At 46.9% G+C, this 72,089-nt stretch overlaps 2 protein-coding genes across 2 annotated transcripts; both read left to right on the top strand.

Moving 5' to 3' along the window:
• Positions 1–27,885: 27,885 nt before the first annotated feature.
• Positions 27,886–34,855, top strand: LOC115330823. The gene is made up of 5 exons (XM_040223029.3): positions 27,886–28,217; positions 30,299–30,501; positions 30,583–30,677; positions 31,956–32,039; positions 34,462–34,855. The coding sequence occupies exons 1-5, from the start codon at positions 28,065–28,067 to the stop codon at positions 34,605–34,607; spliced, it is 681 nt and encodes a 226-aa protein (XP_040078963.2). The 5' UTR covers positions 27,886–28,064; the 3' UTR covers positions 34,608–34,855.
• A 23,325-nt stretch (positions 34,856–58,180) lies between these two features.
• Positions 58,181–58,663, top strand: LOC121837405 (the record flags this gene model as incomplete). Its single annotated transcript, XM_042293026.1, has 1 exon — positions 58,181–58,663. A coding segment is annotated over one exon (483 nt), but the record flags the coding sequence as incomplete, so codon positions are not given.
• Between the last annotated feature and the right edge of the window lie 13,426 nt (positions 58,664–72,089).

The raw sequence follows: 72,089 nt of genomic DNA, 5'->3' as shown, positions 1-72,089 counted from the left end.
CTCCATTAATTATTCATTTTAAATTATAATGTGGGCTACACGGCGTAAAATGTGACATCTTCAAGCCTGCCTCGTTTTAGGTCACTTCTGGGAAGTGCAGCTTTAGAAAGAAGTCCAAAAGCTGGGGGGCCTTCATGGAGCCAGTGTTGCCATCTTTTTTTTGCACGCGCCGCTAAATTGAGATCAGGAAGTCACTAAACAGTCGCTAGATTCGCGAGGAAGTCGCTAAAATTTTCGCTGAATTCCAAAAGCTTATTAAAGTAAGCTTTGGAACCTAAGTGAACGTTCAATAATCATATCTCGGGTATTTTGAGAGGTTAAACTTGCACTGAAAAACAACTAGGACGGTTTTTTATTTGTAATAATATTTGTAATGTCTCTTAACCTTTTTAATTGTCGTTCAAGGCTGATTTTCATCTAATGATTGCAACTTCTTTCCAGAGCCGCACTTGACATGTCAAGGCTATAACCCTCTTTACCAGTTTAGAGTGAGCACTTTCAAACAAAGCCAGGCTTTTCTTAGTGCGTGGACAATACTGCCAACAGCCATGTTCTCCAGAAAAAAGGATCAAACTTTCTAAAAACTGAATGCAGTTATTCACAGCGATTCCCAGGTAAAATTAAGTCCACCTGACACCTCCCTAAACAGTTCGACAATCTTCTCAACGTTTGTCGGAGAGCACGTGGGCACATGGGAGCGGGAGAGACGGTCTTCAGGTCTGCAGTGTTGTCACAGTGTTACCATTTTTTTTTCTCGGCTAGAGAAGCAAAAGGGTTTAGCCCACGAGCATCTCTAAAATTGTTAAAAATAACAAGATTACGGTTGAGCACCAAAGTCGCTAAAAAAGTCGCTAGCCGCTAAATTAAAAAAATCCGTCGCTAAATGTATAGAAAATCGCTAAATCTAGCGACAAAATCGCTAAAATGGCAACACTGCATGGAGCTGTCCTGTTCACTCGGTAGTGACAGCAGAGTAGACGCTATGCGTGTTTGAGGCCAATCATGTCTCCGGTTAGGGTCCCGTGACAACTGTCTCGAAGCTGGTGATAACGCTGGACACGGCACCTGCCTTCAGCCCAAGGCCACACATGCATCCACTGCACTATCAACCTTGGCTCGAACTGTCAACAGGATATAAGTGACACATTCTCTCGCTGTGTTCATTGTTGGTATGCCCCTGAAGATTAGTCTTTTTGATCGCACCCCCGTTCTGGCCTTGAAGGAGCTCTGCTTTTCAATCCCTCTCTTTTCTCTCTCTCCCTAAGCTGAAAGCATTGTAGAAGGTGCGGACTCGGCGGACCTAGGGTGCCTACATGGTTCCGCGGAGCGGAATCATGTAGGCACCCTAGGCGGACCAATCAACCGTAGACTTTTTATCGCTTTACTCCGCTCTCTGTGCGCATGTAACGGAAGGAGCGTGATCACGTGGTTTGACGAATGACTCATTAGCCGCTGCCAATCCCGGAATGAGGCTGAAGGGAGGAAGTGGCCGAGTGGGCTAACGCGTCTCAGCTCGGAGCGTGGAGCGAAAGCTTGCGCTGGGAACCTCCTGGGTTCGATCCCCGCCGCCCCCGCCCGTTTCGATCTGGATGAGTTTCGTACCGGCACGCGTTCGTGTGATCACTACTGTGTGATGCACGTTAAAAATCCCAGGGTAGCGGTTGTACCGCACTGGCTAAATTCCTCATCTACAGCTAAGAGACCGATTACCCGTTGAGGCGCATCTCCATCAAGGCTGTATAAACATAAAGAGCAAGCCAATTTTTTTTTTTTTTTTTTGGAATGAGGCTGTTTGCGGACCTAGTTTCGCGTGTCGTGCGGCCCGCGGGGCTGCTCTGGATTTCGCTTCTATGGTAAAAGGTATCCCGATCGAAAAGCCACACCCGTATGTCGGCAACAAGCGATTTCTTCAAAGAAGTCCAAGACATTCTTGTGGTGCGTTCAGTGTTCGGTTCGGCAAATGACAGCTTGTGCTACATCGTGGTGAATCTTCACGGATCCCTTCCTTCTCGGTTTTGTGTTTGAGAGGTTGGTCTGCAGTGCCCGTGTCGACGTATATTTCGGATTATATCTTTCAAGTCCGGTATTTTGGACGTAAGTGCACTGCAACCTACTCGGCGACAATTGACACTCTGTAGTGTCTATCTCCTGGCAGTGCCTATCTTCTGACAGCTGGGAGAATAATTTCCCCGTAATTCTACCGCAGTCGCCTGCCATTAGCTCTCTGAAATCATGTGAAAATTGTAGTTAGAATACTTACATTCTTATTCTCCCTGCGTTTTGTGAAAAGACGTTTCATGGACACCTTTTCGTGGATACACGTTTCCTGGACACACGTTTAGTCGGCACTCGTTACGCGAATTGCACGCTGCAGATAGATTTCGTCGCGCCTGTATTCCTGAGGCGCGTGCTCACCGACTTAGCCCACCCGTTCACGCCACTTCTTGGCAAATCATTACAAAAACAACAACAACAACAACATATCTTGAGTTGTTTATAAACGTCACGCGTTGATGAAACGATCTCGATGACACGTCTTTCGATAAACTGATTGCAGCGCCAATGAGTGGCGACTGGCATTAGAGTTTCGGGGGGAAGGGGGGGGGGGGGGGGGGGGGGGGAATCCGGCCGGCTGCCGGGGGACTAGACACTACCCAGGAATTGCCTTTGGTTCTTCTTTGCTTTGCAATATTCTCAGTTGTATAACAGCTCAGTAGTACCTCTTCACATAGTAGAGATTGCTTAGTGTGTGCTTGTCTACAGAATGGGCTGTGTGTAATAAAGTTCTAGGAGATTTGAAAACAATACCTTGTGTCTGTTTACCTGTGCTTTTGCAAACACCTGAGTGAGTGCATTTGTTTTTGTTGTTGTTTTGTTGAAATTTTAGCTTTGTTTTAAATAAGGGCTATGAAGTTCGGCACGTCTCACAAGGTTTTTTTAAGATGTCCAGTGACAACAAATAATTTGTTTCACATTTCATACGATTGCGGTAAAAAGAAAAGCTACAGGCAGCTATGGCACGATGGTAAAGAGACTCATAAGACGAGCTATACAATGAGCTACAGCGGACCAAGCAAAGAGCCATAGGCGGCTAAAGGAACCATAGGAAAAGCCATAAGCAGCTATAGCACGGTGTCTAAAAGGATCCATAGAGTAAGCCAAAGAGATCTCCATAGCTGACCATACAAGAAGCTATAAGCGGCTAAAGAAACCATAGGAAATGCCATAGGCGGCCCGTAGCACGATGGGTAGAGAGAACCATAGGACGAACTATAGAATGAGCTACAGCGGACCATACAAAGAGCAATAGGCGGCTAAAGGAACCATAGGAAAAGCCATAGGCAGCTATAGCACGGTGTCTAAAAAGATCCATAAAGTAAGCCTTAGAAATCTCTTTAGAAGGCCTTACAAGAAGCTATAGACGGCCAAAGGAACCAAAAGAAAAGCCATAGGCGGCTATAGCATCCTTTCTAAAAAGACCCATAGATTAAACCATGCAGAATTCGATAGCCAAATTTACATTGAAAAAGCTATACACCAACTCAACTCTCCTACGTCACGCCGCAGTGGTGGCGCTTCGGACGCACTTCCGGTCTGGGGCGGTGGGCAGAAGTCGCCGTGCGAGACATGCATTCTTGTGTTCTTCTCGGAGGAACCAGACAGAAAACCTGCGTTCTCGTCAAAATGCTGCGACGGGGGCTGTGCCAAAAGAGTCTGGAAAGGTTTGAGATCAGCTTTCATGTGTTTCTGCCCGCTCCGTTCGTCCGAGTACGTGGATAGTAGCCGTGAAAAGGGTAAACCAGACGCTGTCAAACTACGATTGCTTGTGCGGGCAACACTTTGTGGTCGCCAGATGTATTTCTTTTGTTCCAACATGAACGAGAGAAAACCGCCAAGTTGTCTGGGCCACCCGCGGGTTCGGTGCGTCTTCAAATTCACACGGCCGCCTGATCGTTCGAACTTTCGTCTGCTCTTTCCAACTTGTTTGCTTTTTGTCGTCTGCTCGTTCAAACAAAAGCCGCCCGTTCACCAAACTTTGACCCGGTGATTGCAATAAGAAATAATTGCAGGCCTCAAACGACTTAAAGGTGTAAACAGTACATACAAGATGTTGATCATTGGTACCAGTGGCCATAATCGGCTTGTTGCGCTTGGTCTGTTTCCGCTTCCGAATTTCAGTCTCGACGTCGATCATCGCCGCTACCTTCTACACTTTTGCAGCACGAGCGACGTCGCGACCGAAAATATCTAAAAGATTCTCATTGTGGTTTTGGCGTCCATTCTGTGGCGTTCACGCGAATGAATCGCCGCACGTCAGATTATTTACGCAAAGTTTAGCGGTGTAACGAGCCTTGATAGTTTCGCTCAGGCGATTAAAGTGGAAAGACATTGCTATGGGGACGTAGATTCGACAATTCCAACGCGAAAAAGAATATGCAGACTCACACAGACGCCGACAACGTGACATTCCAAAGGTTTGTGGACGCGGGACGGGTGCTTCTTGCCCGTACTCCATTTCGCATGCGTTCGAACTGTCGTCTGCTCTTTCAAACTTGTCTGCTTTTTGTCGTCAGCGCGTTCAAACAACAGCGGCCCGTAAACCAAACGTTGACCCGGTAATTGCGATAAGAACTAAGTGCAGGCCTCAAAACACTGTTGAAGGTTGGTTGGGGTAAGTAGGCTAAGTGTAAACAGTAGATACAAGATGTTGATCATTGTTACCAGTGGCCATCACCGATTTGTAATGCCCGATTCTACTTGCGGTTTTCAATATCGACGTCCACCATCTCAGCTAGGGTACACGCTTTTGCAGCCCGAGGGACGTCGCGACTGAAAATAGCGAGCAGAATCTCATCGTGGGAGTCAGGCTTTAACGCCCATTCCGCGGCGTCCACGTGAAATGTACCGCCGCAAGTCACATTATTCACGCAAAGTTTTGCCTCGTTAATTTTGCTGAAGCCGCTCAAGTAGTCAGACATTTTTAGGAGGACGTAGCATCAACAATTCCAACGCGAAAAAGAGCACGGGGACTCCCACCGACCCCGAAAACAACGCAATGCAATGGTTTGTTTATGGGCGACGGCGGGCTTCTTGCCCACCGTCCACCGCGCATGCGCGGCGCCGGTGGCGTCCGCTAGGGGCGCTCCGGTTTGTTTGTAAACATGAGTTGGTGTACAGACAACCATAGGGGAGACCAAAGGAAAAGCTTAGACAGCCATAGAAGCGGCTATAGCTAATTGGGCCAATTTTCTATAGCCGGCCATACAAAGGATTTTCTATAGCCGACCATAGACCATCATTTTTGTATGGGACAGGCAAACACGGTCTAAAAGAATCAAGCTGAGGTACTTCTGAACCTCAAAGTAAAAAATTATACATTCGCAGTACATCATTTACCAAGAAAAGAAAAAAAAAAAAAGAAGTACAAAACAAATAAGCACGCACAATCAGAACCAGCTATTAAAGCATCTCTGTGTAAAAATAAGCAAATTCCTATTTGGCTAGCCTACATACATGGTGTCATTCTCCGCCCAAAGGTAGCGCTAGAGGTCACAACCAGATGCCAAAGCTTCAGCCCAATCTGATACCTTATTCAAAAGTTATAAGTGATTTTCTAAAAATTTCAATGGGAAACTGGAGCCCATTTTTCCCCGTTTTCGGTTTCTGGTGTTATAGAGCCCCGTGTTTTTGAAAACCCCGTCGGCCGCCATTTTTCCATTGAAATTTTAAGAAAATAACATAACTTTTGAATGAGGTATCGGATGGGCTGAAACTTTGGCATCTGGTTGTGACCTCTAGCGCTACCTTTGGGCGGAGGATGAGCCTTCGGCAATGCCTAGCTTATTTTCGTGGTAAAAAACAAAAACAAAAAAAAAAAACCTGTAATTTCTTTTTTTGTGACCGTCTAGTACATTCTTGTTAACATATATTACTAATTACCATCGGTAATTAGGAATTTTTTTCAATTAAGTTCTATTTGAGTAATTTTTACTCTACTCACTTTACATTTGAGGTCAATACTCAGTAAGTTATCTTTATTAGTTTTTTGAGTAACTTGTACATGTCTGATAATTTTGTATGAGTGTAATTATCAGTACTAACCTTTATTAGTGCAATAGGTTTATTTATGTAATAAGTTTGTCGTGCTCTACTTTGTCTTCTGAATAAAGAAGCAGACAGCTGAAGTTGTGTTGTGCAAATATACACTTTAGAGTACTTGCTTTTAGTACAGTAGTTATAGGGGATGTGTTAAAGGCGCTTAGGCGCTGCCTCTCGTGCGTGGCAGTCGGGGTCCTACGCCCTTTGCTGTTTGCCTGCACCGCTGGGGCCCTCCGTCAACACTGATCATCGCGGCGCGCTTGCCCTTCCGCTCCTCGGTCGGAGTGCGATCTAGACGCGCCGGAGGACCGACCAGACCCCTGAAGCTACTGAAGCGGTGTCGAAGGGGCGGGGCGGGACGGGGGGGGGGGGGGGGGGGGGGTAATTATAATGCTGATTGACGGTTGTAAGGCTCAAAACGAAACTTAGGCCTAAGTGCGCCAGACTGGGTTATATATTATAATTTTTTGGCATGCCTTGATCTGACAGATGTGTGTGTTATTAGATCTGGTGTAAAAGGCCAGCGCTAAAAATAAATTAAGTACGCGATCAAATGAAAAATGAGAGGGTGATTTCGAGTGAAAGAACAAATTAAAAGAATATACAAAATGTAAAAAAAAAAGAAAGAAACTTGGGGAAAATGATGTCGTTGTTTTCCCTCAAGACCAGAGCAAGCCCTAGAATATGTAGGATCGATACATCTCCGTAGTGTGCGCAGCGCAGTGAATATTCGTTACAGGATGACGATTTAAGTGTTTTCTTCTCAAATACAGAACCGATTCAGTTTCCTTTTAACTAGAGAAACAGTTTCCCCCTTTGAATGCTACGCCCGAGTGTACTCGGGCGCGCTGCCATGTGGTTTCAGTTTCCGTTTGTTCCCTGCCTCTCTCAACTGGGCTGCGATTTCTTATTTTACGTATATCGATGTGTATGAACAAGTGATGATAACAATGTTTTATTGTGTGGTGTCCCTTTTTGGCTGTATGGAAACAGTTGACAGCTACTGCTGTTAGTGCGAACTTCCCGGGAAATGGCTTGGTGGTCTTTCACAAGAACTCTAGATGACGTCGTTAATCACATGATCAACGCCGAACAACAAGAAGGTTCGTTCGCTGAGCCAGATACGAATCAGTAACATATGAAAACCAACTATTGTTTCCTTTACAGCCAACCGCTCTAACTACTGAGCTATCAAACGAATACATTTCAGTTTACTAAAGTCGGTATACATTTATCCTAACGTTGATTGACCCATGTAACTGCTGACTTCACACCGTAGCGTTGTGCTCCAAGACGAACCTTTGCTAGTGCTTTTGTTATGGACAAATGCATGGGAGCAGGTCGCAAGGTTATTATTTTTCTGATAAAAAAAGTGAATAATTTTGTTTTGTATTCATTGCGTTTTTTAAATATCTAATAATGAAAACATTTTGTCGTCTCAGTGCTTTATAGCGGTGGTAAAAACCCGTAATATAGTTTTAAAACCAGTCTCGCCTTGCGAGCCGACGGCACGATGGCTTTGCAGGTCCATGTGGTCCTTCTTGAAGAAGCACGCGACTTTATTTAATTAAGTTGGTGACTAGCGAAGAAACTAATAATCTCGGGGTCAACTTAATGTGGAACTTTGAAACTAAGAGTGCCCGTGCTAGCTTTGGTCGACGCTCGAGGTACGCGAACGCGCAAACGCCCGCCCATGGAGGCTTCCGGGAATATTTGAGAAAGGTGAAAACACCGTGAAGCGGAATCACGTAATGATGATAGGTTATGACGACAACGTGAAGTGTATTAACGTCAAACTGCAGGCTAGTACGCTTTAAAGAAGTTATGACTGCTCAAAAATTGCTTCAGTGTACATATTTGTGTGATCAAACCAACTGTCTGTAATAAATATAGATTCACTTGATGTTTTACACAAGCAGCACGGATTTTGGCCGAGCATTGGTCATTGGCTAGCAATGGTCTTTTGGCCTATGGTCAAAAAGTGGCCATTCATCGGCCAATGCTTGGCCGACGGCTGATGGCCAGTGGCCATTAGCTAGTGGCCAGAGAAATGCCAGTCATTTGCCAATAGCTTGCCACTGGCCAGAGGATCATTGCCATCAATAGGCCAATGCTCGGCCAAATATGTGCTGCTTGGGCAGTTACATTACTGTTTTGTTTTCTTGTTGAAAACAAAAAATAATCATGATTGTTTCTCACTCTTATGGTTTCAAGCGTTGTACGATTCACACTTCCATATTGGGTGTCTGCAAACAAAAGAGTGTATAAAATCATTACCCTTAGAGTCAAAATACCTGCCCCCATTGCAATACTCGTCAACTGCAAATAGAAAACAAAAGAGCCTGATGCTCCTCTATATCATGTGATAAACATACTCTTATCTCGCCGTATCTTTAGAGATCTGATACGTGTGAGTATATTTCCTAGACAGTATCCCGTATAGCACACAGATGTAATTCGTTTTTATAGGCCTGATCAGCTTTTTTAGACCCGCTATGCTCCCCAATATATACAAAATAAAAATTTTATTGTTTTAGGAAAAATTCGAGGCACCATAGAAGACATATTTCTCTCATTCTGCATACGTTTGTCGTCTACATCAAGCTGTACGCAGCAGTGGGCTGCAAGCATCTCGAGACGTCTTGAAGACCGGAAGTTGCCGTCGCAAATATTTCAGAAACTGCCGATTCTCCGCAAACGTTCTTGTGGCAAGCGTGAAATCGCTTTTCCGTCAATAGACCCTTTTCAAAAGTCAGAGTCCTCTTGTGGCAGTCCGAAAAGCTCCAATATTGCCGCTCTAATGGCGGTGATAGGAGATCATGCGCGGCTAAATCAAGCACCCTCGGTTTCGTGCATCGAAGGTGACGTGAAACGACCAACATCTTTTCCTTTTTCTGCTCTATGCTTTCGAAGACGTTCGATTTTTCTGGTGTGGAGAAACAATGTAGTTCCGCCATTAGTGCGTCGGGTCTGGCTCTGCACAAGGTGGGTAGACTGACTTTCGGAAAGGGTCTATTATTGTTTTCTACGTTTAAATTCCAAGTTCTCAACCATCGGTTCCCGGAGCAAAATACAATCCCATGTAATCGTCCATGGAAATGCCTCTAGTAATGGTTTTAGAGCAGTGACCTTACAGTTACGCTGTCAATTTTATTTCTTTCTACCTTCCAGAACGCTTTGTATTCTCGGGATCCTTGAGCGTGGACGCGACGAATGAGGACGGCAAAAGACGATGTGCGTTTGCACGAGGCCGGGTATTCGAAAGAAACGCATTGCCGTTGTAACCTTGTTAAAAAAGGCTCACCACTCCGCGTTGTGATAAAGCCCTTCAATAAAAGTCACGCTTTGCGTTTTCTTAGTACAGAGAATGACTATTATGCGAACGAACGAGACACGTGCCACAAGCAAAAGTTTCAGAACAGCACACCCGGTTCTAGGGTACCTTAAAGGGATACTACAACGAAATTTCGGCGTTTATTATTTGGTCTTTATGTGTTCAAAGGACCAGTATCACATCGGACACACAAGCATCTTGTTAAAAAAAGATACCAAAAGGGATTTTAAAACGAATTCACCGATTAGCAAAGAGCACCTTGTGGATATTGCTAACGCTTCGTTTGTAATGCCCCTCTAGAAACCTTGACAGATAGTGACGATAGCTGTCTCGCCTACTAGAGAAGAGGGAAGAAGGAACTCCTCTCTCCCTGAGAATCTTTTTTGTGTGTACCAGAAGTCGCCATTTTCCCTCTACAAGAATATAAAAGATTAACCCGTCACTCAAAATTCGTACCAAAGCAGCTGCATCGGTGGCTGGAACGACTACGCCATCCTCTTGACGTCAGCCTCGCCGCAGCTTTGTTCGTCCCGAGAAGAACTGCGTCACGATTGCGTCGGATGTCACGTGCTCTGTGCTGGCTGCTCTCGGAGCGCTTGCCTGAGTGGGCCGTTTATTACGAAAAATACAGCCACCAGGCTCAAAATACGAAAGTGCGATTGTTATTTAGGGATGTTGGGGAACACATTCAACCTATTTTCGAACACGACGGGTATATTTCCACTTTCGTTGAAGGATCCCTTTAAAGGGATAGTTCAGCGAAATTTGAAATATACTCGTCGTATTCACAAACAGGCTGAATATGATCCACAATATCCGTAAATGACAATCGGACGTTAGTATTTTGAGCCTGATGGCTGTAATTTTCGTTATAAACGGGCCACTCTGGCAAACGCTCGGAGAGCAGCCAGCGAAGAGCACGTCACATCCGCCGCAATCGTGACGTAGTTTGTCTCTGGACCTTACGTCCGGACGCAGCCTACACTGCGAGCTATCCCAGTCAATCCCGCTCTGTGGACGTAGCCCGTGATACGCTTTCCGCGCGTCGCTGTGCCCCCTCTCCGAGGTCACGTGACATTCACACGGCCTTGGATAGGCCTCGATGGCTCGCCGCACCGCTCAAAGCAGCCGAAGCACACCAGCGATCGGGCCACCGCAAGTAACCCCAAAGCTGTCTTTGAACGAATTTTGAGTGACTGGTTCATCTTCTATAATCTTGTAGAGGGAGAATAGCGACGCCTGGAACGCACAAAAGAGGGTCCTGATGAGAGGGGAGTTCCTTCCTCCCCCCTTTTTTTTTGCTGGCCGGAAAGCTGTCAGGATCCGTGCGTCCACTTTCCCGCACAACACTCGGAGAGCCAATCACCGCAACTTACGAAGGCAGCTCAGCGAATGACGATGCCGAAACATATGTTTAGACCAAAAAACGCAGTCTGAGTTGTGACATTAAGCAATGCAAGCGTGACGTTTTGCATTGCTTAATGTCACAACTCAGACTGCGTTTTTTGGTCTAAACATATGTTTCGGCACTGTCATTCCCTGAGCTGCCTCCGTAAGTTGCGGTGATTGGCTCTCCGAGTGTTGTGTGGGAAAGTAAACTCACGAGCTTTTTTTAGAGTGTAGGCGAAACAGTGAGGCCCGCTTCAGACGGGGCAACTTTTCCAGCAATTTTGAGGTTGCTGGCGGGTTGTTCCCTAGCTTTCCCTAGATCGACACGAATTGCTGAGATTGGGTCGGGCTCGAAACGGACGAGCAACTCGAACAACTCGGAGCCGTTTGAAGCGGCAAATCAGGGACGCGATATTTTCACGTGATACTCCCGTGGCGGTGATGATGACAGCTAGAGACTTGGTTCTGGTTTGAAATCAATCGTTTTTGGAAATAAACCTTTTCAGAAAGATGAGTTAGTATTATCAACGCCATTCAAAGATATAAAAACACGTTTTTAGCGCGTAGCTGGGTGTCTAAATACTGAGAGGAAATTCAAAGTGAATGATGATGATAGCAAGTCGTAGAATTCGGTTTCTGCGTGTCTACACGGACGACCCGTGTTGCTGGTGTTGCGACGTCAAGTTGCTGGGTGAAATTGCTCCGTCTGAAGCGGGCCTTAGCGTCACTACCTGTCAAGGTTCCTAGGCGGGCATTACAAACGAGGCGGTAGTGACATCTACCAGGTGCTCTTTGCTGATCGTTTAATTCGTTTTAAAATTCCTTTTCGTGTCTTTTTCAACAAGAGATTAGTGTGTCATGTGATAATGCTCCATTGAACACAAACAGACCAAGAAATAAGCGCCGAAATTTTGTTGCAGTATCGCTTTAAGGGGACGATTCAACAATTGTTGTACTTTGCGTTAATCACCTGTGAAAGACGCGTTTGTTTTTCACCACAGGCAATCGAAGTCGCAGAAAATATTAGAGTTTTAGTAGATCGTTTTGGTTCTCCCGCTACGTTAAGCGCTAGAGCGACGACGCTACTGCGCATGCGCACTGCTAGTGGAAACGTTGCGGAGCTGCGGAGGCTAGCGGAGGCGCGCTATCGGACAAAAATAGCGAGGCGCGTAGCGCGGCGTGCCAGCGTGGGTATCGCGAAAGCGAGACTTGGCGAGATAAGGGAGAGCCAGCGAGGGACGCAATTCACGATGGCCGTCACGCCGCGCCTTTCGATCTGTACACTGATCTCTATTGTAGTAGGCTGGATCGTGGACCGCGGCCTCGGCAGCTGGGTCCGAGTGTCGCCACCGGCGGCCATTAGGGAGTTTTCGTAGACCGCGCTGCCCCCTCCGCTAAGCGTTCCGCAACGAAGAAGTTGCTACTGCGCCTGCGCGCTGATAACCTTGACTGTGGAGTTCCCGCTATCGTAGCGGGTTGCGGAGGGCCTTGCGGGACGGCGAAAACGATCTACGAAAACTCCCTATTGACTGACACCACGAAATGCAGGGGACTCTACGGAAAGAAACTAGAAAAAGTGCCGTTTCCCTTGTTTCTAAGCTGTTGTCGGCACTGAAACTTTTTGGCTGCTTTTCGGTAAGCCTGTCAAATAGCATGTGTACAAACATTAAAACAGACAGTCCTCACAGTTCCTATAAATAAATGTTTTGTGGTCGAGAGTGACTCCGCTAAGCGAAAAACGTAGTGCAGCTCAATGAGGCCAGAGTTACCTAGAGTTACCGCGGAGTCGGTGGCGGTTTCGTTGAGTTGGGTTTAGCAGACGTCAAGCTCGAAGGCTTTGCTACACGGAATTCGCTCGCTCCGGGAAAGCCGATCTTTGTCATTCATCAACTTCTGGACTTCCCTGAGGACGGTCTCATTGACGGCAAGTTCCTTTGTTTACTCCACTATGAGAGCAAGCTTGCCAGCTCAGCCGTAGGTGCTCCGGTACGTTTGATATATTTAATCGGCGTTCGAATGTTTGACAAATACCGATTCGATCTCCAAACACCCGACTTAAGGATCGCAGCACACCATAAGATACTCGCTTCTGAGCACAGCGTACATGCTTCAATATGCTTACTTTTGTGCATTTCTCCCATAGACGTGCGTGTATTGCCTGGTGTCAAGCAATGGCCGCCGGTGGCGACACCGTCGAGCTCCCGATCCGCGATCCAGCCTACTACAATAGGTTGTTTGCACATGACGTCAATCCGCCATTTTGTTGTTAGTTTGTTTTTTCAAATAAATTTACTACATTGAAGGATTACATCGTCACCGGTTGAAATAATCTCAGCGGTGCTCTACGCATTTGAGAGGGCATGTAAATCCTTGAAATGCTCGTGTTTGGCACAGGCCAGACAGCTCGCCACAACAAAATGGTGGACGAAATTACGTCAGTGAAAAAACCCTATATAGAGATCAGTGAGACTGTGCGCTTCTTGATCGTGGTTCTGACTCAGGGGTGGATTATATCTTGCTGCTGCGAGAAGTAGCCACGACAAAGCCGTTCCACGACTTCAACTGCTATAAAGTGGACACGACCGACTCGTGTAGCAGCATGATGACAACTGAAGGTTTATTGCAAGAAAGGAAGGCTTGAATAAAAGAAGAAAAAAACTAAATCGAAAGAAACACCGACAAGAGCGAACGGTGCTGACAATGCTCGTGTCATCACGTCGCTGTAAGGAATTACTCTGTTGCCGCATCGTCACTTCCCAACAGCAACAGGTAGCGATTTATGGCAAACATGCTGAATACGGCCACAGGAAAAAAAAAAAAATTAATCGCAGTCCGTGGTGCTGTGAGCGAAGGGTGCGGCCTCCTGCTCGGCCGATTTGTCGTGAGGACCAAACCAAATACTTTACGAGTAAAGTATTTGACAAAACCGACCAAGGAAACGAGCGAGCAGGCGGATATGAGGGATTTCCGCGGCGTTTCATTCTCGGTGAATGACGACACAACAGAAAATCTAGGTTTTTTTCTTGACAAAATGCGTTGCAAGTCGGAGACAGAGTAAGTAAGACAAACTTGCTCTGTCCCCGTCTTGCGGCGTATTTTGTCAAAATAAGTCGTGTACCAACTGGCCCATCTGTCACTATTGAGCTACGGTTGTTGTCGTTTATTTTTGAATATTTATTCTCGGTGGCTTTGGCGCTTGACTCATATCGGATATTCTTGGACAACTTGGTCCTCCAGTTGTATTCAATTACAAACATAATAGTCATTTACTTACAAAATAACCAACGATCAGCACGTTATTCAATAAAAAACAAAATAACCTGTTAAGATAACGACGTTAAAAAAATGCGGAAAATTGCTTTACAAATCTATTTGTTATTTTAAATGAGGATCACGTCGACAACTTCCATGCATCCCTAAACAACATTGAAGCTTCCATACAGTTCACGCGAGAAGTAGAACAAAATAACACGTTACCTTTTCTGGACGTAACTGTGTGCCGAAGTGACACCGGTTAGATTGAAACCACCGTGTATCGTAAACCTTGTGATACCGGTAATTTTTTGAGTTTCAATTCTCACCACCCTGTGGAAGATAAGCGAGCTGTTGTAAAAACTTTAATTAGCCGATCACAACATTTCCCTTCAAATTCAGATTTATTAGCATCGGAAGTTCAGACTGTTAAGGGGATCCCTTTTGAGGCGCGGGTATTCACAAGGTTTTATTAAAAACACACGTAAACGGATGCAGCAGGGAAGAACAAAAGCGACTAATAATTGCAAAGCAGGCGTGGTGACTATCCCTTATGTAAAAGGCGTCCCAGAATCTATTCGCCGGTCCTTCCTTTCACTAGGTATACGAACAAATTTCAAACCCCCTATAAAATTACGTGACCTCATTTTAAAGCCAAAAGGTCCAACCCCTCCTGAATCTCACAGTGGTATTGTATACAAAGTGAACTGTCAGGACTGTGACAAGTCTTACATCGGAGAAACTGGCCGCAAACGGAGTACCCGCCTCAAAGAGCACAAAAGCGACGTGGAGAAGGCAACTCATCCCACAAGATCAAAAACTGAACTGGTAAACCATTATTGGACGACTCTTCACACTTTTGACCTTGCGAACGCTGTGACCCTGGCACGCGAACGGTAACCGGACAAAAGCTCACCGGACAAAAGCTCACCGGACAAAAGCTCACCCGTTTTTTGACAGACCCGGACAAAAGCTCCCCCGTATTTTGACAGACCCGGGCAAAAGCTCACCTCGATTTCTTTTTTTTTTTCCTACCCGGGCGAAACACGGGCTGAAATAAAGTGCGGACGCAATGGACATTTGACCATTTTTAGGAGAACTTGTACCTCATCCACCATTGAGTTGCGAATTTTTTAAAAATACTTTGAAAGAACGGGAGTTCAGCCTTTTGGAAAAGTACAAGACAGATGACCAATTTAAAAAAAATTGTGCGGGATTTTAGATAGGCTCGGGTTCCTTCCACCACAGCTTGTTCTACAAGAACTAACCACCAGGGAAAAGTCTACCGGTGACATCGGTTACCTGCTGGACTATTTTGATTGCACGTATTTCAACGGCCGCTTTCGTTATGCTTCTGTTCCATCTTCGGCGGCACCCAGAGCGAATTCTTCCCTTCGCCTGACTCTGCGCCGACGGCGACCGGAGTTTCCCCCGGTACGGTGGAATATGTACGACACCACTCTGCAGGACAAAGACCGGATGAGCAACACCTGCGAAAGATAAAGTACCGGGTTCCAGAAGCTCGTCGGCCATGCCCATCCAAGCGTCTTGAGGCTGATTGAATGCCTACAGCAAAATCAGGCGCTCGTTGCCACGGCATTGACAAAAGCCCGGAGAGGTGAGCCCACCGTAAAGTGGGTGCGAAAAATTACTCTGCACCTGCAGAATCGTCTTAGAAATATTTGCGAGGGCTTGCATGTACATCGAGATCTACCAAGACTACTGGAGCTAGTGGGGGACTGCATTCGCTTCTAACCAATCGATAAATAAAATTGTTTCTACTAAAATCAACAAACCGTGCGCCTGTCAGATTTAATTTATCGTTGCCTTTTTGTGTCGCCGGCATGCACCTAAGTTGTCCGCACTCGTGTTAAGACCAACATAAAATTTTCTCGTGGTGAGCTTTTGTCCGGGTCTGTGAAAATATGGGTGAGCTTTTGTCCGGGTCTGTGAAAAAATGGGTGAGCTTTTGTCCGGTGAGCTTTTGTCCGGTGAGCTTTTGTCCGGGATTCCACGCGAACAACGGTGGGGCCCCAGAAGATTTCTGGAATGATGGTGTATTCGCAGTGACCCATCCGCCTGCAATTCTAACCGCAGCCCCCTCCCCGACGTGTACACCGACATCCTGAAATACCTTTCATTTAACTTCACATCTACGACGGACGTAAAAGAAGTTGTAGCGACTGCAGACGACGATAATGTTTCCCGTATGCCATGGACGAAGAAGTCGGCAGAACCAACGCTACGGATGAAGAGAAGGAAGAAGAAGCGTTGGATTGCTGGTAGCTAGTCGGGTGTTTCCAGGCCGCACTGATGATGTCTCCCGCATGACGAAATGTCTGATACATTGTTGGTATTGTTATGCCAGTCGGAGGTAGTTGTTTTTAATTACGCAAGCCTTAGTGTCCGAAAGAGCTGCTAGTGGCATTGCGTTAGCTCTCGTAACGCTGTAATCAGTAGCGAGTGGCGAACGTTACTCTAAAACTTAAAATGGTGGTTCCGCTACGCTACATATGGCGGAGGGGGCAGCGGCTAGCGGAGAGTGCAGCAGGAGTGACTGAACAATCTACTAAAGCACTATATTAAAGAAAAACGAGCAGCGTTCACCCTCTCAACTCGCGACCAGAACAAGCGGCCACGTGAGCTGGAGCCGGTTATATGCCGCCAATGTCAATCATAGCCACGCACTCAGTTTCAGACTTTGTTGTGGTTTGACTATAGTCGTCATTGCAGCGATTGGACACGGGCCACTGCCGGAATGCTTTCGAGATATCGATTATCTCGAGCCCAAATCGAGTTCCTACGAAATGCTCTGCTTGAATCTATGCGCCGCATTATTCCAACTGAATGACGTAAAAGGGACATTGCAAAAGGACGGAGAACACCAAATGCTGCTTCGACGGGCGTTCCTATCGATGCCAAAGACGAGCGTTCAGTGTCGACATTGGTGTAAAGTGTCAGATAATGACGACATAAACGTTTAGAGGTATACGACTGACTGAATACCTTCACGAGACACTTCTAATTCTTTCAAACCCGTGATTCTGACTCAGAGTCTTGCTTTGATCATTTCTTAAATCGATGGGGCGTTCACATTTTCATAACGGGATGTTACTTCCGACAATTCGGAAGATCGCGCATGGTTGTTGCACGGTCTTGTCGTTTCGGTTCTCTACTGTTTCAGACCAGTGATGTCATCAACAATAGAAAATGTGCTGAAAATTTTGAATTTCTTTCACCTATTATATTCAAAATAGATCACATTTTTTATTTATTATAATTTTAATGTGTTCCTAGAGTCCCACGCACTAGTTCAAGCGAAGGCGATGCGAATAAAAAAATAGGCAGAAAGGCTTTGCCCGGCTTCTTTAATGTGTACTGGTTCGTTATGGTTGTGAAATCAGAGCAAATACACCTTTTCCACAAGGGCGCAACCATCTTGAATGTCGTCACTTCTGCCTCTGGTGTGCGGTAAAAAGAAAACGTTTTGATCTCTCTACGCAGCTGGAAGGTGTTTACGAAAAAATGCCTAATTGTCAGATATTCTTGTTTTTGCCCTGGCCTACATTTTCTAGTATATTCCAGGTTGAAATGTTTTATTATTTTTTAGTCCTGCATACGAGATAGAAACCCACGTGACTGAAAATGACGTGCAGGAGAAAACGTCTATATGCGCCGCGCACTGCTGCTTTTTCTTTTTTGCTTTAGCAAGCATAAAATGACGTCTCCAACGAGGCCTTTACAATGACAGCAGTGCAATGCTGCTCCGACGGTATTCTGCTCTACGGTTATTTCTTTGTACTTTCATTGTGAGGGCATGCCGTCACTTCGTCAGCATGGGGTGCGCCAAACAATGGAATAATCACACAAAAAATTACAATAGGAAAGTTAGGACTGCTTACGTGTGGGAATGCGAAAGCATTATAGTGACGTGGGTGAATTGTTTTTGGGAAACGTTTTCAAGTAAAGCCGCCGTAGATGTAGATGTTGCTGCCGATGTCGAAACTGTCGATGTAGACGCGGTCGTATCACAGTCCATCGAACAAAGCACACAACGAGCACGGATGCATTTCGAAGCGCACCTTTTGCACACGGCGCACCGGCGGTGACATCACGCTCCTGCACTTGAGCGTGAACGTGAGCGTGAGCGGCGCGTGCATGATGACATGTTAGCATGGCCATTTTTCGGGCACAATGGCGGCCCTTTTTCGTACAATCCGACAAGTGAGGCTTTCGATTTAAAACCCGCACACGCTCACATAAAGTGTGCTGTGATTAACAGCGAAAGTTGCGTTGTGCAAAGGTGTGCTTTATAATATTTGCTTTAGGAGCTTTGCTTTTAGTACAGGGTGTCATAAAAAAACAAAAAAAAACAATTTACAGTGTTTTTTTTTTGTTTTTTTTTTTAGCGCAAAAATAAACTATGCATCGCCGAACGCTCATTCTCTGCCCAAAGGTTGCGCTGAGGGTCCGAACCCGATGTTAAATTTTAAGCCCGAACGGACACCTTATTCAAAAGTTATATGTGATTTTCTGAAAATTTCAATGGGAAAATATAGCCCATTTTTGCCCGTTTTTTGTTTCTGGTGCCATAGAGCCCCATGTATTCGAAAAGTCCGTCGGTCGCCATTTTCCCATTGAAATGTTCTGAAAATCACCTGTTACTTTTGAATAAGGTATCGAATCGAGCTGAAACTTTGACATCTAGTTCGGGCATCTAGCGCGACCTTTGGGAGGAGAATGAGCGTTCGGCGATGCCTAGTTTAATTTTGCAGTGGAAAAACAAACAAACAAAAAAACCTGTTTTTTTTTTTAATGCGAAAGTATTAACTGTTTCATGGAGCGAGCTGACGTTATCAGTTTGAAGCTCGAAAACGGCAACTAGTTTCCGCGATTTCGCTTTCGGGTCCATTGGCTGGCGCGCGTCGTCGGGGCTGCCATTCGCCGCTGCGCTTGTCAGTTTCCACGACCGCTCACCCAATGGCGCTGCGTGCCCATCAGCGCGCCGTTAACATGGAGCGTCCAAGGTCAGCGTGACCGCGAGACGACGGGCCTTGACCGGCAAACAGTACACAGCAGACGAAAGAGGGAGCGGACGAGCGGCTTGCATGCTGTCGCATTCACAACTCATAAGAAGTACTTAGGTGTACCACGAGCTTTTTTTCTTATATGACACCCTGTAGAATAACTGTAGGAGATGCCTTCCAGGAGATGCGTGAAAGGCGATCACGCGTTGCCTCTCGTGCGTGATAATCGGTGTCCTACGCCTTTAGCTGTTCCCGTGCCGCGCTGCGGCCCTTCATCTACTCTGCTCATCACGGCGCGCCAGTCATTCAGCTCCTCGGACAGAGCGTGATCTAGGCGCGCCCGAGTACCAACCCTGACCCTAAAACCATTAAAGAAGCGGAAAAAAAAGAGGGGGGGGGGAAGAAGAGGACGGGAGAGAGCGAGGCTAGATGGAGCTTTAGCGCGTCGCGCCATAGGTGACGTTTTTCTACGAGGGACGACGGTGTTGGGAAGAGAGATATCTCCTCGCCATCACGTGGGTTTTCGCGTGTACCGGGGTGCAGAATAACGTCTACGCACTGCTAACTCTAGCCCGTCCTTGGTGTACTTACATAACGTGTTCTTTTTAAACTAATTTTAATTTCTGAGTTGTCCGGAACTACAGGTATTCACTTTTTAGGACTATAAAAACCAATCCAAGGTGCACTTTATTACAGCAGTACTCGATGTTTTAAACAAAACGCGCTTAAAACAAAACAAGATTGCGTTTGAAAACGAAACTGAGTGATGATGACGATGACGATGATGATGATGCTTTCGCGGTAATTTCTCTTTGAATCGGGCGGTCTCGTGGTGTCTGCACTACAATAAATCCCTACGCGTATACTTACCCGGAAAACACTCAGAGAGCCAATCATTGCGATCTAGGAAATCAGCTCAGCGAATGATGAGGCGGAACATCCGTTTAGACCTAAAAATGAAGTCTGCGCTGTGGCATTACGCAATGGAAAGAGTCATGATTGCATTGCGTAATGCCACAGCGCAGACTTCATTTTAAAGTTTAAACAGATGAGCATCCTCATCATTCGCTGAGCTAATTTCCTTGATCGTAATGATTGGCTCTTTGAGCGGTTTGCGGGTAAGTAGACACGCAGGCACTTCTTAGAGTGGGGGACCTAACCAGTGGGGTTTGTTTATCCCCGCTGCTGAGCAAGCAGCCACCAACTTCCTAATCTTCTTTTGGTAGTCTCCACCATATTACCCCAGCCTCCGTTGGCCATCGGCTTAGCGATGGGACATTTGCTGCCGTTGGTCTCGCTGGCAAATTCGACCACTAAACTGAAAGCAGACTCAGAGCCGAGCGCCCCGGCCAGAGTTCTACCCTGTGTTGCCCGTTCACGACCCGCTGGCTGGACAGGTTGCAGGCCTGTGCGCGTGAGTACCAGGTGTTCAATTGTCTTTTTGGCGGTGAGTAGCGCCGTCTATTGGAGCTGTGACGTACTGCAGCCGCTTGCGCCGCTCCGTGCATCCGCTCACTGGTCTGTCAGCGCACCTAGCGGCTGTTGTGAAGTTTGTCTCAGCTTCTTGTTTAGACGCATCCGTTCACTACATGACTAGAGATATATATGGCTACTATCTGAATGGTTAGTAACTAATATCAGTGATTCCCTTCGTATTAGGCGGTAGCTTGTGTCGCCTTGTTTGCCATGACTAAATAGAACCAGTTAATAATAATAATAATAATCAATCAATCAATCAATGTTTATTATACAGTGCCCAGGAACAACAATGAGGTCTTGGTACTGGTACACTGGTGGATAAAAAAAATACATTATACACATCTCCTCAGAAAATAAGATACATTTTTAAGCATAATACTAGCCAGTACACGAGTAATTAGTAGAATGAAATAAAAACGAGGCAGTAACAGTAGACACGGAACACAAGACCGTAGGATATCAAGTGCGCAACCAGAAAACACGCCATGGAGATGACGAAATTCAGACATAACAGAGCCATTCAGCAATGCTCATTCTGCACGGGCAAGTTTTTAATAGAAAGGACAAACGCTTTGTAGCAAGGGTGGAAAATATCAAGTTTTTCCGAGTAATGATTCAAACGCTGCGCCATTCTCACAATTGGGATTAGCGGACTAAACATTCTAGAAACATAAAAAGATGACAAAAGACGAGTGGGCACACGTGGGCACAGTTCAGTTCAGGCACAGTTCAGATAACAGGCTCGGAGAATTGATGAGTCCATGCAGCGTTTTAAACAAAAATAGTAAGTCCGCGTTCTCCCGACGCCGGTGCAAGCTAAGCAAACCAACACGCCCTAACGCAGACTCATATGTTAAACAGTGAACATCCTCCTTTATGTAGCGATGTTTAAAGATAGAAACAAACTTTTTTTGCACACGTTCGATCTCCAAGGAGTGACTTTTAAAAATTCCATTCCAAACAACTGAGGCATATTTTAACTGCGACCTGAATAGCGAACAGTATAACGTGATAAAAGCCATCGGGTTTTCGAATTCCCTGGTCATCCGAGAGGCAACACCCAACATTCGCAATGACGAGTTAACCAGCCTACCAACGTGATCAGAGAAACGCCACCCAGAATCAACCATGACTCCGAGATCTTTCATCACACTTACTCGAGACAAGGTCTCTCCTTGAATATTATATGCGAAAGAGATATTGTGAGTTTTCCGAGAGAGCGTCATGACCTTGGTTTTGAACGGGTTCAAGAAAAGGTCGTTTTCAGAGCACCATCGGTAGAAAGAACATGCATCTTCCTGGAGCTTAGCACAGTCATGTTCAGTAACTATTTCTGTTACTGAACATGATTCGTCGTTCGAAGCTAGGTTATTTACATTTTTTCGCACTTTCGTCGGGTTAATATAAATATCTCCGAACTTATTTTCGTGATACACACTTCGTGCTTGTTTAATATTAATGCTAGTTTATTTCTTGCCTTTTTAAATTCAGTTAGATAATCCGGATGTTTTGTTTTTATAAAATGGGCGAAGAGCCTATTTCGTTATTATATTATCTTAAGAAGTGTGGCATTAATTCAAGGCTTTCTTGGTTTCCAGGTATTTTTAAATGGCACCATTGGAAACGCTTCATCTTAAAGCGCCATAAGTTTTGTTGAAAAGAAATCGTATGCTGCAATCGGGTCGTCCAACCGAACAATGAACCTCCAGTTTTTCTCCTCCACTAAACATTAAAACAACATAATCTCAACATCATTATTGACCCTATACATAATGAGTGCATGGCCTGTGGATTCTTTACGTTGTGTTAAAAAGGGTGTGAAAAAAACAAACAAAAAAACTGGCTAAATGGTTACTAAGATCCGATAGCAATAAACCCGCCTCTAGCTCATTCACTTCATAGTTTGTAAAGCATAAGTCAAGCAATGTCTGAGACATTTCCGTCACCCTTGTCGGGACATGAATTACATTTTCATGACCAAAACAATAAAAACAACACCAAGAAGTTTTTGCTTGGCGGGATCTATGGGTAATACATATTAAAGGCAGATATTTTCCCCAGCATAGCACATTTTAAAAGAATTCTAAAAAATGCGGCTACAGTATCCGAAGGAGTTCTATACGCCACGACAAGCAAGATACCTGCACACTTTACCATGAGAGACTCATTACGCGGAATAAATATAAAGAATATTTATACGACATCTACATCTAGGCGTTCCTTTACATACACCGCCACACCTCTTCCTTTCATATTGCCTCGGGATATTGATGTGCATTCATATCCCGCGAAGTGAACGACATCATGGTTGTTTGAAGATTCTAATAGATCTGGACAAGATTCCAATAGATTTGGATCTGTTAGAGCGGATATGATTTATGGAATATGCCCAGCTTAAGCTTTCTTCCAAACAGAGACATGTTTGGAGGACACTCGTTTCAATATTGAAATGAGCTGTCGGGCTAGTTGATTTTGCATAATTACCATGTAGCGCAAGGACAACACAGGAAGGAGACAGAGATAGGAAAGAAAAAAACAAATTAGTCCTTAGTTGTTTATATAGCAGGAGTTTAGTCTGCCAAAATATGGCGACATTGTTACCCACTGTAGATAAGCAATTTAACCAGTGCAGTACGACTGCTAGCCTGGGGTCTTTAACGTGCACCACGCAGTAGTGATACACGACCGCACACCGGTACGATGCTTACCCAGATCGAAACGGGCAGGGGTGGGGATTGAAGTTTGAACCCAGGATCTCTGGGTTCTGCAGCGCGAGCTTTCGCTCCACGTGCTCCAAGCTGGTGTGTGCTAGACCACTCGGCCACCGATCCCCCTATACTCTGTTTCATACTTAGCGTGCAACGCTGTCAAAGCTACTGGCGCGGGTGCGTGGCTTTATCTACGGTTTTGCTTGCGCGAGAAGGCGTGCAAATGATCAACGAGATCAAGCCCCACGCTCGCGCCAGTAGCTTTGACAGCGTTGCACCCTAAGTATGAAAGGGAGTATAGATAGGAAAGAACGCTTACTCACAACTAGGTGTCTACTTTATGTATCATGAAAGAGGTAAACGAAGTGACAAATTCGATGAAAATCAACACTAATGATCGTGAAAGAGGCGAACAAAAGTGACAAATGCGATGAAACTAAAAAAAGCGGGTTTCTTTTAAAATATTTTTTACTCATTTTTTTTCTTCTTTTTTGGAGGGGTAATTTAAGTCGATCATCAGTGTGGATCAAAGGGTCGTCTTCTTCCTTTTTTTGAGTTTCATCGCATTTGTCATTTTGTTCGCCTCTTTCATGACCATTAGCGTAGATTTTCATCGCAATTGTCACTTCGTTTACCCCTTTCACGATACATACAGTAAATACCTAGTTGTGAGCTAGCGTTCTTTGCTATTTCTGTCTCCTTCCTGTGTTGTCTTTGCGCTACATTGTACTTATGCAAATAATTACACTCGTTTTAAATCTGAGTCTCTAAATTGTACCGTGAAGTTACTAGGGAGTGGCTTATGCATAGGCTTGAAAATAACTATGTTTGCTAACATTGACTTCTATTTGACTAGACTCTAGCTACAGCGCAAGTTCGCGCAGCCATATTTTTGATAAACCTTTTATTACACTGAGAACCTTATCTATGAAAAAAAAACAAAAAAACACATCGGTGTCGTCTGCACAAAGTATCATATCTGGAGTTCGCGGAATGTTTACGATATCATTTATGTACGACGAAAAAGTAAGGATCCTAGAATTGACCCCTGAGGCACACCATAATTTATTTTCATCAGTTGCGATTCATACTCATTGACTTTTACATATTTTAATCGTCTGGATAAATAGCTATGAATTAGGACTCAAGTTGTGCCCTTTATGCCATAGTGCGTCAGCTTCTTCAGAAGGTTGTTATGTTAAATCAAATCAAACTGCTTACGAAAAGATATTAACAGGATACAAATGATTTTTAAAACTAATAATTAGTTTATCTTTGATATATAACGAGGCTTTTTTCGCGGATCTGTTTTTCTGTAAGACATATTGTTGCTTTAAATTTAGGTTATTTGTTTAAAGGTAACCAAAAAGCCTAACGTTGATTACCTGTTCCAGAACTTTCGAGAATGAACGTAGCACGGAAATTGGCCTATAGTCATTGATATTGTTGCGTAAGCCACGTTTAGTAGCAAAGTGTTGGAGGGGCCCGGCACGAAATAGAAGTCCCTTAGCTCGTCGTTTTCGCCGCATTCCACAAAGTAAACGTAGGCGTTCCTCCGAAGAGTATTGACTCCCCGAGGTTGTTCCCCAGCTTTTTTTAATCTTCGCATCTGTTTTGATAAATTAATTTGTTTCGAATACCGCAAAATATTTTTACAAAACTGTCAAACGGAATAAATAAAGATCCCAAAAGGTTTCTTTAACGGATATTCAGATCCAGCTATATCTTTTTTTTATCAGATTCGAATACGCAAGCATGGAACTTTACCTTTTTTATATTTCAGGATGGCATTAGTTAGCATTATCACGCAGCGATCAATCGATGACTTTACTGCACTAAAAACACAAATCCATAATATAATAAAGGCTTTTCAGTTACTCAATTTTTTCAAAGAACTGCTACATTACGTTAGTACGAAGAAGAAGAAGTGTCTACCATTGAGCAACGCAAGGCAGATGGAGGTAAAGTGCACTTAGATTTTTTCTCGACCCTTTAAGAAAAAGAAAACAACTTGTTTCACATATTCAAATAACGAGAAAGAATATCACAACAACCCGGTACATTCGCAAGAGTTGGCTGCAGAGAACCTCGGCGTTTTCAGTTATTCTTCTTACACTCATTCTCGAACTGAGACTTCAGTTCTAATTTAAGGCCTTAAAGTTCTTTCCTGCTCCTCGCAATATGAATGATGACTTTTAATTACAGAAATGTCGAAATTATTTTAGATGACAGTTACAAAATATGTTTTTTTTTTCCAAAGGAGCGATTAACAAAAGACATTTATTCAAATAGAAATCTTTTTGGGCTGCTTCCTTAGATAAAGAAAAGAATAATGCCGTGAAATATATAGGCGGACACACAGATATGTTTTATCCCCGCATAAAAAGCAGAGACACCTAAAAGCAATCTAACATGCAAAAACGGACAATGCCTAAAACAATTTACAGATAACAGAGACATTATGATTGCTCAAGCAGATAAAGGAGGTGAAATACGTAATGTTAATATAGTTGATTACATTAGGCAAGCAGATAGACGACTAAATTATACTAAATAATATAGAAAGCTAGATAGTGATCCCACACGTAATTTTAGAGACAATTAAGACAGAATGAAATTGTTGACTAGAAAATAAAAAGACAGAAAATAATATTTTTAAGTATCTCCTACAAAAAAAAAAAAATCTAGACCGAAACATTCTATAAAAATGTTTTTTTTTTGGCTTACGTCTTGTGGGTCGTTCAACAGCAGGTTTTAATTGCAACTATGTTCTGCCATTGATGACATTCCAAGACATGCCAAGATATCTTGGAATTTTGAAACTTTTTACAAAATATTTATAAAAGGCAGCGTAAGGAATAAAACGACGAAAACATTAAAGTGTAGGGAAGAGGGGGCTACAGCATTATTAGTCACCCAGGCCTATGTTACTGCAAACTTCGCTGACAGCAATTAACGCGCTTAGTGGTCAGAATACAAGGAGCATTGATGTGTTTCTCTGCTGCCGCCACATGCAGAGTACCCTCTTGGCACCATTGCATTAAACCAACTCCCCGAAGGAAAAATCCATCAATGTAACCCTGTTTGGCAGTCAATGTTTTCTAGTGGACCGCTGACTGTGCCTAACTGTACGTCAAGCATGTCTGATTGGCCAACAAGTTACTCTGACCGACAGTCAAACTCCAGTCAGACTCCACTTGTCGGCTTTCTGATGGTTTCCTGGTGGCAGTCGGCCGCCGCGAAATGCCATCAAGATGTCTTGGTGGCGATTCTGATTGTACATCGATTGTCTCTGACTGTACGTCAAAAAGCTTTGACGTGCAGACAGACGTACGGTCAAAGGACGTAAAGTTCGTTCGGATACCACTATTTCGTCAAATCTATGAATACGAAAAATAATCTATGCACAGGAAAACGATTTCGGGACGTGAGCCCCTTAAACCGCTGATGTTAGAGATATGACACGCAGCCGACCGACAACCTTGATCAGAAGCCCGCCGAAACGCCGAACACGCCACTTCGCTTCGCCCATAGAGGCTTCGCCGAGAACGATCGCTCTCGACTTGTTTTGTTTGCCCGCTTGCTTCAACCTGTCGATCCTGCCCGGGCTCTACAATGTCTTATGTTTTAGTAGAATTTCTACTCGACAACACCCAGCCTGTTGTGAGTTCCGACGATGTAAGGGACTTTAGCGGTGTAGTTGAAGACGACAAGGTGTACCAGGTCTACTGGGCCGGTGACGCGCGAACAAAATGATCGTTCTACGACGCGAAAGTAATCTACATGGCAGGTGAGTAGAACTGAAGTACGGCGAGTGATGTACGAGTGCTTTGCATAACATGCTGACGGCTGAACTGCCTTTGCAGCCGAAGCATCTCGTATAAAACGAATGGTCAAATCGAGTTTCCAAAGCGATGGCATAGCATAGGGGCAATAAAGAAAAGAAAAGATGGCATAGCATAGGGGTTAAGGTGCCCGATTTGTACGCAAGTGGACGCGGGTTCGATCCGCGGTGTTTCTGCTTTTTTTTTTTTCTCGAACATTTTGTTTTATCGAGGCATTTGGCGACATTTATGAGTGCGTATAGCTTTACTCTTATATAAATGCTGCCTTTGTTGATGAAATTCCCTTGGCAGTGGCAGTCAGACGTCATCTGATGCACCATCAGATGACGTCTGATGGTCCATCACGTTCCACCAAGGCTGCTGATTGGCAGTCAGTGTCCCAAATTACGTATCTTGATGGAATTTTCAATAGGGTCGTCGCGTGCTTGTTAAATATCCGGGAATGTGACTCAATCACTTTTCAAAGTTTTCACACTGCACCTCGGGATATTCTTTTTGAAAGGTAACCTAAATTCTGCCTAAATATTGCACCCGGTAGGTATTTACTAAATTAGCTTAATATGATTTTAAATAGTGATTTACGATATCACGATTTTGACTACAGTAGCCAGCAGGGTGAATCGTCGTTCCCGAATGACCTTACCTAGGTTAAGAAACTATCGGACTTCTTAAAACTACGTAGGCACGTCAAACAAAAAAGAAAGAAAAGATAACAAACAAGGAGCTGTTCAAACAATGCATCTTTGGAGGCTTGGCAGAAAGAGCAAGGGCGTCTAGTACCAACACGAAAACAACATCTGGCGCGAATTGGAAAAGTGAAATTTCCATTCTTTATTCCCATTCGCCGGCTTCTGAGCACGTAGGATACGCTCGAAGCTATAAAAGCCTACACTCGACGGTCCCGTTTTACCAATTGCATCGCTCAGGAAACATGGAGCTGCAGCGGCAAGTACTGCTCGTGACCTGGGCCATTCTCCTCACCCTCCACGATTTTGTTCATCCTGCTAGCACGTATGAAGCTAAAACTGCTTCTCATCAAGGAGATTCAATCAAGGCTGTGAACTTTACAGAAGTACGTAATTCTTAAGCTCTTCGCGACTGCTCTTTTAGGCGTGTTATTATCGAAATAGGCGCAGCAAGAAAATAAACTCGTCAAAATAAGTGGCAGATATACGTTATTGCCTACATGTTTTTTTTTAATTCACGATATTCAAGAGCATGTAATGGTAACTAAGAGGTTAAAAAGGTTAACGTCATATCGTTAAATGAAGGTGATTCGAAAGCAGTTCTGATATATGTGATTACAAATGGTCTGCATGAGCATTTTCAACTCCTCACTCACAAATATGCATGCCTCTCTACGCCTCTTTTTTTTTCTTCTTCCAGCTACAGACACATAACCATAAGTGCCTCTCCATAAGGTTTGGGCATACTCTAGACTAGTTGAAGCCGCAATTATGCCTCGAAATTGTCGATGATCGAGATATGGTAACAGATAAGTGAATTTGTTATAGGAGTCGTTGCACTGTACACCTAATTGTATATTGATTTTATTTCTACTCCATGGAACAATATTTTCATTCATGTCCCTGAATATTTCTGTAACTAATGAAATACGTTTCCACAATTTGATGCCATATGAGCGATGTTCAAGTACAGAAATAAGTAAATGAATGAAATGGAAATGACCGTAATGTACAGCATTGGCATGTTTAAACTGTTTTGAATAAAGTTAGGGAATGCGTTGTAGGAAATAATGTACCTGCATCTTTGGGAGGTCTGTTGCTCACAACGTCGTACTGACGGTTGTCGTTAAATGAAAAAAAAAAAAATGAAAAGGCGAAAGATATGTTTTTTTTTCCTGAAACCTCTCGAGAGCTTGAACACGGGAATGACCAAAACCAGAGTAGCAAACAAATGGGACCACAGCGGAATCGTAAAACCGAACGGGTCAATTGATATTTATTGAACCGGTTATGTATAAACCAAGCTTTTGTTTTCTAATAGTGACTATTAAGGACTAAACACTTTTCGTCATAGTCCAGCTTTTCTACATTTATTCAATGCTTACCACCTAGACAAAATATGCCAAGTAACGCAGCCTTGCAGACTGGCGTGGTTAACAATATATCAAAAAATAAGTCTACTATGTTCTAGGTAAGCAATCCAAATTCCAGTAAACAAAGATAAAACGCGCAAAGTTAGGCCACAATGTTTTATTTGAACGCGCGCAGCAGTGCCAAGTTGAACTAGTTGAGTTTGAAGTCATAGCACTCCAAATGGCCCTTATGAAAATGGATAGACTACATTTACGTAAAAAGTAAAAAAAAAAAAAAAATATTGGGGCTCCAATCTACGCTGTCAAGGTGGTTGGTCAGCGAAGCTGTGGTATCACCTGCAACGATTGCCTACTGCACTATAGGAAATGCCGCCGCCGGTTGCAGCACGCAGCCGCTGGTCGTATATTGCCGTTTCTTTTCCCTTTGTCACTCCTATAGTATTCACGCTGCTCCTCGGGAATCCTAACTATGCGTGACCTATTCATCGCGGTGCTGCAACAACACTGAAATTAGTTGCTATGCTCCGTTTCATCTTAGGTTTAAGCGCAGCGGATGTAACGAGCCATCCGGGAGCCAATCGGAGGTCGTGTGAGTGTCACGTTACTTTAGAGAGGAGGCACAGCAACGGGCGGAAAACGTATCACGGGCCACGTCCACAGAACGGGATTTGCTAGGATTGCTCGCAGCCTCCGCTGCGTCCGGACGTAAGGTGAAACGGGGTATAGGTGGGTTCTTTTTTTATATATGAAAGGGTATAGTGACGTCACTCCTCACGTCGCAAGAATGACGTCAACGCTTTTCGAAGCAGCTGCAAACCTAATCTTTACCGGAATGCGTGAAAGGGTGTTCCTATTGTACACACGCGCCTTATCATCTATCGCGTGGTTTTGATGCTTGCTTTGCGGTTTTCTTTATTGAAATGGATACTGAGGTGTATGTTGTATGTCTGATTTCAAAGGAGATATGCTGTTTTGCCTTCAATTGTTCACCGGGAGTTGTTTGCTTACAACGCCAACGACACAAAACATTTCCTTGGCTGGTAGAAATAAACAGCTTCGCTGTAAAGAAAAAAAACAGAAAAAAAAACCACTGAAATTATTTTTTGTCGCTTCAATTTCAGTGGTTCCATCATTTCTCCAAGAAAACCCTTTGGCGAAATAACATATCCGCCAAAAACTCTTCTGTGCCTTCCCTGCTTGGGGTGGATGCAACCTGTGTAGAGATGGCATTTCTGGCTCCACGTGATCCAAGCGGAACAGTGCCGCTCCCCAACTTACTTGTGACCTACAAAACCTCATCGTTGAAAGAGTAAGGAATTTTCCTTGCTTTGTTGGGCCTTTAACACCAACACTGAAATCTGCAGACCATAACGTGTCTTTCTCCTTTCAGGGGAGCATATTTTCTAGACATTGATTTGAAATCTTCGGAGGAGGGTAAACCGAATGACACCCTTCGTTTCACATTCAGCGAAGGCGACGATCCAAGTAAGAATACAAAAAAAAAATCTACAGCTTCCGTGCACAGTCTAGATTATTTTTAGTTAGCCAATAGGTGTATTAAATACTTCTGTTGGGCGCTCTGTGTTCTTTTTCTTAGTTGATAGCCGATAAGTAATGTACTTAAAAGAGTTTCGCTCGTCGTATTAGGTGATGTTACTTATTTCGCATCCGAGGAAAATAGAACCTAAAAAATCAACCCATTTCCAGACGCTTTGTACCGGAATCGTTGAAGAAACATTTTCTTCTCCTACCATTTTAACCGCCTCTCACAGTAAAAATAAACTGCGTATTGGCGAATTCCCATGCCCCGCCCAAATATAGTGTTAAGGGCTTGGGTCCAGATACAAAATTTACGAAGCTTACGGGTCTCATTCAAAAGTTGCAGTCAATTTTTAAAGTGTGCGATTATATTATAGTGTCTTTTACTGGCTGCGGGTGGCATTATCGTATGGAAGTTGAAGAAAAAAAAAAAGATTGCTTGCAACTTTTGAACAAAGTAACAATAAGTTCTGAAACCTTCGCATCTCGTCCAGACAGATAGCGCTACATTTGGGCGAAAACTCGGCGTTCGCCGATGCGTAGGGAATTTATCCGGTGTGAAAAACATGGTTATTTATTATGCCATACATCCGGTATGATGTAATTGGCTTGGGTGTAGCGTATCAGGTTACATCGATGGATTCGAGTGCGCCCGTCGACGCCATGATAAAAAATAAAAAAAGTTATCACGCCTAATACTAACGCAACCCTTGTGTCCAATATATGCGGAGAATGCACGACTGATATACTATGGACTTGAATATAAATATAACAGCGAATAGCCGAGCTAGCGGATAACATTTGAAAAATTAGATTTCCAGATAATTCTAAGCTGGCTTTAAGATGCACAGATGGTGGCAACAATATAGCTTTAAAGCTTTTCGGCAGAGAGTTCCTTTGTTTACATTCTCATGTTTATGTCAATGCATGCTCATTGAATGGTATAATGCTAGCTATTCTGTTGTTATGCAAGCACTCCGTGAAGCAAACTGACATACAATCGCAGATAAACCGTATTTTGGTTTTTATAACTTTGGGGATGATATATATATATATATATATATATATATATATATATATATAATTTAAGAATTCGTAGTTTCCCCCTGAATAAATCCGGTAACATAGTTATCCTGCCTAAGGGAACAAATTAAAATTAAGCAGCGTAGAAGAGTGGTAATGGTAGATTATCTTGGACCAATTGTCTTGGTGCTTTATTTTCAGAGCTCGAGAATAGGACAGTAGAATATAAACTTCTGAATTACAACAACACTTGCAGCATTCTAGAGACATCAGCGGGACAAACAAGTAAGGCGAAAATTTATATTTTACATGTTTGTAACGTTTTTTTTGCAGTCGTGATAACGCATTGCTCAAAATAAAAGGAGCCTAAGTTAATAAATACCTATAACCTCTTTGAAATGACATTAATAACTTTAGCAATATCCCCATCTTGAGTACGGTATTGTTAAAAAACCTGTAACGTTTCATTTGGCAGGTCAAATACTCCTACAGCAAGCAATTGGAAAATAGCCTTCAGTAACTACTAATATGCAAAACAATTTATTTAGGTGACAACTGTCCGTATTTCTAGTGTACCTTTGCGCCATGTATGATCGTGTTTGCTAGAAATTACGGCCTTAGCTCTCAGTTCGGTTGTGCCCGGTTGTACGAACTTTGTTCTGATTTCCGTATAGTCCTTGTTTTGTGTTGCTTTTAACCCATATTTTTTTACTGTCATTGTATTTTTGCATACGTTTTCTTTTTTTTTTCGCCCCGCCCGCCCCCTTTACTTTGTATATTACGTTAGAACGAACGCCTTTGAGGCGAAAAAAAAAAAACTTGAGCTTGTACTCGAACTAGTGGGAAGTGAAGTTTCTTAGGAACGCCAAGGTTGTCCACTGCTTGGAGCATACAGTCGAAACATTGCTGTTGTTGAGATCGAACAATACAAGGCCACAAATTAGTGTATAAGATTTTCTATAAGGTAGATCTTGCTGTTACTAAGTTCCAATTACCCATGAATGTTTGAAGCTGCGCGTGTGGAAAGTGTCGTCGCGGTCGTTGATTTGTACATAGGATTCGTTGGATCGCTGGTTGCGTCAATTATAGGGCGGTTTCACGTAATATACTTCTCAGTCTAAATCTCAGTGGCCGCCGTGTTGATCAGATTGCGTCCTATTTTATTTTATGCGTGGAGGCAGCGTTTCCCAGCTCGCTCGAATCTATTTTCGTTGTGATCCACTGCGCCACCCAGAATATGAGGGAACATAAAGGAGCATCGTCTGGCATTCTGGTTTTATACATACCGGTTTTTATTCGTACTTATGACGAGGCAGCAATCCATATGTGATTTCATCGGCGGCCGAAATGGCTGAAGCAGATAACGCCAAAAATAACCCAAACGAAAAAAAAAAAAAAGAACTGAAAAAAAGAACCAAGTGTTGGTTTTTAGTGGCCGGAAATACGTTTCATACGTCCAATAGAGTTCTGTACCCGACGGAGCCACTCGTCATGTTTGTGTGCTTTACAAACACCATAAGACACGCAATATCTAAGCGTCTGCATGCACAGGAATGAGGAGAGTGGCGGCCGCTTTCCAGGAAAATGGCGGATGTAGCTTTCCGGAAGTGAAAAAGCGTAGTGTGAAACCGCCTTCTAAACTCGGGAGCCATGGCTCGAGTGCCTCCGTTCACCAAACGAGTCGCATGTTCTTCTCAGGGAAGTAAAGACGTGAGCAAAACGCGACCAACTGTGAGCGCTGGCATCAATGGTAGAAAAAACGAGAAATAGAGCGACCGAAGAACGTAAAAAAGAAGCTGACGATAGGTTCAAGGTGTTCATTTTGCCACGACGACTTGAAGCTTTTCATGAGCTTTTCAACTTTACTTATTTTTATACAATTCCACTAAATAAGTGCTAAATAAAGCTGTAAGAACACTAACTGCAGAACCTGCAGTTTATATCGTCCTGCTTCTTCGTGTATATTAAAGTGACGCCAGTGATCTGGGACCATCGGGACAACCCATGGGACCACAGATGTCCGAGTCTCTGTTCCGCAGTGCCGAAAGGGCCGCAATGCATTGGACATTCCCCTTTAGAATATTTTATGAACTCTGCTTTTTTCGACGTGCTTGCCTCGAGCATGACTCTTGCACATTGTCGGGCTACTCGAGTCCCGTAGAGGTCGAAGATTCTACTCCCGGGTCATGAACTTTAGCTGACACAGGAGATTCGACTGACTCGGCGAACGATCAAATATTTGATCAAATTTAACGAACTTTGACGTATAAAAAAACGTTTAAAAAAATCCTATATACTTGTGAATGTGTGTAAAAGTTTAGATAATGAGTGTTCATGTTCAAATAATACAGAAGCATGCTTATATAAAGATGATAACCTGTCGCATGCCTCTTGACTCAAGGGGCACCAAGTAAGCTGCTGTAAAATCTCCCTTGTGCGCTACCGAAATGCGAATTCCGTGGTACAATTGAACGAGAGCCTCTTTTCGATCAGACACAGGAGCCAGGATCATTGCAGTTTCGTGCACTTCCAATAAAAGCGACTCATTAAACTTTCGGTAAACCCGTCTTAGTTTTCTTACAATATAGCCATAATAATTACAGCTCGAGAGCGTTAAAACTTAATTATAAATGCAAAAAGAAAAGAAAAAAAAAAAGAGACTGACCGTGCGGCCGTGGCATGCTTCACTTTATTTCTCTCGTTTCAGACTGTTCGTACTGGGTCCTGTACACTGGTGATGAAACAACCGTTCCGGAATGGTGTAAACCGACCTCCATTGATCAGTGTGATGTGGAGGTGCACACCACAATCGCACCCACCGAATGTGAGGAAGAAAGCACTACGGAAGTTTAAAGTACGACGGTGTTGGGTGAAGATGTTCGTGAAGATTGAACAAGGGACGAGATGGAAGAACAGCGATAAGAGGAAGTTGAAGCAGCAGCCTCAAGACACAAAAGTAGCAACAGCAATAGAAAGAGTAACAGTATTTATCCCATACCAAGGAAAAGCGTTCGGTGAAGACATGATGCAAAAACAAAATAATACAAACTGGAAGTAAAATGATGCATATTTGAGACCTGCCGTGCCTCCTGGTGGAGTTTGTGTTACGGAAACGTTTACAGGTGTAATGTCGAGCACTTGCGCGAGCGCGTGTCTTCATTCAGACACTTTTTTCTTACTAGAAGGCATGTTAATGTGACCATGAATATCTCGTTTACAGGGCGGTGGCGATCTCGAATGGGGCTACTGCCATTACAAGCGATTACATTTTTTTTATCTCCCTGCTATTGGAAGTTTTTCACGTTGGAAGATTAAATGTCCCTCGTTCTTGTTCTGCGTCCAGTGTGAGTTTTGTGGCAATTTTTTTGTTTAATACATTGTTGAGGTTACGCATACCCTATACTGAAACCACTTGGTGGCTAAAGACGGCAGTGGACAAATACCTAATTTTGAGTAAATAGGAAAGATCTAGGCGACGTAACAAAGGAAGCAGTGATATTTACGCTTGAAACGTGAACACCTTCAATGGCATGCCGAGAGGGAAACGATGTTTTCACCCATACTAAAAGTTTCGTCATTCAAAATGGTGGCGGCTACGGAGTAAGAATGCGTATATAGACCCGTTTTAAAAGGACTGGCAACAGTGGAAATAATGAAGTTCGGAGTATCCTTAGGCTTCGCCTTTACGAGTGGAACGCGATAGCGAAACATGTAAACATATAAACTCCTGCTCGTTCCGAAGTCGGTCAAGCGTCCCGTGCGAAAATGTCATATATGGCCTTGATATATTATACATATGGCATATATAATATTATAAAGAGTCAAATGTGGCCATATACCACAATATATGTGAGCAAATATGGCCAGATATCGCCATATACGTGGGTCAAAATACAGCCATATACGGCCATATAAGTGCGTAAATACGGGCATATATCGCCATACACGCGTGGAAATACAACCATATATCGCGGTATAAAAGGTTAAATACAGCCATATATGGCCCGTTCACGACATATATAGATGGAATATATCCCCTAATAGTGGTTTATCGGCCCGTTTAGTACTATCAGATGTCGGTCGTGTAAGCGAAGAGTCATATGTACTCGCAAAGAGAATAGTTGACTTATCTATATTGAATGCGAAACATATGTTCTGCTATCGGTTAACTATTGTTACATCCTATTTAAAGGGAAGTTTATTCCAGATATCTGGACCAATTAATCTATTGCACATTTCGAAGATTGGTAGTCCCAGTAAATTTGGTTGTACATTTGACGTGTGACAATATGATCAGGTGCATATAATCGGAAAGCGAGTAAATCAAATAATGCATTTTAAATGTTGCCGAATAGGACCATGAAGAGAAACTCATCAGATGAATATCAAGCAGACTTTCAGTTAGGGCATAAACGTGCGGCATATAAGTAAACGACTTAATTTTCGCGAAGACCTAATTTTCGCTGCCGGTGGGGGATGGCATTGGGGGGGGGGGGGGGGGGAGGGAGCCAGGGAAGAAGGAAGGAGCAGCGAAGAAAGTAATTGGTGGAGGCCATTGTTTCGAAGTCACCAACCACTCGCAGCTCGGCCAACTCATGAGAAAGAGAGTCACTGCACCAATCATTCGTGCACGTACCAGCGTCACTGCAACAATTCGTGTGCGCAAAATAATTGCCAGATTTCAGTTGTATGTGCTATGCGATCGTACGTGGTAAGATATCCTGTTGTTCTCTGCAATAAGGGAAACTTAGTCAATGGAGTTTTCAGCACCAAGCGCGGACATATTAATCTGGTGTTTGAGTCGTTTGGATATGTAAAAGATAAAACTCGGAATGAGAAAACTTACTGGAGGTGCCACCGAACATCTGTAGACGGGTGCCACGGACGCCTGACAACCCAAGGTGACAGCATTGTCTCGATGAAAGGACATTCCCACCCATCAGAACCGTTGTTGAAGTACGTTTTGATAGCAGGAGACGACCTTAATCACAGGGCCATCTGCTTCAGTGACCCAGCTTGCCTGATAGTTAACGTACGTTTCGTGTCCAGTTTGCTACTTACATGAAATTACTTATTCATACGTTTAACTATCGGATATACAGGTTCTGCATTTCTCGCAGGCTTTTTTAAATGCAGTGAAAAAAAGGCAACAAAAATAGAAAAGTCGGAAGACACCTAAGCACTTCTTATGAGTTGTGAATGCTAAAGCATGAATGTCTGACGATGTGAATGCTAGAGGCGGCGCCATGTTCGTCGGCGTCGAGTCGAGCTGAAGCTTCGAAGGTTTAACCAGTTTGAGCACATGACTGAAGCTTGGCAAAGATTTTGAAACATCTCGAACACCCATCAGTTCGGAGGAAAGACAGGCTCGTAGCTCTCAAGTAGAGTGCCTTCATACACACGCGCGCTTTTGCTTGAGTGGTGACATCTCAGCCAATCTTCCGACCAATCGTTTCTTAATGCATTTTGAAGAGCGCGCAATCTGGTGTCACTGAGCTCGAGCGCGTAGCTTTGGCTATTGTATAGACGCCATTTTACCGCCCAAGCAACGCACGGAGTGCGCGAGAGCGTCACGCGCTGACACATTCAGGGCAACAATGAATGCCTTCACCCTCATACAGACAGACATGTAGGCACCCTACTTGCAAGTTTTGAGCCGGGCTCCAGGCGAGCAAAATAGAATATTGGGCTGGCGTTTCGATTGTGCGTCATCACGCTTCCCCGCTACAGTTTTTTTATACTCCCTGCCATTCGCAGTACCTGCGTAGCAGAGGCTAAAAGAGCGAGCTCTTGTAGCAGTGTTTCTTCTAAGCACGCGCGCTCGTGCAGTGCGAGCATCGTTCGGGGGAACATGTTTTTGCAAGCTTTAGCTTCGCTATCACGTAAAGTGAAACATACGGGCTCACGGAAGCTATGAAAGAACGCAATAAAATACTAAAGCTGTATGAAACGCTGGGGCCCACGAGCTGCATAATTCTTTTTTTTCTTTTAGTTTTTTTCTTTTTTTTAGACATTTTGTTATCACACGTCTACAGATGCTGACAAATGCTTGCATTCGAACGTGGCACGTGCAGAATCGAACGTTACAGCGCCGCCTGGATAGTGCTGCGAGGCTGCCAGCACAACATTGTCGCGACTTGCAGACGCGCTCGCGCCCCCTGCCCGAGAGCAACGGGTCTATACAAGAAAGAGGGGGCGTCTTTAAGTTGCTCTGACATTAGCGCGAGTCATCGCGTGAATTTGGAGCGTGCGAGAGCTCCTGCTTTGGAATGCGCCCAGGCGGCATTGCTCAGCATTATAAAGGCAGCTGGATGGACGGATCGCTGGTACTGGCTATTAGCGGCGAGATGTTTCGGTGGCGCCCTCGTTTGGTTTCCTTTCGTGACGTCATTGCCTTGTGAACAACAAGTTCGATGGTGTTTGTAATGGGCATGGTGGAAGCCTGAAATCACAGTGCTCTCAAGGCAACGCTGCCAACACCGTTAAAATGGAAGTTTTTGCATTCCTCTTATTTCCGTTAATGAGACATCATTTACTGACGTCATAGTCAGCATTCGGCCAATTGGGATGGGCCGACCACAGCGACGCTTTCGATCGCTCACGTCGCCAATACCCTTTTTAACAAGCGGCAGCGTGCTTGCCCAGGCAGCACAAAACGTCGTGGAAACGTCGAGAAAAAGTCCCGGACGTCCGTGACGTCCCGCATGACTTCGATCACGTTTTTTCGATGTTGAGGTGACGTCCTTATATAACGTTTCATTAGAGTCCAATCAGTGACGTTGTGACGACGTTGTATTTCAACCCAAACGTCGTCAACGTTCCCACGACGTCGACGCACGACGTTCTCACAACGTCCAACGCTCACGTTTCTTTGACGTTGAACCGAAGTTCATAAGTGACGTTCCTTTGTCGTCCTGTCCGTGACGTGCTGGCGACGTCACGTTTCAACTTTAACGTCGTCATCGTCGCCACGACGTCAAGACAAGACGTTTTAGCAACGTCGAACACTCACGTTTCTTCGAAGTTAAAATAAAGTCCAGGATGACATTACATTATTACCCCGTTAGTGACGTTTCAGCGACGTCGCGTTCATACCTAAATGTCGTAAACGTCATACAAGACGTGCTGGCAACGTCGACCACTCACATTTTGTTCGACGTTTTTAGATTTTGCAGCTCCATCTCCAGCCGCAGAATCACTGTGGTCAAGGTGACAGTGCTCAAGAGCCGCAAACAAAACTTGATTTTTGAGAGGTTGAGGAATTTAAATATTTATACATTAATTTGCGTATTTCAAAATGCTATTGTTTGCAGATCGATGACGCTAGGGAGGGCATTTACAAAACTCAATGTACACGGAAGAAAAAAAAAATCTGAAAGCATGTTGGGTATATCATTTATTTTAGATGTGCTTGTTATAATTTTGGTTTGTTAAAAATATTGTTACGGGTTTAATTTGCAACTAGGAACGGAGCGTCTAGAACGAATCGAATAGTGCAATTCTTGAATTTTGTATCACTACTACGTGGTGCACGTTAAAGACCCCAGGCTAGCGGTTGTACTGCACTGGCTAAATTGCTCATCTACAGCGAGTGACTCGTGGCAACTTTCAATGGCTGACCAAGTACACGCTGTATAAATATCCCCATAACCCAATTTGCTTTCTGCACGCGCGTTGTCGTCTTCCATGGGTCCTGGGCCCTGGCACGCGCCTCAGGGGCGCCGCTACACTGTCCCCTCTCCAGGTCATTTCAGGCATGCATCTTTTCCTAGGAGCATCCATACTGCTTCGCGACCACCCGAGATTGTTTTAAGGTTCGTCATTTTATCTTCGTATTTTCTAACTCATGCTCACCTGCGCACAACCAAAAAATTCGCATCAACATCACAGTTCATCCACAACACCAACTTCCAGCGCCTTAGCGTTTTCAATAAGTCGGGGCGCAAAGTCTTGTCACGTGACTGTCAGTACAGATCTGGCTTTCGTTGCCACTGGTGACGTATCGAAACGAAAATCACATGCCAGCACACACTATATCAAAGCACAACTTCACTGCACACTTGCGCATTTTTGGAGTTGACCCCCCCAAAAAAAACAATGCCCGGCAATGACGAAATCTGGTGGATACTGTCAACAGTTTGTGGAAACCTGAATGGACCAGATGACGGTCCAAGAAGCGTTCAAGTTCAGTCCGCACCTACGTGCCAGAAAAGAAAAAAAAAGGAAGAAAAAAAGAAAACTGCCGGCACGGCGCGAGAGAGAGGGGAAAGGTAGGCAGAGGAGATGCCAGTGGCAGCCCCATAGAGCCCCATGCGATGCGTCGGGAAATTCGGCAAGAAGAGGGCGAGAGAAAAGTCGGGGAAGATGGCGACGACGAACAATTGACAAGCGTAAGTTCCGGGTGCACGTATTTTCTCAGTCGTTCCCAAAATATTTCACTGAATGTTCTGTTCTTCGAATTGGCCCAGAGAGAACAGCTCTGGGACCCGGTCCAGCTTTTTTCGAAAGCCAGTCACTAGCACCGACCGTCACGTCTACGGGTCTACGAGGCAGGCTGCTATGTCGGCGTGATTTTTTTTCGAGTCTGCATACAGTGTAAGTGCTGCGGTTGGATGAGTCGTTCAAGTCGCCCCTGTGAAGAAGTCGGTGATCGCCAAAAACGCCGTCGTATTCAGTCGCGACTCGAGGACCTTTTTCACATGTTGAGTCGTACTACTGCTCGGATCAAGGTGCCTGTGAGGATATGAATGACGCCCCCCAGAAAACAAGTGGCAGTGCACATAACGGCGCGTCAAGTCCAGTCTCCGATCAAGACCCTTCAGACGCCTCCGACGATCCCAATCAAGGACGCCCAGCGGACGGAATCCCCCTTCTGAAGCCATTCCCGTGCACGCAGCGAGAGTACCAGCTATGTGCGATGGCGGCTAAAGCACGCGCGTCAGCACATTATTCAGAAGCAGAACGAGGTAAGCGGTGGAACATTCCGTGCTGCGTGACATCGTCTCTTGTTTATTTATTTACGTGAATTTGTTTGTTCTTTTATATTTTTGAGGCTGGCACATCTTGGGCCGTCTTTTGGAGGCGCTCCGTATTACATCTCGTGTCTGAAGATGCTCAAATAAACAGTTCGTACCAAACCTGTGTTTTAGCTACTTCCTTCGTACTTGCATGATAGCAACTTGCCTTCGCAATAATACTAAAAAAATACTTTTTTTATGGGGGGGGGGGGGGGGGTGGACAAAACGTTTTCCCACGACGGCTAGGGAACGTAATTTGGAAAGGTTTCTCGACGTTCTGTGAACGTCGTTGGCAGTCCGGATGTCGTAAACACACGTATCATAAACGTCGAGGAAGGACGCAACGGCCCACTGAGACGTGCCTGTGACGTGCAACAAACGTCATTTGGAACGTCCCCTCGACCTTCTGTGCACCTTTTCTCGCGGACATTTAAAGGTTTCATCGACGTCGAAGGAAGGTAACGTCCGGACCTTCGACGTTTTAAGACGTCACGTTACAGACGTCTTCGACGTTCCTTTGACGTTTTCTTCACGTGTATGTGCTGCTTGGGTGTAAGCACAGGTTGCCTTAGCTCGCATGTAAGTGCAAAAAGGATTAACACGCGAACTTACCAGCACGACGATTCTCGTCTGTCTCCCGATATTCTAATTGCATAAGATACTTCAGATGAGCGTCAACGACGTCTCAGTCGCACTTCGCAGAGCAGAGTATCTGCGACGGTGAGCCGATGTGCCAAAGACACAAGCAACCAGTTGTGCGTGATGACATGACGGGAAAACCCGGAACCAACGCGGCTAGAACCGCTCAGTTGGGAAACTGCCATAAAAACTGCTCTGAAAAAGTGGCCCCGATCCGTACTCGAGAACCGAGCTAATGGCGATCCATAGAGTTATTATAATGTACGCTAGAGGTTCAAGTGGCGCTAGTGTGCTGACGCAAATTGAAGCAGACAGCAACCAGTCTAAAATTGACTTCCGGTAATGCATTTCTATGGGAAAAAGTGAGTGCATTTTCTCTCTGCGCTCGATCATAAGAGCAAATATCCCGAATAATTCGTACGTACTAGGGAGCTTGGAACATTTCTCAGTCAGGCCGACGAAATAATTGGTCAGTTACGGTGTTTTTCTTTCAAATTCATCGCATTAAAAACGGTTCTAAAACAGCTTCGTACGTGTATTTATGTGCACTGTCGGACACTGTTAGCGCGAACACGACGTCGGCGCTTTTCAACGAACCAAGAACATCTGGAAATTAAGAAAGACGGCAAGAACTACGCAGTAACACCGGATCAGTAACTACACGTGCATATACGATCAAAATTAATTGAAGGCCACGTAATCTATTCCTATTTTAAATAAGTAAGTACCGTTTTATTCTTTCTGCTCTGAGCGAAGCTGCTTGTTCTACGTTCAAAATATCACTCGCGCGCTCGAAATCTTTGAGAACAAGTGCCCGATTAACGCTGCCCGGCAGAGAAAACAATACGAAGAGACAACTTTTATAGCCCACGGACTTTATTTTCTACGTTTTGAATGTTTTTATCCGCTCATGCACGACGGGGTCATTTTTATATAGTGACAGGACTGGCATAATTATCAATATATAAGCGTCACCGGATTGCTGGCGAGCCTTGAACCCACTCTACATTCCTTTCGATTGTAATTTTGCTTCGAATCGTCGCTTGTTTTTACACACCTGCTGCGGAACACACGTTTGGGACTGAAATGCAGCGAAGTTAAACATCGGTCACTGATGAAGAAAAATGCGCTAACTAAAGCAATTACACTTTTACAGCGTTACTCAAGGTACATACTATTCGGTACGACCCAAATAACCAAAGTGCTCCGTGTTATTTTCCGGCGAAGAGACAAAATGCACGCGCGCTTTCCCATAGGAATACACGGGAAGACTGGAAAAGTAGACTGGTTGCTGTCTGCTTCAATTTGCGTCACGGAAGTCGCATAGACACTAGCGCCAGTTGAACCTCTAGCGTACATTATAATAACTCTATGTGGCGATCACAGCGCCGCCATTTCTCCCGCAGCAGCCACTCGGGGAACTGCACGTGACGTTTATTTTGGATTTAATCGGCCATTTTGGCGCCGAAACAGATACGATGTAAGCGGTTTTAGGGATGCCACTTCATTACCACCGGGACGCGCTACCTGAAACCTGATTTTAGCGCACGCTAGCGCTAAATTTAGCGCTTGCGTTTGCGCACGCGACGCAAGAAAGTTTTAGAATAGCGTTTCTCCGCCGCGAAGCAAAAGCTCAAGCATCTCGCGCTTGCAACGCCACTAAGATACAGTCACGATTTGTATTTCACACAAAGAATGCTGAGACTCAAGAAAAAAAAAAAACAAACAAACAAACAAGACTTTTGGTTCAGAGTAACAGTTTACGTTTGTTTAAACGTGAGAATACCACGCGATCGATCGACCGGTCGTGTCCGCATGCGTCGCCTCGGCAAAAGTGTACTGAATTTCGCCGATAAACGTTCGCTCGTCGCAAGCATCAAATTGCCGGTGATCGTTGCCCACCTTACTGGGTTTTTCGAACCGAGTGCAATGTTCGCCTGTGCTGAAAATCGCAGTCACGAGGATGCCGCCGACGTCGCGATCACGACGCCGACAAAGCGGCCGTAGCCATGGTCCTGGGGCCGCCATTTTCTTAACTGTGCTCATCTTGGTTTAGCCAACTTCTCATCACGAATCCTTCCTGGACGAGCGCAAAGACCCTATGCGTCCTTGGCGTACGCACGCAATTTCCGAGAAATAGCGTGCGCTAAAATAGCGCACGCAAAGCGCAAAACGTGGTTAGCGTTCGGAGCATGCACAGTGGCGACGACGCTATTCTTTGCGTACGGAAAGCTTTAGCGTGCGTTATTCTGAAACTCCCTAATGAAAGCGAGAGTTACAATTAAAAACGAGCGTGTTGGTTAATAGATACAAAACTTGAAAGTATAAAACAGAGAGGACGAGGACGGGAACAGGACATCTTTCATGTCCTGTTCCCGTCCTCGTCCTCTCTGTTTTATACTTTCAAGTTTTGAAAGCGAGAGGCTCAATCGAACCAGGTTTTAGCGACCGAAAACGAAACCACAATTAGTTTCATCGAATGACACTTTAGCGAATGGCGGCGCTCTTATTGGCGAACGGCTCAATCACTTAATAACCTAGCCTTCGGAACCCTGGGGGGTAAGCCTTAGGGGGTGCACGCTCGAACTTGGTACTACATTAATTTCCCCCGCGCGATAGCAAGGCCTGGGTTTAAATAGTTTTCTGTAACGGACAACGTAAGGCGCTTAAGAAGTATTTCTACCTCTCCTTCAACGCCACTAAACATCCGGAGAGAAAATATTTACCCAGGCGGTTGTGCTGTAGAGGGTTGTGTCCAGAGTAGCGGCACCATAGGCCTCCTGCGCTGAATCTTTGAACGGATCGTGGCGCCCTTCGGTAACGGGCAATAGAGTGTTTGAGTAGTACAAGTAAAGCGGCGCCGCACTCTAAGAAAAAAGGGAGGAGAAAGGTAGCAAAAGCGACTGTTCCTCCTTGTTGCGGACAAGTTGCCCAGAGAAGGGAGGAACGGCAGTTCAGATGAAAGGAGGAGGGAGAGCTCCTCCTTGTTCAGTTGGCGCAGTGGTAGAACATCGCGCTACTGACCAAGTGGTCAACGGTTCGATCCCCCGAAAAGTGGGTTTTTCTTTTTTTTTTTTTTTTGTAAAGTTTTTTTTTTTTTTGTTTACCAAAACACACATAAACAAACCCAGACCGATGAAAGGAAAATTAAAGTCCTTATTATTCTCCGAGACGTTTTCCTCCTCCAGGCAGACCGGAGAAAGCTTTCGCCCTCCCGACCCATCTTCTTTCGATTTCGTTTTTCGAGCACATCGCGCACGTTGTTTAATAAATTAATGTTGAGTTGATTGAGCTTCAGCGGCAGCGAAGGCCGCCTGTAATTCCGTCTTCTAGTCCAAACGTGCAGAACATTTCGGTTGCATTGACGTTTTTACCACTAATTTTATCAAACGAGCTAACGAAGCCGCTAGAAACAGCGAAGTTCCGGAGCAGTGCCAGCAGCGCTACATACACTGGGTAAGACGGCCGTCTCCAATTTGCGGGACACACGCGGAACTACAGCAGCGAAACCACGAGGAACTGTTTCGACGTTTTCGACGTTATGGAAATCGCGGGAACTGCGTCCAAGGAAGGCAGGTTTTCCTGCCGGCTGCCTGGGTGCCTTCCGTGCAGAGTTCGGTTCCGTTGTCCCGTGCCGAGTGCCAACCGGCGTTCAACGTGATTCTTCTGCGTGTCAGGAACATCGTCAACGTGGTTCTGTATTTCTTCGTGTCAGCGACATCGTGATGGCAGTGTTGTGGGTTGTGAACAGAAGACTGGAATTATCGCCGATGTGACCGTGTGTTCGCGTATCAGTGGTGTAACAACAAGATGAGATGACGTAAACTGTCGGGCATTGATGCCGCTGGTCGGGCCGTTATCGGAGGGGCCGGGGTGTCGCAGGATGACATTCCGCTTTACATTAAAGAGTTTAAAACCACTTGAGGGATTAGGTGCAGTCGATCGACGTGTGGATAGTCATGTTGGAACGCTGGTCTGAACGGTAAGCTCTATCGTACAGTGGCCAATGTGACTGTCGGTCCCCGAGAGCGATTGCGCTCTGGGGAAAAGACAACACTACGAAAGTATGACGGAAAGGGGAGGCACTCACTTGATCGAATGACGTTTTAGCGAACGCCCACGTTTCATCGAACGACACTTTAGCGAATAGTCGGACGCCGCGAAGCGGCGTTTTCGGGTGGGCCAAGTGAGTTCATATTTTTGTAATGAGTTGCCGCAGACTGTCGCCGCGAAGCGGCGTAAAGCGCAGCGCGACGGATGGGTTAACGCGCGCCCCCGTTATTCGCTAAAACGACCATTCGCTCAAATGTCGCCGTTCGCTAAAATGTCATTCGCTCTTGTGATATGGACCCGACGGAAAGTACGTATATTTATAATGGAAGTTTAGCATAAAAAAAAAAAGACAGGCAAAATCGAAAAAAAAAACAAAAAAAAAACGCTATCCTTTATTTTACTGTTTAAATATATTACGGTTCCTGTAGAAACTGCCCTCTAAGTGGCGCGCTGGGATGAGCGCTAGAAGTTTTCGAGCTCGCAACGGCGCAGCTCCGTACACTTAACAGTTGTCGCAAGTCGCGGCTTTGACTGCATTCAAGTTGATCGAAAAGCGATTTCTGTGCCCGTGAAGCATCACTTCCAGCTGAGTGGATATCCGCTCTACAGAGATTAATTCAAGACGGCAATTGCAGCTTTGCGGGAGCAGCACAAATAGAAAAACGAACACTACAATATAAATACTGGCTACGAAGGGCCATGCGGGAAAACAAACTCATGGCTTGGAACCACATTGAAGTGGCTTGATTTATTGGCTTTCAAATAATTATGGCATGATCGAGCGTCTTCTTTTTAATAAGAGATTTATCCCCTGAGCCATTAAAAATAGCCTGAGATCTATGACATTGCGGAAAAAAAATGAACATGTTCGGAATATTTTTTTTTGCTTAGGGAGTCGCCGAAAAATTCCGTACGTTCAAAACGACCACTATAAAAGACGGAAACGCAGGGCTCGGTGGTAGTGATCGGGGTTGTGAGCTGTTGTATTGATGGTTGTATGTGCGATGCCTGTGTATGCGTTCAATATATGTTGACCTGATGTTTGTAGTGTGCGAAATGTGTCTACATGTGTTAGAGATTCCGAAGAAAAGGAAACGCAATTGTGGCGTAAGGAAATAAAAATATTTTTTTGTAAAACATGAATTGGGCGGTACCTAGCGCCACCTAGCCTAGCTACGTGCGATTACTCTGCTTGACCCTGCCATCTGGTGGCAAGCGATTTAACATCCTTTTACGCTACGCGGCTACGCCATAATTTCGTGTTACCGTGCTGAGATAAGCCAAGAGGTTGCTTCGGATTTGCTTTTTTTTTGAGAGCGGCTTTTGGTTTTGCGGGCGAATGATTTTCACTCCTCCGTGATGTGAGGTTGACGCAACGGTTGACGAAGGAAGTGTGGCTCGAGGAATAGCAAAGGTAGGACATAAAGTGCGCGAACTGAGTGCCGGTCGTCTCCGTTGAACATCGCAGTGCTGACGATGAGAAGACTGAGTGACTGCATGCTTTTGAAACGTAAGTTTCTTTACCTGCAGGGGTAAAGAAACTTCGGAAATAAATACAGTTCGCGGAAAGCTCGTGTTACGTTTTTATTTCCTGCTCCTCTCGCTTCGTGCAATAGACTTAGTGTTCTCGTTAAGCCCTTACCGAGCTCGATTTACTCGATTCGTGGCCGCCATAATGAGATGCAGTCGACGGAGGAACTTTTCCTCCCCTGCTTAAGGGACGAAAGTTTCTCCCTTTCTGAAGGAACATATGTGTCAAGAGCGTTCCTCCCTTTAGGGAGGACTATACTGACCCTTTTTTCTAAGAGTGCGTGGAATAACAAACGTGTTCGGGTGGCGTTTTACCTCTGCACGCTGCTGTTACTTGTGCGTTCGCGTGGTCACGACTCAAAATATATCGCCCGTATAGTCGTCACCTCACAACGTTACCCCGATGGCCCGAGCTCGCCTCAAGCTAGTAATTTTTTCTTCGTCCAAGCACGTCGAAACCGGGAGCCATCAGCTCGGCCTCGATGCTTTCGAATCGTCGCCGTCGACGGTACTGTTGCGTCGTCAACTGTCAAGAACGGGAAGAACTCCGGAGTGAACTTCTACAGACTACCATCAAAACCGTGCGAAGTCGAGCGAAGGGAACGACACTAGCCGCCCAGCGCACTGAATAAGCGAGACAATAGACCGATCTCACCAAGCATTCGACGCATGCGCGAGGCAGCCATAACTTTAGTTCGCAGGACGCAATCGGCAGTGCACGTGACTGTTCGTGCCCTGCACGCGCAGAGCTCCAGCCAGGTTGTCGCACGCGCAGAAAGACTAAAGTTCCCTCGATGCATTGCGGCAGCGGTGGCGTAGTCAAACTGGCTGGTGAGATCGGTATATTGTTTCTATCGCCCTCCAGGTTGTTCTGCTAAGGCACGGCCACTCAATCAAGCGGCCGTGGCATGCATCGAAACCTATCGTCATGCAAATTTTACGAACGGGAACACGCTATTGGCGACGTGAGCGATCGAAAGCGTCGCTGTGGTCGGCCCACCACAATTGGCCGAATGCTGACTATGACGTCAGCAAAGGGTGTCTTATCGACGGAAATAAGAGGAATGTAAGAACTTCGATTTCGACGGTGGCAGTGTTGCTTTGAGAGAACTACGATTTCAGGCTTCCACCTGCTGATTACAAACACCATTAAACTTGTTGTTCACAAGGTAATGACGTCACAAAAGGTAACCAAACGAGGGCGCCTCCGAAACATCTCGCCGCTAATACTGTCCGACCAGTGGAGCGATCCGATTGAACTATTAGCGATGTGCGCGACCAAAAGCGTCGCTGCGGTCAGCTTTCCACGATTGGCCAAACCATGGGCATATGAGAATTGTCAGATTGTCAACTTTGACGGTGTTAATTTCGGATTGCGATGGCTCCTAGCTTCCACTGTGCTTTTTAAACACACAATTGAACTCGTCGTCGCACCTGATGGTAAGTAGCCAGGATAACAACTGGTGACGTCACGGCGAGGCAAATCCCAGTCGTGACGTCACAGATGGAAACCATAAGAGGGCGCCACCGAAACATCTCAGCGCTAATAGGGAGTATTCACTGGCGGCCATAGCTGTGTGCGCGAATGTTGAGCGCGTGCTGACGGCGAGCTTCCACAGTTCTTTTGCCACGTGCATTCCGCACCATCAAAAGCTGTCTTAGCAGCCTATTGATGTGAGATCGTTCTGAGCATGCGCTCTAAACAGCACCCACAAACATGGCGTCTAGTGAATACTCCCTATACTTCGTTTCAGCTTAAGTACAGCGCAGCCAATGCTACAAGCGCGAGGTTTCAGTGTCCCTGCCAAGCACTCGCGCTCATGCAGTGCAGTCACTGTTCAGGCATAGCCTCCTCTATACTGAGAAAGCTGGCACAAATACTTTTACTATACTCTGTTTCATACTTAGCGTGCAACGCTGTCAAAGCTACTGTAGCGAGCGCGTGGCTTCATCTATGGTTTTGTTTGCGCGAGAACGCGTGCAAATGATCAATGAGATCAAGTCCCACGCTTGCGCCAGTAGCTTTGACAGCGTTGCACGCTAAGTATGAAACAGAGTATAGGGGGAATACATTCCACCAGAGCCGTATATGTAGAGAGTTTGGTCAATGGGAGGCGCGGGCAGAGCCAGGGCGTGCGGCAGACTCGGAAAGAGGTCTTGGCATGCTCTCTTGACCAACCAGAAGCCGAAAACAATCCCCTAGCGGTGGTAGTGAGAAACAGTTCTGAGCCGATCGATCATCGAAGGTCTCTGTTCGTATATGGTTTTAATAAGTGCGTAAGAGTGAAGTGTAGTAATTCTTTGTGGTTGAAAATAGCGTGCACGTGTTGTTTTATTATGATCATGCAGAAAGATGTAAGAAACGAATGCGCCGCTCAACTCTGTTTTGCGCAGACAGAGTGAGACCGCTCTGACGGCAGATTCCCGGCGCTCGGCGTTTGGCGTAAGGATTGTGTCGATCTTTCCGCTAGTCGCACTCTTCCACCATCATTTTAGATGAGTGTGATTGAAACATCACGTGTACCATACTTTCAGCCATCTAGAGTTACTCCAATGCAGTTATCAGGTTTGTGTCTCGCGACCACCGCCAGGGTATTATTTCCGGCTTCTGGTTGGTCACATTCGAATTTCTGAAGACGCCCTGGAACACGCCCAGCCCGCTTTCGGCCAATGGCGCCGCTTCATTTGTCTCCTATACTTCCCAACGAATGGCCAAACTCTCTACATATACGGCTCTGCATTCCACTCCTCTCAAATACAATAGCCTCGGCGCGGACAGGTTTTCTGGGCTTGGCTAGAGCCATCTATCGTCGGGGAGGTCTCGGCAATCGGGCGGTAAATGATGATATTGATGATGGTTGTTCTACATACCAAATTCATTGTTGTGGAAGTGCGCGAGACACGTGCCGCGCACCACTTCTAAGAGCAGCATGGCGTCTAAACTCTAGCTCAGTTACAGTGTACTAGTATTCTAGTACACTGTAGCTCAGTGGTGCGCTAAATACTTCGCTGCGCTGTGCCGCCATGATCTTCCCAGGGGTCGTACGTTGCACGTGCCTCGTGAATCGACGCACCTTGCACTACTTTTGAAACATGAAGGGGCTTTAGGTGGAATCGGAGACGACACCGCCGCGGCCGCCGTGAACATCCACGTGCACTTGCGCGAGGACTGACGCGGACCTCCACTCCATCAGGGCTGGATTCGGCGCTGTAGGCGTTCTGTCTAATGCAAATGAGCAGTGTGGAATGTATTCCCCCTAGTAAAGTATTTGCCTGGCACTTCGCGAAAAGAGGCGGCCGCCGAAAATGGGAAAGGAGGGGCGGGGAATCGGGAAATGAGGGGAGATTGCCTGCTAGCGCCACACAAGAGCGAGCGGCCATTCGACGCATTGTGCATTGCTGCTTTGCTCGAATGCGCGTGCTAGGCAGGAACGCGAAAAGCGCTGGGCTCGCGCTTTTGACAAAAACACGAAAACAAACGTCTTTCGGGGAGCGGCCGCTCATGACCCAAGCGCTCACACACATCTCTGCCCTTTCTGCTCTGCGCTACCATATCCGTCACCGTTCAGCGCGCTCCTCCTCTCGTTTTTACTGCGGCCACGTGCCTTACGGCTCCGTCGTCGATGTGCCAGGCTTTCTCAGTATAGAGGAGGCTACGGTTAAGGACCACATGCTCGCGCTTGTATAGCATCGGAAATGAAGTATATACATCATGCATGCGAGCGCACCAACGCACCACAAAAAGTAACACGCATGTGCTGGAGGTGGAGCTCGTTCTGCTGATCTTATGTTGCGTGACGCGTACATCGAAGATGTGCAAGAAAAGCTGCAAGAGCTCAAGAGGTAGCGTACAGTACTTTGCTTTTCTCCTGCCCTGGGTGGTTGGTTAGCAGACGCACAAGCGTACGGGCTTTCGCCTTTCTGTTCTAGCCGAGCCAGCCACTCGAAGAAAAACTTCTGAAAATAAAGATTATTATCATTATTATTGTGCTCGATGCCACGCTTGCCTCCCTCCCTTCCTGTTGCGAGGTTCTTTGGGGTTAATAATTGAAAAGATACAATGTCCTTCGTTTTTCTTAAAACATGTATTTACAAAAGAAATCAAAGAGTTCATATGCTTATACTAAGAGAAAAAAAGAAAGAAAACTTAGTTAAAAAAAATGGAAGAAAGGAAAACGCAACAGTCACCATGTCTTTGAATCACCATGCGCAGCAGCGGGTCTTGCGTCTGGAGCTGTCGTTGTCGGCCCACGGTTGTGGCAGGCAGTCAGGAGCGGGAGCGGTTGGCTTCCGTCGATGACCCAAGAGTCACCGCACCAAGTGCTCGCGCAGTAGGAAGCCGGGCAGCGTAGGTTTCTATGCGCTGCCCTCGCTGGAACAGGCTGCCGGTCAGACAGTAGGAGCGAACCACCGATTGCCCTGGGGTGCTATGTTGCGCTTTTTGGACTCCCAGGAGACTTGGAAGAAGGAAGTGACGTCAACGACACAGCAAACGCAGATTGGGTGTTGATTTCGTTTTCTTCTGTCAACATCCAATCTGCGTTTGCTGTGTCATTGACGTCACTTCCTTCTTCCAAGTCTCCTTGGAGTCCAAAAAGCGCAACATAGCACCCCTGGTCGAAGGTGTCGTTCCCACCCAGCACGTTCTCCCGGCCGGTCCTTTGCACACTCTCCGTGCACGCACTACCAATCTCTTCTCTTCTTCGTCATCTTCCTTGTTCCTCTGAGCCGATCCATGGTTGACTTGCATTTCCATTCTTATTTAATTACGTATGTACGTGCATGTTAGAGCGTGCGTGTATAATGTCTTGCATGGCGCCATATCCTACAGGTACGGGCCACTGGCCTTTTGTGCTGACCAAACTCTTCTCAAGAGTTAAATAACGATGTGCTCGGCCACGGCCGGACTGGGAGCGCGCGCTCTCTTTCTCTTCTTACGGCCTTCGCAATCGCCCGGGAGTCAATGACATTTCTTCTCCGTATGTAGTTCTCTTGCTTGCCACCAGAGGCGCAACCACCTCACCCAACCTAACCCCACTCGGAGAGTCCCTTCGAGCTGCTTTGCGCTGGTGTTCGAGCTCCGTAGATTGTTGTTTTGGCAACGGTTTATTGAACTTTGCTCCGATTTAAGTAACTTTACCGACAGGCAGTGTCGTCAGCAAACTGCGCTCCCCTGTGACGAAAAATCAGCTGGATATGTGCACAAGTCCTCGAGGAAGCACCTTAAGCTGTAATATGCACTGTGCGAAAATTGTATAGACTATTACACCCTCGTCTAGAGCAGCTGACCGACTTCATGTGCGGCCTATGAGATGATGATGCAGACCACGGCAATAGAGAGATTGGGACTGCTTACATACATTTCACGAGAGTGTACGAATTATTTATCATTTAGAGTTCCTCCACTTAGAAGGGGTCCGTCCCCTCCTGTTCTTGGGTTGCAACAGAAGTCCTGGAGGTAAAGATGAGTATAGTTTTTCCGCAATTGCGTTTGCTGTTTCTGCTTACTACTTTTTACTCCCGAATCTCTCGGAGATGTGCGGCAAATATTCACCGCGTTGAAATCATCAGAAACGCATTAGATAGTGGCTGAGGGTCTAAACGTAAGGATCAGGTGTCAAAGGCTATAAATATCTCTGCAGCGAGTTGCGACAGCGCTGAGATACAATGTCAGACGCGCTCTGTGCAAACGGCAAAGGGTAGTCCAGGGGTTAAAGCCCCTTGATATGTTTGCGTTTGTCGTGCAAGTAGCGTCAAATGCGCGAGTGCACGAGACCCGGGTCTCGAGCGGCCCTTGGAAGCGAATGGCGGGGCAGCACTGAAATGAGCGGCCCTAGGAAGCGAATGGCGGCGGAGCACCCGCTCGTGGCACGTGTCTCACGCGGTTCCACAACAATGGTTGGCGGTACTTGTAAAAAACGGCTATATCAAGGGGCTTTACCAGGGGTGAGGTGACAGCGCCCCCGTGAATTGCGGTGGGAGGTGGCGGTTGCTCCAATTGCAAAGGCCGTAAGAAGAGAAAGAGAGCGCGCGCTTCCAGTCCGGCCGTGGCTCGGCTACAGTGAACTAGAATATAGGGCAGTGGAGCGAGCGAGCCCCTCCGCCTGACGCGTGCCGTGTCGACAGCAGCGGCGGCGCTGCGATCGACAACACTTGAATGCAATGGTCCGAAACCGAAACAGACGCGGCCCGCGACAACCTTTGTCTTCTTTGCTGAAATGTGAACCACTGAAATTCAGGGTGCGTACGCTCGTAATTTATGCGGTTAGTGTTTCCTGTTCGCCTAGCTGCAAGAAAACATCGAATCTTCCCGTACAGCGACTTTCATATAATGCCTGGGGCACGAACTACGGTGCAATTTTCTTATTCACCTAATAACAGCGCTCTAATAAGCTGACTCCAGCGTTGTGGTATTGAACAAAAACAACATTTGCATTATTTTAAAATCGTACACAACTCGGCATCCTAGTTTCTATGCACCACAAATGAAAAACAAAGCTATACGGAATGCTTGGCAAACTTTATTGCTTGCCTTTGCATATTGTTGAAAGTAAGTTTGCAGAAACTAACACTTAATGAACGTAGTGAATTCCACAAGACTAACACATTTTGCTCATCCTGGCGTGCATAGCTGCCCTTCTCCTAGATAGAAGATTGGACCTGTTCAGACCTTTCACAAAAAAATGAAGCCTCGATGTTACATAAAAGCTGATAAGGCAAGGCGTCATGCTCTTTGCGTGATCTGCGCATCCAATCTTCAAGAGACCAGCACAGTTAATCATCTCCAAAATGTCCATCACACTCTCCCGGTGAACTTTCCGTACACTGAAGCAGCCTGTGAAGATATCCTCCAACGCTGGTTGAAGAAGCAGCTTGTGTTCCCTTCGGTTCTGGCTACAAATTGTGAGTAATATTCTGTATACGTCGAACTTTCTTGGCTCTGAATAGGTGCGGTCGTGTATTCGACCAAGAGCAAAGCCTAGGCCTTGGCGGCCTTCAAAGCCAAGACTAACCGGTGTATACCGGCCGCCGACCCGACCGACTGACCATGTCCCTCCTACCTGACACGTCGAGCATTGCCAATGAAGCGTTCTACCAAGCAGCCGCGCAAGAAAATGAACCTCCAAGCGACTCAGGGCCTGCAAATGGCTTCTTGCCCATCACCACGAACGACACCAGCTCAGACAGGTCCAGTACATCGAATGCCTTATGTTGCTCTGACTCTGAAATGCCACCAATAGAAAACAACTGGACAACGAGCAGCCGAAAAAGGTGCAAAAAATCGAGCATTGCATCAAGCGGTGACACAGTGATTAACACAACACCTAGCATGGACGCTCTCACAGTCGTGATAAAACCAGTAGACAGAGACCATCTCATAACAAAAGTGAACCCACTGAAGCTGCGTGAAAAACTTCAAGGTTTCGCCCCAGATGGAGTAACTGAAGTGCGACCGAACCCGAGACTGAATTTGTTAGCCGTTGACACCAGGAACATGGAGTCGACAAAGGCGCTGCTAACCATCACCTCTATTGGCGGGATCCCAGTGCGTGTGTACCAACCTCATTCAAAGGACTCAGCAGTGGGAGTCATTCATGGAGTCTCAAAAGATATCCCTGATGAAGAGCTACAGCAAGTTCTTTGCAGCATCGCACCCTTGAGAAGCAGTCGCCGACTAGGATAATCCGAAACTGTGAAACTGGTTTTCAACACCACTAGATCTCCTGAGTACGTCGTCCTCGGACATACCCGATTCAAGGTCCTACCTTTCATCGAGAAGCCCCTACAATGTCGCAAATGCTTCAATTTCGGGCATGTTGGAGGAGCGTGCACGAAACGGCAGCTATGCCCACGTTGTGGGGGCCCCCACAGTCGAGAAATCTGCGATGCAGACCATCCACAATGTGTGAACTGTGGAAACCACCACGAATCGACGTCCACAAGCTGCCCAGAATACGAGAAGGAAGAATCAATCCACAAGCTCAAGAACGAAGCTAAGATGGACTATTTATCTGCCAAAAAAGCAATCGGAACGGGCGTTTCCTCTGAAGAGACCAACCAGAGGCCGGGGCCGTCAAAGAGCATCACTCTCTCATCCGCTTCACCTGGGGCTACAAGCCATAGCACAGCTGTAAGAAAGCTTGACCAAAATCCTCGACGGGAAGCTCCAAAACCAACTGACTCCTATGCAGGTCGTTTGCACGACACCAGCGAGTTTCCACCACTGCCCACTCGTGCCCAGACTGATCCTGGAACCCCTCTTTCGGCTTCCTCGAGGCAGATATCTCAAACGACCGAGCGTTTTCAGAAGCCTGTCACACCAACCAAAGAAAAAAAGGAATGCGAAGAAAACTCCGAGACCCCCGCCCAACCTGGTTCTACTTCATCCGCAGCGAAGTCGATAATTTCTTGTGTTGCCATTAAGATCCGAAGCTTTTTGTCAGCATTGTCGCTCCCGTGGTGTGAAGCAGCAATTTCAATCATCGATGCTATCCTGCCATTCATACTCCTATGGTGCTGATGAACCTGATATGCATACCCAGGCACAATACTCGTATAAAATGGTAACCGACATCGTCGCACCACGCACGGTTCTAGCACAATGATCAGTAATCCCCCGACCAGCAGCAAGATCACCAACAAAGCCATTGTCTTGCAGTGGAACTGCAGGGGCCTACGCAAGAAAAAGTATCATCTTGAACATCATATCCTGCAGGCAAAGACCAAACCAGATATCATACTCCTTCAGGAAACGAATGGCAACTATAAACTATCCGGGTACCAACATTTCATACAGCCAAGCATCACCAAAAAATGTCGTGCCACGCGCGCCAGACCTAACCCCCTTCCACCATCGGCCCCGGTCATGGTCGTCACATATGTGGCCAATCATATCCCTGCGATTCAGTTGGAAACAGAGCAGCACAACACCGAGAGACAAGAACATGTAGCCGTAGAATGTCAACTGGGCGCCACTAAAGCAGTTATTGGGAATACGTACTGGACACCCGGCGGCCGCACCGCGCATACTACGTGGATCAAGGAAATCAAGGATATGCACCCTCGCAAAGATATCCTCATAGCGGGTGACTTCAACAGCCCGAACGTCGCATGGGGATACTATCACACTTCTCCTAATGGTCGCAGGCTTGAAACCGCAACCTCTCAAAATCGACTGACCCTTCTCAACGATACCACTATTCCAACACGCGCAGGCAACAGCGTGGAAGCTGACACAAGCCCCGACCTCACGTGGCACGCCGGACCGAGCAAAACAGAATGGGAGAACACGCTCGAGGATCTAGGTAGCGACCATTATATTCTAGCTACAACCATTGAACTTCTTATGGCACGAAAGAGCTCTCCACGGGCCAGCACCGCCCATATTACCAAGTGGATAATCTGCGGAGCCACCTCGAACAAACCGACGGCCCAGAAGACCCTGCGGAATGGGCGGAAAGAGTTATCATGACGCACCGCAAATTCACCAAACGCATAGCCAAATCCGAAGACCACCCATATATCGATCGTCATCTTCTTGACCTCTGGGACAAACGACAAAAGATGGTTAGGCGCTGGAAACGCAACAAAAAGAATAACCGCCTCAAGAAGGCTATCCAACTCATTACGGAAGAGGCGCAAATATACGCGCACGAATTGGCGACTCAAACTTGGCTACAAATGTGCGATGGTCTCAATGAACAACTCCAAACGCCTCGCGTGTGGCAGATCCTACGCACACTATTGGGCCAAGGCAAGCCTCGACACAGCCTAGAAAAACTTCAGCTCAGAACCAATAAGACCCCAGAGCAAATCGCCAAGGAATTGCAAGAACTATTATACCCAGTACAAAATAACCTCTACCGAGGATGAAGACACCGGTATCAACTCTCCATTTAGTAAAGAAGAATTGGCTACGGCCCTCCACAGCATTACGAGGAACACAACACCTGGGAAGGACGGCATCACATATACCATCATCAAGAATCTCCCCGAAAACTACCTCGACGCACTTCTTGATCAGATAAACCAAGCATGGAAAACCGGCATCATCCCACCATCGTGGAAAGAAGCGATTATAATTCCCATCCCCAAACCAAGCAAGCCACCAGACCGCATCACCAACCTTAGGCCCATCTCACTCACCTCTTGCCTAAGCAAGCTGACAGAGATGGTGCTACAACGCTTGGAGTGGCACTTAGAAGAGCACCACCTCTTTCATCACTCTATGACCGGATTCAGGCGTCATGTTTCTACACAGGACACAATGCTCCGAATACAGCACGACGTGCTCATTCAATCCAGCACCGCACAAACCAGAGTCGTCGCCGGCGTCGACATTCACAAGGCGTTCGACAATGTCATGCACCATGCGGTACTCCAAAAGCTAATTGACATCAAGCCAGGCAAACGCCTCTATAACTACGTTCGAAATTTCTTAACCGACAGAACGATAGAAATCAAGATTGACGACTATACCAGCCCCAAATTTCCCCTGCACGCCGGTGTCCCTCAAGGCTCGATACTCCCCCAACCCTTTTCAATCTCGCATTGAAGGACCTGCCCACATTACTCGGCACTATCTCCGACCTCCACTTTGGGCTTTACGCCGACGACATCACTCTGTGGTGTCACCGCGGATCACTGGCAGAACAAGAAGCAACCATACAGCAGGGCCTCAATGTTATCCGCGATTATGTACAAAGTATTGGACTAAGTTGCTCACCCAAAAAGTCGGAGTACGTAGTTATCCTAGATTCCAATACTAAAGATGCCGAGAAGACTAGGGACCTCATCCGTCTCGAACTCAACGGGGCAAGTATCCCACGGAGACCGCATATCAGGATCCTTGGGTTCTATCTGAGCCAAAACGGTAAAGCCGACCACTGGCTTAAATTAGTCACCAAACAGATCAATCAGATCATCCACATACTCGGGCGAATCACTCGCAAAAAGCGAGGCCTCCGCGAGCACGAACTCCGGAAAACCATCGAAGCCCTAATTACCTCCAAAGTGATGTATGCGGCGCCCTACATGCGCCTTACAAGGACGCAGCACAAACATTTAGAAACACAACTGCGCAAGGCAACACGACTTGCCCTTGGAGTGCCCCGTTTTGCAACGATCACGAAATTACAAGAAACAGGCCCCTTTAACACCCTTGAGGAGCGCATCAGCTTCCACCACTCCGCCCAGTACCAGCGCCTCCAAACATCCACACAGGGCAGGAACATCCTCAGAAGTCTTCATTTCGACATATCCAACATGCTTGACATCCCGCCACTGGAACCACCATGGGACAGTGTGCCAAGAATAGAGATCAGGCCAATACCAAAGAACATGCACCGCATCGAGAACAAGGCCCGGCGGGAACACCGCACATTCCACCTTTCACATAACACTACCACCACATACTACTGCACGGACGCCAGCTACAACAACGAGACAAAACTAGGCAACACAGCTGTTGTTGGCCCAGAATTCAAGAAGGCCCATCACCACTCCAACGCCCCTACGTCAACATCACTTGAGATCCAGGCCATCGCAGAAGCCATCCAGCAGCACAATGGTACCGACAACATCACCATACGCACAGATAGTCAAAGCGCCATACGCCACTTCAGACAGAACACGCTACCGGTTCACATCAGAGCTGTGCTAGTCAAGCATATGTACGAACACCCCAAACTCCACGTTTTCCTAGAGTGGATACCAGGTAACCAAGGGATCGAAGGGAACGCTCTAGCCCACGAGCTCGCCCGCGACCATGCCCCCCGGGGCCCTCCGACTCCCTGGCCGCAGGACTACGACCCGTACGATCATAGAAAGATCCTACACAAGGAGCGCACCCGTGCACTTAAACAACTCAGCCATAATAACACATCACTAAGATCTCCATCGCGTATGCTCAACAGAGAGGATGCCACCATCATACGTAGAGCACAAACCGGCACGCTCCTTACGCTACATCACAAGCACCATATCTCAGGAGCGCCAGGTACGCCCAGATGCAGAAGTTGTGGAGGCTACCCGAACAATGAGCACCAGTTATGGGCTTGCACAGGCGTCATACCAGCCAGAAACGCCATCATAAGCAGGTCACCTGCGCATCGCCCCCAGAGCTGGGAGGATTGGATTAACCCCCCTCCTGGGTATGAGCCTACCCGTTGGCCCCTCCTGGGTATGAGCCTACCCGTTGGCCCCTCCTGGTCCAGCACGTGAAAAGCACCCTGGACGAGGAGTGGTGACCAAAGCAAGCATCGGACTGGATGCAATAAAGATGTTTGTTCTCTCTCTCTCTCCAACGCTGTTATGAAGCGAAAAAGTTCGACTGAAGGATACAGCAGGCCACGTTCGTCATTATAGCGCACAGTCTCTGCAGCATGCAAAAGGCGTCCCTCCTCTTCCGGCAGCAGGAGGGTGCCAACACAAGCAGAGCATCTGCTCGGAAGAACGCATTTTCTTGCAACGTACCCAGCCAGGTAGTATATGAGCCTAGAGTCGCTCCTCTGCACATGGTATTTATGTTCTACTCTCATCCGAGGTATGTGAACTTGACAACGTTGCCTTCTCATCTGTGTGGGATTTCACTGTGTTGATCAGCATTTGCTTGGCAGTTTCTTGTCCCTTGTCTCCAACGTCAAGGAGAGAGCTGATCACATCCTCATCTGCATTGCTGCCTGCAACGCTGCGTGCTAAGTTGTAGAACGACAAACAGTGAACTGTGAGCAAAAATTGTTGCGGCGTGGGGTGCGTGTTGCAACCTGAAGAGAGTCTAACTATTCCAAAAAAGTTCTCGATCTTGTCTTGGCTCAGCCGCGAGGTGAGCACGTACGTGTATCCTACCTTCTCACGCAAATAGCGGAGCAGCTCAAGAGTACTGGTGAGAGTGATCCTTAGTCCCTCTGCAGTCGACTTGCTTAGGAAGTGCAACTTATCAGCCTGATACTCCCATGTGTTCAGAAAATTGAGCATTTCTTTGATCTGCTCTACACCTGCAGAGCCGGGTCTCAGGGCTTCTGTCGGGTGTCTGGCAGTCATGACACTAATCAGAGATTTCATTCTCATGAAGAACCGTTGTGTTCCTTCGATGTCACCGCAGTTCCTCTGCAGCCGCGTGCGATAAAAGAAGAATGCTCGCAAAGGGCCCTGTCCAAACAGCTGAAAGGCGTAACTCACTCTCATTTTTTTCAAAATTGTTGGGTGCGACATGGACACTTGTTATCCCTGGCATCACTTTCAAAATGGCTGCACTGCCTTCCAGCTTGAGGGCTTCTCTCACAAACTGCATGGACACGTGTCCTTCAGGCGTTTTGAAAGTCGTGGTGAGGAGTCTGTTCCGGACGTTCTTTACAAGGTGGGGAAAATCAGAAAAAAAAAATGAAGGAACCGGCTGCTGTCGACTGGATGTTGTATTTTGCAAATCACTTCTTTCAAAGATGCCCGCACGTTGAACATTCGCCACATTTTTCTGTTCCATGACGTCGCATCGCATGTCACATAGTCCACGAAGAGACCAGCCTTTTCTGCCAGAACTGTGGCCCTTCAGCACAATTTTGGCTAGAAGGTCACCCTTTACGTTCTCATTGCTTCCAAAAGCCCCAAGAACTTGCGTCCAAGCGCCTACCAGAGGGACAAACATTACAACAAGGCCATGATTGCATGGCAACTTTTTTTGTTCATCAGGTGTGTAGGGTCCTAGGTTAACAAAGCCTTCGATTTCGGCTCCTGTAGTGACCGACAAGTGTTCAGAGAGCTTCATTTCATCAATAATTAATCCCCCGTGCCGATGAAACTCGTCAAGTTTGGCAGTCTTTTGCTTCAGTACTCTCAGCATTTTTTCATTAAAGCCATAACTACCTTTGTACTGAGCTGTGTATTTCCTAATTGCTGTCTCACTTGGAAGGGTCAGAATGCCCTGCCTACGCATGTACCGATAGAGCTTTGGGCTTCTCATTTTAAGCAGGACGCACTCCAGAATCCATTGCTTGTCATACCTCATGCCGCGTGTGTCTTTTCTCTTCGATGCTTCGAAGCATTGTCTGACAGCCAGTTGCTGTTTCGGTGGCAGAGACTTTATCTTTTCGGTAAGCACATCATCAGGAGTCGCGGCACATTGATTTTTCATTCTGTTGACATCTCCTGCAAGCTTGTCTAGCCTCAGTAAAAGGCGCTTGTTTTTGCGGGTGCATGCTCGCAGCTTTTGCATAGCGTACACTCTGGTGCTTCTGGGCATTGTTTTACGTCTTTTGAGACGTGACTGCCGAGTAAAGAGGGCCTTCCTTAAATATCTGCAAGCGGTGCAAGGTGTGCCCTTTTTTGTAGCCCTTCCTTGGCAGTTAACGCTGAAAATAGTTCCAGACTTGCGTTCTGTTTGGTCTCGCAAGCTCGTTGTGAGGTTGCTCACCAGGAAAGCTTCGTTTAGTGCTGCGGCGCCGTTGCAGGGATGCATTTCACACACGCGCTGCAATACGTTTGCTGCGTCCTGCATGTTTGACATTGCCGAGCCGGCCACCACCTTACCAAGCACAAACGCCTTTGAATAGAAAACACCGGCACTGTCTGCGGTGAAGAACACTGCCTTTTCTACCTTCACTTCACCGGTGGGCGAGTTGAGAGAGCACGATGTGAAACACACTTCCTCGGTGTCGTCAAGCTGGTGAAGAACCCAGTGCCTGTTCGGCGGTATGATTCCCTTCAACGTGGCGAGAGGTGTGACCACAGGGGGTCTGCTAGTACCATCTGGATGGTCGACAAATTCGGGTCCGTATGCAGTCGATGGGCGTGACTTTTTTGCTGGCGTGACACCTTCGTCGCTTGTCACGTCCCTCTGATCTGTCTTGGGAGCCGCATGCATGCTTGTGCAAGGTGGGAGGCTCCGTGAATCCATGGGGACAGCGTCAGGAGCGAGTGTAGGTTTCCTTCGTGGGATGCGAACTTCCTCACCGTTGATCTGGTGCACATAGTCTCTAATAATGAAATGTGGTTGGAAATGAAGTTCGCAAATTACGCAGTCTGCGGTGAGCGGCTTGCCAGCTCTGTGCAAGCTCTGATCCCACAGCCTTCTTCGTTCAGGATCGGCGGGCGCCTTGAACATCGAGAGCTTTCTTGCGTCGTGGCTTCGGGCGTACCCTGTGTTGCATCCTGGAGCGTAGCAGTGGTTCAGACGTCTTTTAAGGCTCATTGACCCGTAGTGTCAACACGCAGATCGACTGGAGGATAGGCCACTGTTCCGAGCAAAGTAGCAATAGAACACGCTGTGAGAAGAAAGAAGACGAAACGCGCTGTCCGAACGTGCCCCAGTCTGCCCCATTCAATAGTCGGCGATCATAGCGCCGCCGCATCTTTCGCCACCGGCGGTGACAGCCAACACAAGGCGCTCCGCTCTCCGCTCGCTCCACTGCCCTATATTCTAGTTCACTGTAGCTCGGCCGACAGACAGCTGGTCGGCGCTCGATTGCTTGCGGCTGCTTTTGCGCAGTTTTGAGGTTGGTCATCAGCTGATAGCGTTGGATGTACGGAGAGGCTGCAGTTTGGGAGTTTTTGCATAGAAGCTGCGTTTACGTATCTCCTAATGCTCACCTCAAGCTCGATATCGTCAGAAGCTCGCTGTTTTTGCGAGGGACAGCACGCCGACACCAAATTTGCTGCTTGTTGTAGAGCCCAGACTTAGCTTGCATCGCTGAGTTTATTTTTTTTACAATGTGAGAGGAACAAACGATTTCCACGTTAGAAATTTGCTTGATTCCTGGCCGTATGACAATAGAGAGCAAGGGAGGAATTCATACCACCAGTCAACGTTTTCACACGGGACAAATTATAGGGGGCGCTGCTAGACGGTTTTTGCGCAGCGCCTCCTGGGCAAAGCAGAAGGCCTATCCACGTTTACCCATGTGTGGCGGCGGTGCTGCAATGTCGCTGGGCCAAGTGTAGCCATCGCACTTACATGTGCCGTCTTGGTTACGTCGCCCGCGTCGCGTAGACCTTTAATGTCTTTTGACGTGAGCATTTTGACGAAGTCACTAACTGTCCTACCCCTCAAAGTCCATACACTTCAGCAAGTTGGAAATACTTTAAGGCACAAACTTTATACCCAGCAACGCGAAACGAAAGTAACGTCGATCGAACGTGGCGTGGTCAGGAGAATGAAGCTCTCGGCTACTTCCGTCCGGCCGCCTATATTTATGACGTACGTACGTCCGGTTGGGCGAACTGCTTCCGATTACCGCGCTTCCAGTGGGCGTAGGCGGACGTTATTTTGTTTTAAATAAATATAATTTACATAATTTCCAACGTTAAATAATGGTGAAGTTGTTTGGAAGGTACGAGTAGCTTTGAAGGTTGTTATCGTAACTTTCTCTTTCACTGTTTCAACGTGTCTGAGTGTGCTTTCTCTCTCTCCAAACTCGCGCCTCACGTCTCGAGATGCGCTGGCCGCTGGCGCCAGGAAGTCGGTGGGCCGTTAGAACGCGCCAGAGACGCGAGCCCTCGAGCTGTTGCGCTTCTGGGAGCACGTCGCGGCGCGAAATTCGTGCCACGTTCGCAAGCGCGCGGCTTTCCTTTCTTTTTTTTTTTTCGTGGAAATTCGTTGTTTTTGTAATGCGGTAAAGCACGGATTTTCGTCATCACTCCACCACCTGATGAGCCCAGTGGGGAAGCAATTACTGCCGCAAGCCGGGACACCAATGGTTTTGAGGTTTCGATTCCAATGGACGTGAGGTACGCTCTTTTGGTCTTCTCCTCTTGCTTAAGTTTCTGATTAAACGTTTCCAACATAACCAACTGTAGCAGTGGTGAGTTTTAATTGTTTGATTTTGCCAATAGCTGCGATGGTATCCAATCACAAAATCAAATCCTATCATTGTTTAGGACTCTCTTTGTTCACTCGCCGCGAGAAATATGTTATTGTCAAATAACTGGTGACTTCTATGCAATATCAAGATCGAGCACATGCTCACTTGAAAAGATGGTAAACTTTTTGCAGTGAGTTGTTTATTTGGGACTGTTGTCAGCGATTCACGCGTCTTCGCGAGAGTGAAAATGAGCCAAACTATTTCTCGATTAACTGAGGATGGGCGATGGAGTGATCCATACTGGTTTCTCGTTTCGTTTAGCAGTGACGCACTCCTAAATTGAAGTGATAATATTAGAAACTAAAGCGCGAAACACATGTACGACGAAACCGTCCGATCCGACGTCCGACCGCGCAATACGACGGTCGGAGGCGAGGGTTTTCAACGCTCTCCGATGCTACGAAAACCCTCTCCCCCCCAAGGTCATTCCGGCAGTCCGCACGTCGGATCGGACGGTTTCGTCGTACATGTGTTTCGCGCTTAATACAGGTTCTCGATAAAAACTCAACACCAAAGAGCTGAGCTTCCGTTTTTCTTAACCTTATTGCATAGTTTCCTTTAGTTACCAGACACCGTAGTCGGTCTTTAATTACGCTTACATATACAATCAATTTCGAAATGATTATCAATTTAGCGTTGAGGCATTTAACTCAAGGAGAAGAAAAACAGAGGAGACACGAGTATTTAGTGTCACAGTGTTGAACTTGAAGTACCGTTTTTTGAAAGAGTAATGCTATACGCACTACGTACTGCATTTCGGCCGGAAATGGCTATACGCGCTACGCGTAGAGCTCATGCCATCCCCCCCCCCCCCCCCCCCCCCCACCCACCCCGGCCTGCGTTCACGCCGCTTCGCGGCGACATTGTGCGGCTGCTAATGACAAAACTTAACTCGTACATGCCGCTTCCCGGCGTCCAGCCAGCAACCCAAGCCGCGCTGTCCCCAATTGCGCCTCCGGAAAGGGAGTCACCATTTAGTTCTGCGCAGTTTCGTCGACAACATTCATTTTCTTTTTTCATTTTTTTTTAATGTTGAACGTAAAAACGAAATGTCGTAAATATCGCGGGATGCCTCGACAAAAGAAAATGTTCAAGGAAAAGAAAGAAAAAAGTGGGCCCACACCGCGGATCGAACCCTCGTCCATTTGCGTATGAAGCAGACACCTTACCACTATGCTATGGCACCTTTTTTTTTTTTTTTTTTTTTTTTCACTATGCTATGCCACCTTTTCTTTCAACTTTTTATTAAAAGTATGTCTATTTACAAAGTTTTAAAATGATCACACTGGTTGCCATACACTTATCATGTCAGTGAGCACTGTTTGACTGGCGAGGACCGCAATTCACACACAAATTGAAAATGTATCGATCAATAATTTCTCTGTAGCGCCACATGCACCCTAGCCACTCGCGCAGTGGCCCGGGAATTCTTATTTACCACTGCAGAGCCTTCAGAGCGCGGTTATGCAAGCGTGCTCCAAATAGCGACCAACACTCAAGCCCTTATTGCTCCGTCGCCTCAAGAAGGCTGCTCACGTACAGAAAGCCATCACAGAAGTATTGCCACGCGGGCTTGGATCCCTCAAGGATTTTTAAGTGATCTGTACTCGACCGTCACAGCGCATATGGGCCGAGGAGTGCCAGCAGCTCCCATGCCCTACTCTGCGCACTGTTGCGATGCCCTACTCTGCGCACTGTCGCGGAAAAGCAGAAACTTCGCGCTTTTCCACTCTACGCAAAGATCTATCTGCAGCACTGCTCGAAGTTCTGCCCAAAAAAAGCTCCGCATCGGTACAGTACAAAAACACATGTTCAAGTGTTTCGGGCAACGGGCACAACGCACAATTTGTTGACCATGGTTCAAAGAAACCTTTTTTAAACCAGCCATGCCTTTACCGGCAGCACTTCGAAATGCAAGCGTACAAAAAAATTATTGACTGCCGTTCTGGCAGGGTATCTACGTAAGCGACGAAATACATCCGATTTATCCGCACTTCCCGGAAAGCTGCGATAGAGTGGGGGCGGATGAACAAATCACCTGTGTCCCAGTAAAAAGATTTCTTTTTAACTTTCTACAGGTACTCGTCGGAAAAGCGGACTCGAAAAAATTCCTTCGCCGCTGCTATTTCCTGGTAGAACTCCAGAACACGTGCCCGGAAGTCCCCAGTGTCTCCCTCGAGCCACGACCCCAAAAAGCTTCCTCCCAGCTCTTTAAACGCCGAAATCACGAGAGGATTGCCTTGATCGCGGAAAAAGAGGAAACGCTGTATTTTCGGCTTAAGTTCTACGTTTACAAGATCCAAGCCCAGTGGCGTACCAACTTGATTTAAGTGGGGGAGGGGGGGGGCAGCCAGACCTCCCCCCCCCCCCCCCCCCGGGCCGGGGGGGCGGCGCCCTTGGTATCCCTTGGGCGCTGCCGGCCAGTGTCTGCCCTGCCCAGTGGCGGCTGTTTCAGGAGGGGGGTGCAAAACACATGCCTTGCCCCCCCCCCCCCCCCCCCCCCCCACCCCCCCGCCCCCGGTTGGTACGTCCATGCCTAAGCCTCCTTTCTTTTGGCTTACAAATAGGTTGTCACGCCTCATACGTTCAAAACACGAGTCCCACATAAACTTTCCGAAAAATCGATGAACCTTCGCCACGTCACTTTAGGAGCACGGGAACAATTGTGCCGCGTACCAAACGGTCGAAAAAAAGAAAACAAAGTTGCAAATAAATGCGCGATTGAACAAAGAGACTTCCCTGGCATGCCAGTCAAGCACATTGCCTCTGAGGCGATTAATGTCCAAACAAACGCATCGGCCACTCAGTTGCTCTGCGGTCAAGATAGATAGTTCGAAACGCTCGTCGTCCAAGTGACTCCGAGGAACTGCTCCGGTTTCAAGTCCCAGTCTCCAAGCCAGGCACGGACAGATTTTTCTGTGTTCATCGCCGCACTTGAGACACTGCAAAAGTCTTCGATGTGTTGGGTTACAGCGCGCACTTGCGTCCTTGACGAGCACAACACCGTGACGTCGTCCTCTTAGGCGAGCACTTTAGGCGCACCCGACGTCAGGGACAGCCCACGAATGCTCGCGTCACCGATAATGGCCCTACACGACGGTTCCAGGTACAATGCGAACAGAATAGGCGACATCGAACTGCCCTGTCGCACGGATCGGGTAACTGCGATGGGAGCCGTCTTGTTGCCGTTGACTAGGAGCCGCGTCGTGATGTCACGGTAGCACAGCTACACATACTGTAGCAGCCGCGTCCCGATGTCGCACTCTTGCATGAGCCGGAAGAGGAACGAATGACGAACCCGGTTGAAAGCTTTGCTCAGATCTTCCTGAAGCACTGCCACTGGACGCTTCAACACCTGCGCTGCCTCGCACACGATTCGCATCGCGTGCACGTTGGTGCTGATGATCCGTCCCTTGATGCCGTAGGCCTGGTGCTCTCCGACGACGTCCCGTAGACCCCACTCCAGCCGCTTTGCCAGAATCTTGGCTAGGATTTTATAGTCGCTTGTTAGCAGACTGATGGGCTGAAAATGGTCGATATTCGGGGTTCCCTTCGAGTTTCTCTTATCTATGAGCACCGTTACCGCCTGTCGCATGGATGGCGGCAGGAGTCCTCGCTTCAGTACGTCGGCGTACACGTCTCGTAGGATAGGACGCAGCTGGGCTGAGAACGTCTTGTAGAGCTGGCTACCGAGCCCGTCCACTCCTGGCGATTTGCACGGAGCTAATTCCTTGATGGCCTCCTCAACCTCTGATGCCGTTATTTTCCGGTTCATTTGTTCTCGAACCTTTGGGGATATCTTGGGCAGCGCCATTCCATTCGTTTGGAGAACGCCGTCTTCCTCCACTCTCGTGAACAAGTCGGTGTAGGCCTGCAGAAACGCGTCTTCGATTTCTTCTTGCCGGGTAACCTCGACGTCGCCTACTTGGAGCTTCCCGATCTTATTGCGTGAAGCGTGCTGGCGTTCTTTCGTCTTGAATATTTTGCTCGGTTCTTCATCTCTCTCGAGGAACAGCGTTCTGCTTCGAACGATATGGCACCGCGGTACTCCTTCTCGAGGAGCTCCAGAATACTGCCCTTGCCGTCGCGGATATCTTGAGTGAAGAGTCCCGGGGAACGGTTTTCCTCCGCGATGAGGATTTCCAGGGACTTCGTCAAGCGGCGCTTATCCGCCCTTTTGCGCGCCGCTTTTTCCTGACAGTGCCGGAACGCTTTGAGTTTGACGTCCTCTTTCAGCTCCTCCCAGGTTACTGCGTTCATGAACGCACCACCCGCTTTGCCCTCGAGAAGGTCCTTTATTGGCTTTAGCAGTTGTTCGTCTTCGATTAGGCTTTCGTTTAGCTTCCAGCCGCTCCACAAAGAGGACTTCTGTGTTCGCGGCACGGGTCTACCCAGCGTTACCGTGACCAGAGTGTGGTCCTAGAACGCCAAGGGCAGGACTTCTAACACAGGCGTCATTGCTGAAAATTCTCCCGAGAGGTAGATACGATCTAGTCGAGCATGGCAATTTCCTTGCGAATGCGTGTACGTTCGGTCGACTGTTTTCTCGTTGTCCTTCGAATCTACCAGGTCGAAGTCGCGCAGCAGTTTTCGCCGTTCCGCCCGGCTGACGTCCGCTTTCAGACGCTTCGAGTAATCCGTCTCCGCCAGCACACAATGAAAATCGCCAGCGATGATCGTTTGACAAGGTGTGTAGAGATACTGGCGAAGATTTTTGAATAAGTCCCTTAGCTTAGTCGCGTCATTAAGTGCATACACGGATACAAGCTGGTGAAGCGCAGTGCAGTATTTATACAGAGCACACCCGTCCATTCCTGTCTCCCTCCCACTCGGGGCAGATTTCCTCTCCTCTTGCGAACCATTATCGCCGTTCCTCCGCTCTGTCCAAATGCCCCCGACAGGAAGTTGACGAAGTGACGATCAAAAAAGCGATCTCCTCCACTTGACCGTCTGTGGCAATCTTGGTCTCGTGCAAAAAAGCGACATCAACCCGCTCGTGCAGAATAGTGTCCAGCACCCACTGCTTTTTTGTTCTCGCCACAAGACTGACAAAATTGAGGGTTGAAAACTTGAGGGGTCGCATTTTCTGAAAAAAAAGAGCGCGGGCGAAGTCATGCAACGAGAACACTGAGAGATAAGCCACGGCCACTGCTATGTATGACGCAACGGGCGCGGGGTGTGAGCGCGCACGTTCACGAGCAGTTTGCTCGAGCGAGGGTTCCTGAAGCCATCGGACAGAAGACCGGCCGTGCTGGACACCGTTCCTCAGTATTAAATGATGTACATATCAACTGGCGACGAGGATGGGATTGGGAAATCAACGGTTCTGACCGCTTTGATGTCTGTCCACACCCACAAGACGCTCCTCGGCGAGAAGACCCAGCAGCTGGGGTCCCGGATCTGTAGCTAGAGATCCGGGATCCCCAGCTGCTGGGTCTTCTTGCCGAGGAGCGTCTTTCAGAGCGGTCAGAACCGTCGAATTCCCACGCAGCGGGTGACGTCGACGAAGATAAACGTCGTCGTATGTGGTTGAGGTGCCTCCGGATCCTGCCCCAAGCAGTTTCTATTAGCCAAGATCGGCAGCCAATCTTTTTCACCAGTGTGCCGTCGATCCACCTGGGAGTTCCCCTGAAGTTGACGACAACCACCGATTGATGATTGAGGCACCAATGGGTTCATCCCTAACGGCCAGCAGGATAGCACAAATGACGCAAGTGGACCCAGTCCTTTCCCGAGTTTTTCAAGCTGTATAGCGAGGAACTTTCCATCAGATCAAAGAGCCGATGTTCGTGCCTTTTAAAACAAAAAATTCGCCGAGTTGTCGACACAGCGAGGATGTCTGATCTGGCGCTCCAGGGTCGTCGTTCCAACCGCTGCACGTGCCGAAGCAATGAATCTGCTCGACGCAGGACACAATGGAATCGTGTCCATGAAGTTGACAGCTCGCAGCCACTTGTGGTGGCCAGCCATCGACAAAAAAATTGAATCCACAGTTGGCAAGTGTACTGCCTGTCAGGAATCCAGGCCGCTTCCTCACAAGGTACCCTTGCCAACCTGGGATCAACCGTCTCAGCCCTAGGATACCATACACCTGGACTTCGCGGGTCCTTTGAAGGGCAGATGTTTCTCGTCATTGTAGACGCATACACCAAGTGGCTTGAGGTGCGCTACATGACATCTGCCACATCTGCATCAGTCATCCGAGGGTTGCGAGCTCTATTTGCAAAGTTCGGACTACCAAGGAAGGTAGTGTCCGACAATGGATCTGTCTTCGTGTCAAGCGTAATGACCGAATTTGATCAGAAATACGGAATTCAAGTTGTAACCAGTGCTCCCTACCATCCGGCTACAAATGGCCAAGCTGAGCGGATGGTCTACGAACTAAAACAAGGATTCGCAAGGGACAAGAAGGGACTTCTGTCATTAAGAGTGGCGAGACTACTCTACAAGCAACATACAACGGTATCTACTTCAACCGGAAAAACACCTGCCTTCATGATGTTCGGCCGCGAACTGGCTACAAACTTAAGCAGACTGATGCCGCCCCCATAACGAGAACGACAACCGCAAGAAAAGATGCCTGCATCCAAAGCCTTCAAGAAAGGGGAGCCGGTGGTTGTTGTCAACTTCAGGAGAACTCCCAGGTGGATCGACGGCACACTCGTGAAAAAGATTGGCTGCCGATCTTGGCTAATAGAACCTGCTTGGGGCAGGATCCGGAGGCCCCTCAACCACATACGACGACGTTTATCTTCGTCGACGTCGCCCGCTGCGTGGGAAATCGACGGTTCTGACCGCTCTGATGTCTGTCGACACCCACAAGACGCTCCTCGGAAAGAAGACCCAGCAGCTGGGGATCCCGGATCTGTAGCTACAGAACCACGCAGGATAAATCCACCAAGGACTAGACGTCCCCCAGACCGGTATGGTGACTACGTCTGAGGTTGGAGGGATGTTATGTATGACGCAACGCAGTGTGCTCGAGCGAGGGTTCCTGAAGCCATCGGACAGAAGACCGGCCGTGCTGGACACCGTTCCTCAGTATTAAATGATGTACATATCAGACACTCGATCCCCCAAGCAGAGAGCAAAGAGAGAGAGAGAGAGAGAGAGAAAAAAAAGAAGTGTCTTAGGGAGGGGCTGGCCGGCGTCGCTCTTTCGTCGGGATGCGCGGCTTCGGGTTAAAGCGCTCCCTCCGTGTGGTGTTCTTGTGCCACTTGAGCTAGGAGCGTGCTGATGCTTCCCCTGGCCACATGGTGGTTTCACTGGCGTCGCTGGTCGGAGTTGTCGCTCAAACTGACCTGGCTCGTGTCTTTAATTCCAGGGCTTGGATGGCCTCAACGTCTTTTAATATAGACATTTGGACGTCGCTCGATACAACAGGACTGCTGCTCGACGCTTGCGAAGGGTCGGATTTCACGGCGTCTTCCTCAGGCTGCAAATGTGGAGGGTGCACTTCTTTTTGTACATCGACCGGGGCCTCTTTCGCACTGGCTGTGGAGGAAACCTCAGTTTTGACGCCCCGTGCGGCCTTCTCTGCCTCTTCCTCGTCCATGTTGAGGACACCATCTCCATCCGCCACCACTTCCTGCGTCACTGGCGTAGGTACGGACGCAGTTGTATCGCTCGTGTCCAAAGCGATGACATTCGTCGCATCGCGGTACACGACGCTCTCGCCGAATGTGTCCCGTACCTTTGCAGCGTAGACATAATGGATCACGTCCAGGAATCATGACCAGAACGTTGCCACCAGCAATCGCCAACTGGTGCGGAAGGCGTTCTAAAGTGACGCCCTCCTTTAGGCTTAGCCGCACCAGTCTGGTTGTCAACTGCACGCCGGTGAATCCTTCCGCCTTCCATTTTTACGCGTCAGGCCCTGAACCTTCCCAAAGGGCTCTAGGGCCCTCCTGAAGGTTTCGTCTGATACGTGGAAGGGGACGCAATGCTATTTCATGCGGGCATCCGCGTTCTCCGGGTCCACGCCGTCCACGGCGATGCAACGCTTGCCCTTTACCTCCAGTTCCTTGGCGGTGACCAGGCGCATCATGGCTTCCTCCGTCTTGAAGGTCACCATCCAGAGATAATTGATTTGGTAGGCGCTTAACGCCTCGATGTGCCAGTCACACCAAGACGTTCCATCTCGGCCCTGACATCGCCTATCTTGTATGGGTGAGCACTCACGTCATTGTGCAGCAGCACAGAGTTGTTGACAATGGTCCCTGATGCCAGGGGAGGCAGAACGA

This window comes from Ixodes scapularis, unplaced genomic scaffold (genome assembly GCF_016920785.2).
Source record: "Ixodes scapularis isolate PalLabHiFi unplaced genomic scaffold, ASM1692078v2 PGA_scaffold3__209_contigs__length_174095766, whole genome shotgun sequence".
In the NCBI taxonomy this organism is placed as follows: domain Eukaryota; kingdom Metazoa; phylum Arthropoda; class Arachnida; order Ixodida; family Ixodidae; genus Ixodes; species Ixodes scapularis.
Note: the sequence above shows the minus strand (reverse complement) of the source record. Positions and strands in the feature narration are given on the sequence as shown.

What these genes read in the sequence shown, in the direction of transcription:
- LOC115330823 (XM_040223029.3), top strand. Translation starts at nt 28,065, where the DNA reads ATGGAGCTGCAGCGGCAAGTACTGCTCGTGACCTGGGCCATTCTCCTC. An exon ending in TTACAGAAGTACGTAATTCT is followed by an intron (nt 28,218 to 30,298) that starts TAAGCTCTTCGC and finishes AATTATTTTTTG; the next exon opens with TCGCTTCAATTTCAGTGGTT. An exon ending in CAGCGAAGGCGACGATCCAA is followed by an intron (nt 30,678 to 31,955) that starts GTAAGAATACAA and finishes CTTTATTTTCAG; the next exon opens with AGCTCGAGAATAGGACAGTA.